The 72,089-nt window shown below is 36.3% G+C and overlaps 2 protein-coding genes, 1 non-coding gene and 1 pseudogene across 4 annotated transcripts; 3 read left to right on the top strand and 1 right to left on the bottom strand.

The window, feature by feature from the left end:
• The first annotated feature begins 24,609 nt into the window (after window positions 1-24,609).
• On the top strand, window positions 24,610-26,219 carry LOC124080091 (histone H3-like; annotated as a pseudogene).
• Window positions 26,220-27,120: 901 nt separating this feature from the next.
• Window positions 27,121-27,194, top strand: Trnaa-ugc (transfer RNA alanine (anticodon UGC)). Its single transcript has one exon. It is a non-coding gene; the product is annotated as a tRNA-Ala (tRNA).
• A 13,206-nt stretch (window positions 27,195-40,400) lies between these two features.
• Saraf (store-operated calcium entry associated regulatory factor) lies at window positions 40,401-52,869 on the bottom strand. Of its 2 annotated transcripts, none has more exons than XM_046425935.2 (5): window positions 52,667-52,869; window positions 48,329-48,743; window positions 45,182-45,323; window positions 44,399-44,550; window positions 40,401-41,222 (listed from the first exon to the last, which is right to left on the bottom strand). In XM_046425935.2, the coding sequence occupies exons 1-5, from the start codon at window positions 52,838-52,840 to the stop codon at window positions 41,197-41,199; spliced, it is 909 nt and encodes a 302-aa protein (XP_046281891.2). In that variant the 5' UTR covers window positions 52,841-52,869; the 3' UTR covers window positions 40,401-41,196. The 2 variants fall into 2 exon arrangements, with proteins under 2 accessions (XP_046281891.2, XP_046281892.2); XM_046425936.2 differs by having other exon boundaries at window positions 45,182-45,269; window positions 52,667-52,867.
• Window positions 52,870-60,468: 7,599 nt separating this feature from the next.
• Window positions 60,469-65,595, top strand: Leprotl1 (leptin receptor overlapping transcript like 1). The gene is made up of 3 exons (XM_046425934.1): window positions 60,469-60,588; window positions 62,342-62,528; window positions 63,339-65,595. Exons 1-3 carry the CDS (start codon window positions 60,551-60,553, stop codon window positions 63,453-63,455), a joined length of 342 nt encoding a protein of 113 aa, XP_046281890.1. The 5' UTR covers window positions 60,469-60,550; the 3' UTR covers window positions 63,456-65,595.
• Window positions 65,596-72,089: the final 6,494 nt, after the last annotated feature.

The raw sequence follows: 72,089 nt of genomic DNA, 5'->3' as shown, positions 1-72,089 counted from the left end.
AGAAAATGCAAAGTAATTTTTCAATCATTTATTACACACACATACATATAAATCTCTAATGTCTGATATGCTTTTGTTTTTGTTATGTAGTACTGGGGTTTGAACCCAGAGGCACTCTACCACTAAGCTATATCTCCAGTCCTCTATTTTTAAAATTTGAAACAGAGTCTTTTTTAAGTGTCCAGTCTGGCCTCTGTCTTTGACATCTGCCTGCCTCAGCCTCCCTTGATTACTCAAGGTTGTTTTGAGTATATAGTCGATTAATGATTGAACTGGACCATATCACAAAGTTGGTCTGAATCCAATAATTTTCAAACTGAAGATTCAGATTTGGATTAAGATTCCTTTTACTTCTGTTTGCTCTCCAACAAGCAAATAAGCAATGAAAAGAATAGACATAAAAAGAAAGATGTGGATAAATAGAATACTCCTTTTTGCCTTCCTGATTACTTACAGAGAAGTCCCCCAGAATTCAGTCATTTCTCTAGGTAATGTAGAGTAAAAATCCACCAAGACAGAAAGCTCAGGATCCCAGTTCATGGATCTTTGTAGGAATTCCCTATGGGGACCATAAGAAATGCCTCCTTTATTTAGGGAAACTCCTCTTGCACAGAGTACATACTTCTGCATCAATGGGCCATCTTTGGGGGCACTAGACCTGATCACAGATCACCATAAGGATTTTGGTAGAGAATACATTAATTTCATCAAATACAAGATATTTTACTATTTGAGTTTCTTCTATGGTTTAAGTGAGAGTAATGTGATGAGGAAGAAAGGAGGAGAATGCTTTCAAACATATGAACAGGCTTTTTAAAAGACGAGAATAGTAGAAATTGAATGTGCAGAGGGGAGGAACCCACAAAAGCAAGTGTGTCTCCAAAGGAAGCTGAAGACTTGGGTTTGCACATAGAGACTGGAGCCATCTGGTGGAGAATATTGAAAGCAGCCAAGAATAATGAGAAACGGTGAAAATCTGCCAGTGTAATCAAATCCCAGAAGTGGTGACTGGAAGATACTCTTTATTTTTTACATATGATGAAATTTGACAACACCCAACAAGTTTAAATGAATTTCCTAAGCCAAAGAGTGGGATGGGGATGTCCTTATTAAGTTAATTATCCTCAGATATGCTATAAATCCAATATGAACCAGAAAGTGGAGTACTGATTTTGAAGAGCCTCAATAATAAGATTTATTCTCCACTCTAAAACTTGTATCTTCTGCCTCTCCTTAAACCCTGGAATCTACAAAGGGTCGGTCTATCATGATCTCTTAGTCAGTCTGATCCTCTACCCTGTCGATGCCCAAGAGACTCCTGAGTTTCCTGCTATTTCCACAACCTCATTCCCAGGCTGAAGGCCTCCTGATGGGGAGGGAAGGACAGGCAGTCACACCCCTCCTCAAATGAAGTGTGCATTATCAACACCATTTCCTTATTACTGATAGCAACAGGATTTTAAATAAACTTCTTTCAAAGATTAGATGAGCCTATCCTACCTCAATCACATAAGAATTATCAACATTTACCTTGTTCTGATTTAATTTAGAAAGAGATCTTTGGGCCTGAAACTAGCAGAAAGGTTTCACTGAAAAAATGCTTTTATACACATATGAGCCCACATTTGTTATCAGTACAAACAGAACACACAGATTATTATGCAGAAAGAAGTAAGCATCATTACTTATTTCACTACAGTTATTCCCTTCAAGGCTCAACTTCAAGGATACAAATGACCAAAAGAAAAAAGAGACAAAGAAATGAAAATATGCAGGATTCCCATCTACAATTCATGAAATCTACTTAGCCTATTCTAAGTAGAAGACAAACTTGCTCAAAAATATTATGCAGCTCACACTATTGTTAGAAAGGCTAGAAAGTCAGTCACTGTAGCTGCATGGGCAGAACACTACCTAACTACATTGTGGGGCTTGTGGTAAACTCCCTTTTCCCACACTGCTCAGTTCCTACACTCCTTGAGACTGAACACTGAAAAGTTTTCTCAAAGGAACCAGACCTCTGTCACCAAGCTTGTCAGAAAATCAACTCCACCATGTATTAGAATCAACTACACATTCACCAAAAGCCATGACTGGACTATACTTCCCAGCCTCCTTTATAATTGGGTGAAATGTACGTCTGAGTTCCAGCCCAAAGAAGGTAGGTAGAAAAGAAGTGCCACTTCTGGGAAGAGCCCATGAAAGTATCCTATCAGTGGTCCTTTCTTGGATTTCATTGTCTGAATGAAGAGGACTCTGAGGACCTAGAGGAGAGCAGAACCCAGGATATTAAAAACAAAACAAAAATATCCTAAGCCCTTGAATGACCACATGGAAGGCTGCTCTACCATGAATTCTCACTTCAGATTCTGATATGAGTGATGAGTAGATATATGCTGTGACCCAAGGTTCAGTATGTGAGATCGATCTACTACAACTACTGCCACTCATCCGAAGGATATCACTCATATTGCTCACTTACCAATCAAATCTTACATGGACCAGTCTGATTGGACCAATCTCAGTCATGTGCTGCACCCTAATTGCAAGGGAGCTAGCTGAAGGATGCATGGTTTCTGGCATCATTTTTGTGAAATCAGGGCTCTGAATCTAGATGTTTATCAAGATACAGAAACAATATTTAGAGCAGCAAATATTTCTTTCTGTAGGGATCATGTGTGAATTCACCCAAAGTAGCCAATAAACATACAAAAGGATTGCCAATTTCACTAGATATCATGGAAATGCAAAATTATATCCTCCAAAAGGTCATTTTATAACAAATTGCAAATATTTGAGACTTATAAATTTGGCAATGATATTTCTATATCATTGGGCTTTGTCATATCATTTTGGTCAAAGGATAAATTACTGCAACCATTTTGGAAAATAAAATTGGAAACTACATAATAAAGTTGAAGATGTACATTGAAACCCAGCTCAGCAAAATATGACACAGTTAAATGCCTAGAAATGACCCATACTGCTTTCACTCATCTCATTGATCAGAACCAGTCTTATGGTCCTGCCTTACTACAAGGTCACAAGGAAGATTAATCCTCAGGATTTCACTTGTACTAGAAATAAACTTGTACTATAATAATACTTTTTCAAAGAACTTCAATGTTGAAGCCTTTCTCACATGAAAGCTTCACTATAAGATTCTCATAATGCAGGGAGAATTGTTGTCATTAAAGAATTACAGGAACTTTTTATTAAGACAAAATCTGTAGTTGATGAAAAGGAAATTTTTGTAGAGTTAAATTCAGAAAGGCTAAAAAAAAACTTCAATGATAAGGTCAGGATGATTCATCCTTTCCTGACTTACAGATTCAGATGTTCCATGATGACATCTTACCATCTGCTGTATCTGAGAGACCCAATATCTAATGTAAAATCACCCCCATCCAAGAACTCTTGGTCAACAGTAATGGCATCTTGTTTGTTTACTTTTTCCATCCCAGAAAGACATCTTGATATCTACAAGTTGAAAAGCAGTCAACAGGCAAATGGTAATCAGGCCCATTGTGGACATAGATATAATCATCCTGATAGTCTAAACACAGCACTGTTGAATCCACACAATCTCCTGGACAATTCAAGCAATCAAACAAAAAAAATATCCACTGCCTTCCACTTCTATTACCATGCAAACTAAGGTGATCTCACACAAGCACCTAGCTTAACGCCTGGCACATAGACAGATGTCAATGTTTCTTAAAGGAATGTTCAATGAATCTATCAATAAGGACAATCCATATGCATACCATTGCTATCTGGTCTGCAAACTAAATTCCAGGAGAAACATGCAGCTAGTAAGTCACTACCAGAGCTAGATGGTTGTGTATATACAAGGAATTTTTGTCCAAATGCCAAAGGGAGGTGGAGGAGGAAGATGGGAAGTGTCCCAGCTGGCACAGTGCTGTATCTCCTACTGCCAAAGGAAGCACAGAGGCGGAAACAGATCTTTGAGCCAACTCGGTGAATTCAGAGGCTGGGAGATTTCGTTCTGTCTCTCCTCATAAATAACTGAGGCATAGCATTTGTTTTCTCTGCATTCCTGTTTTATCATCTTTAACAAGCAGGACAGAGGAGACTGAAGTTCTGATCAGCTCCTCAGGCATGCAAAAAGAAAGAGATGATTTTGCTGAAATTACTAGGATTCCACCAATTTTCTTGCTTGATTTGGAAATTGAGGTACAGACTCATACTCACAAACTTTCCTATGTAAAGAAAAAATTTTAAAAATAAATGTGTGTGTGTGTGTGTGTGTGTGTGTGTGTGAAAACTTATCTTGATCTTTGGAGGAAGCAAGCTTTGAAAAAATAATTTTTTTTTCAAAAGACTAGAAAGATCACAGCACAGCAGACTCTCTGCCTATTGACTAGCAAATGCCCTAGGAGGATGCACCCTAGAAAATAGAAGCTGGTGCGATCAAACAGCAAAAAAAGGATCATAAATGGAGTGAGTTTAACTCAGGGGGCACCTGCACAAAGTTCCTTTTCAGATACCTTCTTAATTTTCCCTCTCTTAATCTAGCTTGCTACTTTTGGGTTCCCCTTCCTCTGCCTAATAGATTTTATACCTATTAAGAGTTTTCCTCACTCAAAGGAAAATCAGCTAAAAGCAATTCACTGTTATTATAGTTACTGCCTATTGTTTATTGTGTGCCAAACACCATGCTAGGGCTCAGCAGACATCATTTCTTTGTTTACTCTCCTTGTTATATGAGAAACATTATTGTTGCCTTTTGAACCGTGAACTGAGTCTGGGAGAGGTTAAATAAAGTATGATATCCAGGAAAGCACAAAACTAGGCAAATATGTACAAATGTTATGTGCCACTTAAAAAAATTGAACTACATGAATAAGAAGGAAATTTTTAAAACAAACAAGCAAAAAAAAAAACAAAACAAAACAAAACAAAAAAAACCTAGGTTTACATTTTCTTTCCTTTTCAATGAGTTAGGGAATTATTATTCTTCCCAAGCATGATTGTATTTCAAAAGGCCACCATCCCATGTTAGAGATTTTGTTTCCTAAAATGAGTCTGTGTCTTTTAGTGACATTCATTAAAACATTTACAGATAGAATAATGATGCTTGTTTTTTTTTCCCCCTAAATAATCTTAAGGATAGTAATAGATGAAGTAATGATGGCTAAAGTACATAACTCATTAAAATTGGGGGGATATGCAATAGTTCCCCCTCCTCATGGTTTTGTTTTACCATAGTTTCAGTGGTCAACTATGGTCTAAAAATATTAAATGGAAATTTCTAGAAAATAAACAAGTCATAAATATTCACATTTGTTTGACTCTTAACATGGACAAAGTTGGGTCTTCATACTGTACCTTTATGATAGGAGAAAAATACAGCCAGCCAGTCCATGAGCCCACTCATCTCTAACTATATTCTCTTTTGAGAGGTTAAGTGTCACCTTTCAGCTAAAGTTGTATGTTCCTTGAGTGACATTCTCCAGAATAAAATGTTTCACAGGAGTCTTTCCCAAAATAAAAGAATTAACAACAAAAAATAAAAGATGCTCAACCCAAAAGGTATCATATTTATACTCTTATTTCCTATTATACTAGAATATAAATTTGTATACTTTCAAGACCTACTAGAAAATTGCCACACATAAAGTTTAAAACAAAATGAGTAAACATCATATTCTGAAGACTAAACTAGCAAATATTAATATAAAATGGGTGACATTAATTACTTACTAAAATATTCGATTATTATTTTTGCAAATATATTTCTTCCCAGTCCCACGGAAGAACATCACCTAAAGATAATTAAGTATTTACCACATTACTAATGATGTGTATTTATCATTGGCTGAGTTGTAGTCTTTGAAACATCTGGAAAATGAGTAAAAATTAAAAATGTATATGTCTTATTTTCAAGAAATAGACAGTCCTTCCTGGACTGAGAACTTATCAAATAAGGAAATGACTAGGCTATCATAGTTCAGTGACAGGATCTCTCAAATCATCCAAATCCACACTCTGACTCTGCCGACCAAGTAAACATCTGGTATTAATTTAGTTTCATAAGGGAGACAACATACCACAAGATTCAATTAATAAATGACGTCAGTAAAATAGCAGAACACATATATCTAAAAGTCCCCTCTCTCCACAAAAGTAATGAATAAACTGACAAAATTTGTCAGAATCAGCTTCTTCAGGATGCAGGAATTTTATAGTCTTCGGGTAACAAGGGACCACTTAATCAAGAAAAAACAGATGAATCTCAGAAAGAGGGCTTTGTAGCATTTTCCATGTCTGACCTCATACCCCACTCCACAGCTTGTTGCCTTGAAGACAGCCGCCCACATTCCCAGTTCAGGCACCTAGTAGTGGAGGGAGCCAAATGGATACTAACTTTAAGACTGTGGTTGTTTTGACCCATCTGGTGATTCCCTAAAGGAATGGTTCAAAAGGCTTGCCTTTATTTCGTGCAATCCATAACTCTTCTAGGGCTGAGGCAGCTACCTGAGAAGGAAGGAATAGCATTTAAAGCAGCATCTGTAATCCCAGGGGCTCAGGAAGCTGAGAGAGGAGGATTGTGAGTTCAAAGCCAGCCTCAGTAAAGGTGAGGTGTTAAGCAACTCAGTGAGACCCTGTCTCTAAATAAAATACAAAATAGGGCTGGGGATGTGGCTCAGTGGTCAAATGTCCCTGAGTTCAATCCCCGGTCCCCCCCCCAAAAAAGAAAATATTTAAAGCAAATAAATTAGCTGATGCCACTCGGACAAAGAATAAAAGTTGGATAAATAATCGGTGAATTGAAAATCTTAAGAAGGAAAGATTGGACAATGAAATGTTTTGAAGAATAAAGACTTTGAAAAACTCCCTCATAATCCTAGGATCCTAAAAGACCTCATATAGCCCAGAGCTGAACAAAATCTAAGAAAAGACTTAAGAAGACTAAGCTCTCACTGTTGGCTGACCACTAGGCTCTGAGCAGGAGAAAATGAAAATTAAAACAGTTCTAACCTATCTGACTCAGTGTGGAAGGCACACCCTAAACACAACAGAGTCCATCTTCAAAGACTAGGAAGTTTTTGTTCTAGTTCCAGGACTTCAAAGAAGCCTCTATAGAATCACGCGCTAACCACCAACCTATCAGAACAGATTCACTAGCCTCACATGACAAAGAATAAAGACTTTATAAAATTAGTTCAAAAAGCCACAAAACAAAAACAACTTCAATCATCAGAAATGTAACTAGGAGGATTACCATATTATAATATTCAAATTTTCTAGTTTTCCACAAAAAAAAAATTGCCAGGCATAAAAAGAAATAAGAAAATTTGACTTTTTATAAAAAAGCAGGAAATAAGAAAAATAACAATTGAGAGAGATCAAGATGGCAGAGTAGAAAACAGGATGCAGGCCCAGCTTCTCCTCAGTTCAGAATCAAACAGTGAGAATAGCAAGGTGGGTGAAAGAGGGAATGCACTGAGGCTTGATATTAGACTGTCAGAGAGTTGAAGAGGCTCAAGAAATTGTGTTTACTGGAACAGAAATCAAAAAAGAATTCATTGAACCTGAATCTGCACCTACAAGGACAGGACAGACCTGGGGGTAGGAGTGATAAATAGAGAAAGAAAAGAGAAGCAAAACTTGACAAGTTTGCCTTGGAAACAGCAATAGAAGAGAGAGTCAGACCAAATTAAGCTGGGCCAGGAGCTCCAAGGCAAGCTGATGTGTGAGAAGAGCTTCACTTTTCTCAATTTGTTCGTAGAGATCTGTGGTGGGCAGCCATTTTTAAAAGACCACACCTAAGCTTGCTGTTCTGGAAAGGATGATATCCTAACAGCTTCATTCCCCCTACAGATAGCATCAGTAATTTTATGGGGAATGCCTTTGAACCTGGTCATCTACGTAACTTATATAACAGTATCACTGCAAGCTGAAAGCCGTTCAGCCCCTCCACCACTGGCAATAGGGGTGAAGTGGGTGGAGAGGATCCTACAGACATCTGACACAGTCTGGGTCAACAACGCTATTATCATGCATTGAGAACTACACAGGCACACACACATCAGCTGAAACCAGCAGTTTAATTTGGCCAAGTAGCAGGGTATCGAATGCTGACATTCACTGTGGAATTTTTAGAGCCACTTTGGATGTACCAAAGAAGGGCAGGGCAAGGTCTGTACTGATAACCCCAATGGCAAAGTTTCCCGCAGGGCACATAAAGCCACCAACTGAGCCAGGGAGATATCCAGCTGCAGAACCGCAGACAATCTGGGTCATTCCCTTAGACACTCCAGAAAATTCTGCATTCTCTGGAGCCAGAGGTATGAGAGATTAATTAGGTCTGCAAGGTTAGGCACAAGAGCCTGAACTCTGGGCAGTTTTTGAAGAAGAATGTTGAGTTACAAAGGTGAAAAATTAAAGGTACAGCTCCAAACCTACTACAGAAATAGCAGGTATGGTCACTACCTCTAAGCCCAGGGGCATTCAGAGGTTGTGCAGCTGAAGCTTGGGCATTTGTTACATCTTCCAGCAAGCGGGAGGATCCAAAGCTAGAAACTTCACTAAGAAATCTCCATCTCAAATATATTGGCCAGGAGTAATTTTAGACTCTAATGTTAGTTTTTTTCATTTTAGTGGTATTATCTTTTGTGTTGACTTGATAGGTTTCCTACCCACTATTTGATATCACATATCTTAATACAATTTTATATATTTTTCAGTGTTATAATGTGTTAATTGAATATATCTGCTCTTTTTTTCTACTCTCTTTTCTCCTTGCTTTTTATTCTTCTGTCTTTCTTCCTCCCCCCAGTTTGTTTCATGCTCAATATTTTTTTTGTATTTGCTATATCCAGTAACATTCTTTATAATACCTAATTTTTGGCCAGGCAAGGTAGTGCACACCTATAATCCCAGTGGCTTCAGAGCTGAGGCAGGAAGATTGTGAGTTCAAAGGCAGCCTCAGTAGTAATGGCAAGGTGCTATTGGTGAGACCCTGTCTCTAAATAAAATACAAAATAGGGCTGGGGACATGGCTTAATGGCCAAGTTCCCCCAAGTTAAATCCCTTGTACCCCCCCCCCAAAAAATCAACCAAACAATAATAATAATAATACCTAATTTTTTAGTCTATTATATGGTTTTAGTCTCCTTTTCACTTTTGAACTAGTTGAGTAACAGGAAACTTTTCCATAAGTTTTTATGATTTATTAGTATACGTTTGTTACTGGTGATTACTATCTCCTCTTAAAGCAGTGCTAGGATAATAGCTCTCAGAACACACTGAATGGGTGTTTGGATGATGAGCTATACTTCCCAGCCCAGGGCTCATAGTAAAGAGAAAGTGGCTCATAAGGCTTTCACATTAGAGTAGAAGAGATGTCCATCATAGCAAATATGCAAATCTAAACAAAGAAACACAGCAAATATGAGAAAACAAGACAATAAGGTGCCTTAACTAAACCCATAGATATCAATTCTAGAGGAAATCATGGAAAAGAATTGAAAAAGTTGATGGTTAGCATGATCAATGAATTAAAAGAACATAAAAGGAATGAACTAAGGAAGAAAATTCTGGAAATGAAAGATCATTTCAATAAGAGATGACATTCTGAAAAAGAACCAAACAAATCCTAGAAATAAAAAGCTCAATTAATCAAATAAAAAAATCAGTGGAGAGTCTCACCAATAGGCTAGATCAAGCAGAGGAAAGAGTATCAGGGTTTGAAGGCATGGTGGATGAATTAGAATATTTAAACCCTAATAAAGAAAAAAACAACAACCAGCTATAAGCAGAATATACAAGAGCTCTGAGATAACATTAAAAAGCCAAACTTAAGACTTATAGTGGGAGATTGCAAATCACTACTCTCACTATTAGTCATCCAGATAGGAAATCAATAAGGATACAACCAATCTCACACATCAAACTTAAACTATAAATCAAATAGACTGTTTTAGTTAGCTTTCACAGTGCTGTGGTCAGAACACCTGACAAGAACAACTTAGAACAGACATTTATTTAGGGCCCATGTTTTCGGGAGTCTCAATCCATAGATAGCCTACCATGAGGGAAAGACCCCACAGAAGAAAGCTGCTCAGCTCATGGTGTAGTCAGGAAGCAGAGAGCAAGAGAGAGGGGAAGGAGCAGCAGAGAAGATGCACCATTTCAGGGCACATCCACAGTGGCCCACCTCTGCCAGTCATTCCCCACCTGCCTATATACTCAGTCCATTCAAACTAGGATGAACTGATTAGATTACAGCTCCCATGATTAAGTTATTCATGATCTAATCATTTTGTCTCTGAATATCCCTGCATTAACTGGAGCTTTTGGGGATACCTTGTGTCCAAACCTTATCATGGACTTACCAGACATCTATGGAATATTTTGTCCAACAGCTAAATGCACTTTATTTTCAGCTACTCATAGAACTTTCTTCAAAATTGATCACATATTAGGACATAAAGCAAATCTTAGCAAGTAATACCTTCAATCTTTTTGGAGCATATTGGAATTAAATTAGAAATCAACAACATAAAAAACAAATTAGAGAAAATGTGCAAATACTTGAAGATTGAGTCATACATTTTTGAGTGATGAGTGGGTCATTGAAGAAATAAGTGGGAAAATTTAAAAATTTTTAGAATCAAATGAAAATGGAAGCACAACATACCAGAATGTGTGACACACAGCCAAGGCCGTACTGAGAGGGAAGCTTATAGCTATGCATTAAGAAAAAAAAAATCTTAAATAAAAAAAAAAAAAACCTAGTGATGCATTTGAAGGCCTGAGAAAAATAAGAAAAAAAAAACATAATCTCAAAACTAGTAGAAGGAAAAAAGTAATTAAGTTCATATTTTAAAATAATACAAAGAAATAGAAATAGAAACTTTAAAATAATACAAAGATGAATGAAATAAGAAGTTGGCTCTTTGAAAAATAAACACAATTGATTAAACCCTTACTCAAACTAACCAAAAGAAAGAGAGAAAAGGCAAAAAATTATAAAATTAAAGATGAAAATGGAGATATTACAACAGACGCAACTGAAATCCAGAGGATCATTAGGGAGTATTTTGAAAACATATATATTTGAAAATCTAGAAGGACAAATTTCTAGATAAACATAACCTACCAAAACTGAACCAAAATAGAAACACAGGAAATATGAGAAAACAAGACAATCAGGTGACTTAACTAAACCCATAGATATCAATCTTGGAGGAAATGCTGGACAAAGAATTGAAAAAATTGATTGTTAAAATGATCAATGAATTAAAAGAATCTATGAGAAATGAACTAAGGAAGAAAGTTCAGGAAATGAAAGGTGCTAAAAAAATCTAAACAGATCAATAATAGGCAATAATATTAAAGCAATAATAAAAATCTCCCAACAAAGAAAAGCCTGGGATCAGAGAGTTTCACAGCTGAATTTTAACAGATCTTTAAAGAACTAACTCCCATGCTCCTCAAACTATACCGTGAAAAATAAAAGGAAGAAATAATTCTAAACTAATTCTACAAAGCCAGGATCACCCTGATACCAAAAACCAGATAAGAACACTTCAAGGAAAGAAAACTACAGACCAATATCCTTGATGAATATAGATGTGAAAATCCTTAATAAAATATTGGCAAATCATATTCAACAACACATTAAAAGGAGCATACAACAAGATGAACTTGGTTGCATTCCAGGGATGCAAGGATGGCTCAATATATGCAAATCAATAAACTTAATATACCACTTAAATAGGAACAAGAAGATAAAACACATGATCATCTTAACAGATACAGGAAAAGCCTTTGAAAAAATTCAATACCCCTTCATGATGAAAACTCTGAGGCACAGAAGAAACTTACCTCAACATAACAAAAGCTATATATGACAAACCCAAAGTCAACATCGTTCAGAATGGGGAAAAATTGAAAGAATTTTCTCTAAAATCAAAAACAGGACAAAGAGGCCCACTCTCACCACACGTCTTCAATATATAACTTCAAATTTTAGCCAGAGAAATTAGGTAAGAAAAAGAAATAAAAGGAATATGAATAGGTAAGGAAGAAGTCAAATTATCCCTGTTTGTAAATAATATGATCCTATATTTAGCAGACCCTAAAGGTTCCACCAAAAAACTTCTGGAACTGATAAACAAATCAACAAAGTAGCAGGATACAAAATGAACATAAGAAAATCAATAGTTTTTTTATATACCAATATTGAATCAATTGAGAAAGAAATAAAGAAAACAATTCCATTCACAGTAGCTTCAAAAAATAAAATACGTAAGAATAAATCTGTTAGAGTCTGTAAACAAGTCAAAAATAACACCTGGCATTTTGCCAGGGGAATGTTAGAGTTCGTAAACAAGTCTGAATGGTGCCTGGCAAAATGCCAGAGGGAGTGGTTTGAGAAGTAACAAAAGTGAGCTATTAAGTGTGGAGATTCCTTATTGGTTGACTGATGTGTCTAGTTTATGCTAATAAGATAAGCTGTGTGGAATGTATAAATACTGCTCCTGTCCTGCAATAAAGGGCTCCTACTCCTGCTGTATCAACGTTCACAAGTTGTTCGTCACCCCCCGGTTATTTTGCTGCAGCCGGACTGCGACAGATGGTGGCCCGTTACGGGGAGCCCCGGGACACTCGGGGGTAAGTGACGAAAAATGCTGCCTGTCCATAGATAGGACGGGAGCAAATCTGCTCGTCCCTAGGCAGATAGGGCGAGAGGAAAAATGACCATTTCGAGAAAATGGAGAAGATTGATACAGTATGTTTGTGTCTTGTTTTGTCTCAGTGTATTGTATTGTCTTTGTGATGAAAATATGGAAGGGGTGTTAAGTAAATTACTAAGGGAAGAAGACACCCCAGTGGAACCAAGAATAGTTAGGGCATGTGTCGATAAGAGCCCAGGAACTCTAGTCAGAAAGAAAAAGAAAGTTCAGAAGAAGAAAGATTATCAGAGGAGGAAGGATTATCAGGAAAAAAGTTGCAGCAAAAGGCTATTACTAAATACTTTTTGTTACCGGAGGGTGCGTGAAGTGGAGAGGCGGCTGCCGAGTGTGCAAGCCGGTCACAGCGCAGCAAGGATTTTCCAAGAGGCGGCCGCGACTGGCCCTTCCCCGCCTCCTGGCCGGGGAGCTGGCTCTTCCACTGCCGCGAGCCCAAATCTAGACCTGACCTGGAGGCACAGGCTCTTGTTCCCTGTGCCCAGTAGCAGTTTGAGTCTGGGACACTGCCCAGGGCCATCTGGGGCTGCCCAGGACACTACAGCCGGCAAAAGACGCTACTGGTGTCCCTGATGTTTGGTCATTTTCAATGCCAATAACTAAGCTACAATGGTTCTCCCATACCTGGAAGCTGATGAGTAATGAGCACTATTAATGCTTATTTCAAATGCAAAAAAACCTTGAGATAATGTACTAAATTGTTCAGAAGGTTGTTTTCTTAGTAGAATGCTACAGGATTTTCTTTAGCCATCCGGAGTTCCTGCCTTCGTCCCAGTGCCGGTAAAGACCAAGGTGGAAGAATTTCCAGTGTTGCTGAAAACTGGAGGAGACTTCGGAGCTATTGCTGTTTCTGCTGCTACAACTTAAGCTAGCTGCCTGCAGAACTTACCTGGACTGTGATTTAAGCTAGATGCCTGCAGAACTTACCTGGACTGTGATTTAAGCTAGCTGCCTGCAGAACTTACCTGGACTGTGAGTTAATCTATTGAGACATTGCTTTACCTGGACTGAGACAACAAACTGTAATGTACAACAAATTGTTACTCGGTATCTTTGCTAACAGTGTCATTGCTGGTATAATTTTTCCAAGGGCTTCTTGCATGGAGCCATCAATTGGCTTGGTATTGTGGCATTTTGTATCCTTCCCTTCTGTTTGTAGCAGGTTATTTATGGTGTTTCTGTAAAAACCACTATGGTCGTTATTTAAATTAAACAAAAGGGGGAAATGTTAGAGTCTGTAAACAAGTCAAAAATAACACCTGGCATTTTGCCAGGGGAATGTTAGAGTTCATAAACAAGTCTGAATGGTGCCTGGCAAAATGCCAGAGGGAGTGGTTTGAGAAGTAACAAAAGCGAGCTATTAAGTGTGGAGATTCCTTATTGGTTGACTGATGTGTCTAGTTTATGCTAATAAGATAAGCTGTGTGGAATGTATAAATACTGCTCCTGTCCTGCAATAAAGGGCTCCTACTCCTGCTGTATCAACGTTCACAAGTTGTTCGTCACCCCCCGGTTATTTTGCTGCAGCCGGACTGCGGCAAAATCTAACCCAGGAGGTGAAAGACTTTTACAGGGGAAATTACAGACTGCTGAAAAAGAGAAATTGAAGAAGACACTAGAAGATAAAATAACTCCCATACTCATGGATACATAGAATTAATTTTATTAAAATGACCATAGTACCAAAAGTGATCTACAGATTCAACACAAGGCCTATCAAAATACCAATGAATCCTGAAATTCATGTGGAAAAATAAAAGATACAAAATAACCAAAACAAACCTGTGCAAAGTTTAGATGAAGCAATACTCAATTTCAAATTATACTACAGATCCATACTAACAAAAACAGCATGGTACTGGTATAAAAACAAACATGTAGACCAATGCAATGGAACAGAATCAAAGAGACAGAGACAAACCCACACAGATACAGTAATCTAATTTTTATATAAAGATGCCAAAAACATACATTGGAGAAAATACAGCCTCTTTAACAAATGGTGCTGGGAAAACTGGCTATCCCTTACATAGAAGATGAAACTAGTTCCCTATCTTTCACTCTGTACAAAAGTCAACTAAAAAATGAACCATAGATTTAGGCACAATACAAGAAACTTTGTAAATGTTAGAAGAAAACATAAGGGAAACACTTCAACTTATAGACACAAGAAACAACTTCCTGAATAGGATTTCTTCTGTAGCTCAGGAAGTAATACCAAGAATTTATAAATGGGATGGCATCAAATTAAAAAGTTTCTGCACAGCAAAGGAAACAATTAACAACATAACGAGACAGCTAACAAATGGGAAAAAAAAATAGCTTTGCCAGATACTCTTTTGGCAGGGGATTATATCCAGAATACGTAAAGAACTTAATACCAAAATCAACTGAACACATAACCCGTTCAATAAAGAGGCATATGAGCTGAACAGAGGCTTCTCAAAATAAGAAGTACACATGGCCAATAGATATATAAAAAGTATTCAACATCTTTAGCCATAAGGGAAATACAAATAAAAACTACATTGAAATTCTAGCTCATCCCAGTCAGAATAGTAATTGTCAAAAACATAAATAACAATAAATGTTGGCAAAGATTTTTCCCCAAATGAACTCATTCACTCTTGGTAAGAATGTAAATTAGTACAGCCACTATGAAAATCAGTATGGAGGTTTCTCAAAAATCTAAACGTAAAACAACCATATGATTCGGCTATTTTACTCCTACATATCTATCCAAAAGAATTAAAATCAGCGTAATTCAGAGATAAATGCATACCCATGTTTATTATAACACAGTTCACAATGGTTGTTAGGGAATCAGCCTAGGTGTCCATTAACACATGAATGGATTTTTAAAAATATGTTATATATACACAATGAAGTTTTATTCAACCATAAAGAAAAATAAAATTATATCCCTTGCAGGAAAATAAATGGAACTGGAGAGCATCATGTTAAGTGAAATAAGCCAAAATCAAAAAGACAAGTACCACGTTTTCTCTCCTATGTGGAGACTAGAAGGGAAAAGGGGGTTGGGGAGAAGAGTGTCAAGAAAGTAGAAGGGAGACCAATAGAGTAGAAGCATAGGATGGAGGGGGCAGGAGAGAGAGGAAGGGGAGTTATTGGGGAGTGAAATTGGTCAAATTATGTCGTATGCATGTATTACCAATATACCAGAATGAAACTCACCATTCTTATGGTTAATAAGCACTATAAGCAAAAAAGAAACTGTACCTGAGGAAGCCTAAGCATTGAACTCACATGGACGACTGTGAGTGTATGCCAAGAAGAAAGGCAAACAGTGAACAAAAAAAAAAAAAAAAAATCAAAGAAAGTCACCATGAGAACAATTTCTAGCCAGGCAGAGAATATCGATATGGAGATAGAAACTATATTTTAAAAATCAAACAGAAAGTCTGTAGTTTAAAAAGTTCCAATAAAAAATAAAATTTTCACTAGAAAAAATCAACCTCAGATTTAAAAGGGCAATAAAAAAAGTAATGAGCTTAAAGAGAGCTGAATTTACACTATCCCGATTAAGAAGAAGAAAAATGAAGAAAATAAGCAAAATCTAAGAGACAGCAAGACACCATCAGGCAAACCAACACGTAGATGGAGTCCCATAAGAAAAAAATAAAGAAAGAAAGAAAGAAGGGAGCAGAAAAACAAAAGTTTGAAGAATGGCCAAAAATTCCCCAAACTTGAATGGAAACAAGTTATGAGTATCTACAACCAAGAAGCTCAACAGACACCAAGCAGGATAAACCCAAAGAGATCCATATAACACCCAGTATAATCAAGTGCCAGAAGACAAAGACAAAGAAGCATCAAACCAACAGATCTTAAGCAATTCCTGGGGTAAAAGGGATCCTCAATAATATTAGCCGTTGATGTTTCATCAGAATCTGTGGAGATCAGAAGACAGTAGGTTGTAGTGGCACCCCCTCTTCCACAGAAAATCTTAATTACACTTCTCCAGAGAGCCTCGCCATGACTGTTCTTAGCCTACCAGCAAGAATTTTCTTGGAAAGAAAGAGTTTTCAGGAGGCAAATGTGTTTACAGAAGCAGAATGCAATTAGAGAGACTAGCTCAAGGCCTCTAGCCCTGCTGGAGCCTCTACAGGGGCGTTTACACTTCAAAGAAAAGCAGTTAGATCCCAGGGAAAGTCCATTACAATCGAAAAGGTAACAGTGAATGGTGCAAATTAGGTTCCTTGAAAACCAGCTGGGGGTGGAGGGGAGGACTCTCCCTTTCCCAGGCACTGATTTTTACTGAGAAAGTCCTTGCTGTAGCTAGGTCAGGTGCCCAATACAGTAGGAAAAAACCTACTAAAGCCCCCTTCCCCCTACACCCTGGATATAAAGTTACAAAAATTTCTGGACTCAGGGCAGAGGAAAGAATTTATTTAGGCAAAAGCCCCCTGGGTCCATAGGCTGCAGCCAATAAACTTGCATCCTGCTATTTCCTCAGTGTGCAGTCTCTTCTGTCCTACATAAGAGTAACATACTAAAGGTGTTGAGAGCTAAAAATTTCCAGCCAAAAATCTTATATCTGGGAGGAAAAAAAAAAAAAAAAAAAAACCTTTCACACTAAAGGAGAATTTAAGACATTCCCAAATAAACACAAACTGAGAGTTCATTGCTAGTATACTTGACCTATGAGAAATGCTAGAAGGAATCCTTTGGATAAACTGAAAGAACAAAAGTAATTCAAACACACACACACACACACACACACACAAGTTAGCATTAATTTTTTTTTTGATCTGTTACTTCTCATTTTTCCATACTGATTTAAACAAAACCAGCATAAAACAATACATGTGAATCCATATGGATAGGCATTCAATGCACAAAGATGCAATTTGTAACAATAACAATATAAGGGAATAGAGTTTTATAGCAACAAAAATTTTGTGTACTATTCATTTCAAATTGATTATTAAAAATTGTTTCTCATTGGTAGATTAATTGTAATCCCAGGGCAACCACTAAGAAAATAGAAAAACATAAAATAAAAGAAATGAGAAAGGAATCAAAATGGTACACTAGAAAATATCTCTTAGATACAAAAGAAGTAATAAGGAAGGAAAATTAAGGAACAAAAGAGATGTGACATAAAAAATGGATAGGAAGTGGAGGAAATATCTTTATCACTAATATGTTAAATTTAAATGGATTAAACTCACTGATTAAAGGGCAGAGATTGGCAGAATCAAAGAATTAAAAAGCTGCAATCCAACTATATGTTGTCTACAAGAGACTTTAAATTTGTAGACACAAATAGATTGAAAGTGAATGAATGGAGATAATCTGAGCAAATATTAACCCCAAAGAAGACTGGAGTAGTAATATGTGATACACACACACACACACACATATATATATATGTGTACATATACATATATATGTATATATATATTTTTTAATCTTGGACACTTTTATTTTCAAATATATCTTTTAGGCCAAAAAGTATACATACAGGCTATAAAAGAACCTGTTTCCTCACTATCCCTGATTTTTTTTTATTTTATTAAATTATTTATTTATTCTAATTTGTTATACACAATGGCAGAATGAAATTCATTTTATATTACACTGAAGTAGCTATATTAATATCAAACAAAACAGACTCTAAGACAAAAATTGTTACAAGAGACAAAAATGATGTAATATATAATGATAACATATACATCGTTCAATCAAGGAGATACAACAATTATAAACACATATGCATCTCAAAACACAGAGTCAAAATGTTTGAGGCAAAAACTGGCAGAATTTAAGGAAAAATGGATCAACAATAATTGTTTCAAGTTTGAATACTCTACTTTCCGTAGAACAACTATAAAGAAGATCAGCAAGGAAATAGAAAACAACATAAATCACTGGACCTAACAGACTGTGTATGTAACTCTCTCTACAGAACACTTTACTCAACAACAGATTGTTTTAGTCAGCTTTTTCTGTAGCTGTGACAAAATTACCTGACAAGAACATTGTAGAAGAGAAGAAGTTTATTTATGGTTCGAGTTTCAGAGTTCTCAGTCAACAGACATCCAACTTCATTGCTCAGGGACTGAGATGAGGCAGAGCATCAAGGCAGAAGATCATGGTGGAGGAAAGCAACTCAATCAGAGACAGCAACACTCACCAGGGACAAAATAGAAACTCCAAAGGCACAGTGACCTACCTCCTCCAGCCAATCCTACCTGCCTCCAATTACCACCCAGTTAATTCATATCAGTGGATCAATCCACTGATCAGGTTACATAATCTAATCATAATCTAATCAATTCGACTCTGAACATTCTTGCATTGTTTCACACGAGGTTTTGGGGGACACCATATATTCAAACCATAACACAGACATTCTTCTCGTACCCATAATTCTTCTCAAGTACACGTGAAATATCACCATAAAGCAAATCTCAATATTATTTTATAAATTTAAATCATCCAAAGTATCTTCTCCAACTATATACAATGAAATTAGAAATCAATAGAAAAAGAAAATCTTGCCTCTAATCCCAGTGGCTCGGAAGCTGAGGCAGGAGGATCATGAGTTCAAAGCCAGCCTTAGCAAAAACAAGTGCTAAGCAATTCAGTGAGACATTGTCTCTAAATTATATATATATACATATATATATATATATATATATATATATATATATATATATGGCTAGGGATGTGGCTCAGTGGTTGAGTGACCCTCAAAAAGAAAGAAAGAAAATCTGGAAACTGACAAATATGTGGAAATTAAACAACAACACTCTTGTAAATAACAAAGGAATAAAAACAGAAGTTAGAAAATACTTTAACATGATTAAAAATGAAAATACACGGGCTGGGGATGTGGTTCAAGAGGTAGCGCACTCGCCGAAAACTAAAGAATAAATATTAAAAATATTCTCTCTCTCTCTCTTTAAAAAAAATGAAAATACAGTATACTAAAACTTTTGAGATACAATAAAAGCATAATCAAAGAAAAATTTTAACTGTAAACTGTAAAAAGATTTCACATTGATTACCTAACCTTCTATCTTGAGAAATCAGAAAAAAAGAGCAAACGACAGCAAAAAATAAAGGTTAGAGCAAAGATAGATGAAATACAGTAATATAGTAAATCAGTTGAAGGAATCAATAAAACCAAAAGTTGCTTTTTTTGAAGAAATAAACAAAGCTAACAAACTTTTAGCTAGGCTGACAAAGGAAAAAAGAAAGAGATGATTCAAGTTACTAAAATCAGGAATGAAAGTGGGGGCGTTACTGCTGACTTTAGAGAAATAAAAGGATTATAAGAGAATACTACAAAATGATGACATGTCATCAAGTTAGATAATCTAAATGAAATGGAAAAATTCCTAGCAATACACAAGCTACCATCAAGTGACTCAAATCTGAGTAAACCAACAGCAGGTAAAGGACTTGAGTCAATAATTATAAAACTTCCAACAAAGAACATTTCAGGACCATTTGGCTTCACATTTAAAGAAGAATTAATAATAATCCTTCTCAAATTCTTCCCCCCACCTAAAAAAGGAAGAGGGCAGAATACACTTAACTCTCCTAGATGCCAGTAATACCCTAATGCCAAAGTCAAACAATGAAAACCACAGACCAATATCTCTTATGAAGATTAATGCAAAAGTCTTCAAGAAGATACTTCCAAAGCAAACCCAGCAGCATATTAAAAGGATTATGCACCATGACCAAGTTGAATCTCATCTCAGGAATGCAAGGATGATTCTACATGTAAAAATAATTTGAATATACATCACACTAATAGAATGAAAGTGGTGGTGGGGGGGACATGATTATCTCAATTGATGCAGGAAAAGCATGACAAATCCAACAAACACTTCCATGGGAAAAAATACTCAACAAACTTGCATAAATATCCTGGGGCTAGGGTTGTGGCTCAGTGGTAGAGCGCACGCCTCACATGTGTGAGGCACTGGGTTCAATTCTCAGCACCGCATATAGATAAATGAATAGAATAAAGGTCCATCAACAACTAAAAAAAAAAAACTTATTAAGGAAGTTAGGGCCTAATCCCACATGATGAAGATTAGGGCGTACTTTTTCTTCTATTAGACACAGAGTCTCTGGTTTAATTCCTAGGTCCTTGATCCATTTTGAGTTAAGTTTTGTGCATGGTAAGAGATAGGGGTTCAATTTCATTTTGTTGCATATGGATTTCCAATTTTCCCAGCACCATTTGTTGAAAATGTTATCTTTTCTCCAGTGCATGTTTTTGGCAATTTTGTCTAATATAAGATAATTTTGTGGGTTAGTGGTACACTCATACATTGCTGGTGGGACTGCAAATTGGTATAGCCAATATGGAAAACAGTATGGAGATTCCTTGGAAATCTGGGAATGGAACCACCATTTGACCCAGCTATCCTCTCCTTGGACTACACCTAAAGGACTTAAAAACAGCATACTACTGGGACACAGCCACATCAATGTTTATAGCAGCACAATTCACAATAGCTAAACTGTGGAACCAACATAGATGCCCTTCAATGGATGAATGGATTTAAAAAAATGTGGCATATATACACAATGAAATTTTACTCAGTATTAAAAGAGAATAAAATCATGGCATTTGCAGGTAAATGGATGGCATTGGAGAAGATAATGCTAAGTGAAGTTAGCCAATCTCAAAAAAACAAATGCTGATTGTTTTCTCTGATATAAGGAGGCTGACTCATAGTGGGGTAGGGAGGGGGAGCATGGGAGGATTAGATGAATTCTAGATAGGGAAGAGGGGTGGGAGGGAAATGGAGGGGGCAGGGGATTAGCAAGGGTGGTGGAATGTGATGGTCATCATTATCCAAAGTACATGTAGGAAGACTCAAATTGGGTGTCAACATTCTTTATATATAAACAGATATGAAAAATAGTGTTATATATGTGTATTAAGAATTGTAATGCAAAAAACCAACAACAAAGTGCATGTATAAAGGCATGAATTGGTGTGAACATACTCTATATACAAAGATATGAAAAATTGTACTCTATATGTGTAATAAGATTTGTAATGCATTCCGCTGTCATGTATTTTAAAAAAATAAAATCAATAAAACTAAAAAAAAAAAATTTTAAATAAAAAAAGGAAATATCCTGGGCTGGGGATACAGCTCAGTTGGTAGAGTGCTTGCCTTGCATGCACAAGGCCCTGGGTTTAATCCCCAGCACCACAAAAAGAAGAGAGAGAGAGAACGAACAATTGAGTTGTTTACAAAAAATAGTATTTAAAAAAAAGGAAATATCCTCAACCTGATAAAGCTCACAGTTAAAATGACATTTAATGATGAAGGATTTTAGCTTTTTTCCTGAGATCAAGAATAAAACAAAGATGTCCACTCTCACCATTTTTGCTCCACATCATAATGGAAATCCTATCCATGGCAATTAAGCAAGAGAATCAATAAAAGACTTAAAGGCATTAAGTTAAAATATGTCCATTTGCAGATGACATGCTCTTATGTACAGAAACTCCTAAAGAATACACACATTGGGGCTGGGGTTATGGCTCAATAGCAGAGCACTTGCCTAGCATGTATGAAGCACTGCATTCAATCCTTAGAACCGCACACAAAAAACAAGCAAATAAAATAAAGACATGCTGATCATCTACAACTACAAAAAAAAAAAAAAAAAAAATTAAGAATACACATATCAAAAAGAAAAGAGAAAAACAAAAATAAATGTTAGAGTTATTAAGTGAATTTAGTAAAGTTGCAGGATACAAAATCAACACACAAAAAATAATTGTTTTATACACCAGCTATGAACACTCTGATAAGAAAACAATTTCATTTCATTTCACCAAAAGTAATAAAGTAATTAGCAATAAGGTGCCAAGGAAGACAAAGACTTATATGCCAAAAACTACAAGCATTCCTGAAATTTTTTAAAAGATTTGTGCCACAGTCTGGCTGGGCACACAATCACGAGCCACCACACAGCTTGTAGATTCAAACAGCAACTCTTTATTCCCGAACTCACACCAGCCGTCTACAAACACGTTCTGGGGAAATCCACGTTCTCTGCCCAAATCCACCTCCACTGGGCTTCTGTCTCCCAAAATATACTGTCTGAATCCCGTGAGAACTCAAGGGGAACTCAGGCAGCAGGATACGCCCTATTCCCAGCAGGAATAATCTTAAACCTGGAACTACCTAAACCAGATTATCCTAAACCAGGAACACCCTAATCCAGGATCCGCCCTGGTCCTTGAGCAAGGTCACCTAACTGCAATGTCACTGCAAAATGTCCTATTTCAAGCAACATGGGGTACGCTGGCAAGGAAATTGTCATACCTACTTGGCTAATGGCTCCCAGCAGATTTGAATAGATGGAAAAGTATCCTATTATCATGAGTTAAAAAAAAGTTAACATTGTTAAGATGGCAGTTCTCTCAAATGATCTACAGATTCAAAGCAATTCCTACTAAACTCCAAGTGTCTCTTATACAGATTAAATAAACTGAGTATAAAATTTGTATGGCATTATTAAGGATCTGGAATAGCCAAAACTTTCTTGGAAAATAAGAAAAAAAGTAGGAGAACACACACTCCCCACTTCAAAACTTACTACAGAGGTACAGTAATCAAAACAGTATGGTACTGCATAAGAATAGGCATAGTAGATCCAATAGAATTGAGAGTTTAGAAATCAACTCTGACATTTGTCATCAGTTGGTATTCAATAAGAGTGCCAAGACCATTAAATAGGGAAAAAAACAGTCTCTTCAACAAATGGTAATAGAAAAACTGGATACCTACTTGCAAACGAATGAAATTGAACCCTTACTTTATATACAAATCTAATTTAAAACTGATCAAAGACCTAAAAGTAAGCCCTGAACTATAAAACACTTAGGGGAAAAAACATCAAGGTAAGTCTTTATTACCTTAGGTTAGGTAATGGTTTCTTAAATATGACACCAAAACACAAGCAATGAAAGAAAAAGTTGACAACTTGGACCTCATCAAAATTAACAGCTTTTGTACATCAAAGAAAACTATCCAAAAAGTAAAGATAGTCTACAAAATGGGAGAAAATATTCAAAAATCAAATATCTGATTCAGGTCTAGTATCCAGAATACATAAAGAATTCCTACAATTCAAAAATAAAAAGACAGGGACTTGCAAAGACATTTCTCTAAAGAAGATATATATATGAATGTCCAACAAGCATATGACATTAAGGATATGCAAATGAAAAACACAACAAGACATCACTTTATGCTCACTAGGATGACTGTAATTGGAAAAAAGATGAAAAATCACAGATTTGGCAAGGATATGGAGAAATTGGAAACTTCATGCACTGCTGATGGGAATGTACAATGATGTAGCCACTGTGGGAAAACAGTTTGGCAGTTCCTCAAAAAGTCAAAACACAGAATTACCATATGACTCAGCAATTCTACTACTAGGTATATATCTTAGAGAACTGAAAACATATTCAGATTAAAAAATACACACAAATTTTCATAGTAGTATTATTCATAATTGCCAAAATGTGAAATCCAAATATCCCCTAACTGATGTATGGATAAAAGAAAGTGGCATATCCATACAATGGATTATTTATCTATAAAAAGGTATAAAGTACTGGACTAAATGTTACAGCAAGATGGTGGAGGCTTGCCTAGCATGGCAAGGCCTTAGCACCATAGAGGGAAAAAGTATAAAGAAAAAGTATAAAGTGCTGATATAATTTACGTTCTACAACAGGACAAAACTTGGAAAAAGAAAAAAGAAAAGAAAAAAGCCAGACATGAAAGGCCACATATTATTGGACTACATTTATTTTTTAAAAAAAAAAATGTCCAAAATAGAAAAATCTACAGACAGAATGTCAATTAGTGGTCATCGAGGAACTGGCCAGAGATGTAAATGGGGAGTGACTGTTTGATGGCTGTGAGGTTTGTTTGAGGAGGGCTAAAAATGTTCTGGAATTATATGGTGGTGATGGCTGCAAATCTTTTGAATGTACTAAAAACTACTGAATCAGTACACTTTAAAGGGGTTAAAATGGTGAGTTTACTTTTATGTGAACTTTACCCCAATTTTTAAAACGGATGTGGGAAGTGCTATAGGATTATGTTATTCAAGCTAAAGACAGTGCATAGGCTGGATTTGATACCCAGCTCCACTACCTATGCAAATGGGAACAAAAAAATTTTTTGAGCCTCCGTTTTTTTGTTTATAAAAAAGATGAATAGGATGTCAGTAGAGGGGGCAGAGAGAGAAGAGGGGAGGGGAGGGGAGGGGAGGGGGGATAGTAGAGGATAAGAAAGGCAGCAGAACACAACAGACACTAGTATGACAATATGTAAATCAATGGATGTGTAACTGATGTGATTCTGCAATCTGTATATGGGGTAAAAATGGGAGCTCATAACCCACTTGAATCAAAGTGTGAAATATGATATATCAAGAACTATGTAATGTTTTGAACAACCAACAATAAAAAAAAAAAAAAAAAGATGAATAGGGGTTGGGGTTGTGGCTCAGTGGCAGAGCGCTTGCCTGGCATGTGTGAGGCACTGGGTTCAATCTTTAGCACCATATATAAATAAATAAAAAATAAAGGTACCTCAACAACTAAAAAATATTTTCAAAAAAATGGGGGCTGAAGATGTAGCTCAGGGGTAAAGTGCTTGCCTCGCATGTGTGAGGCACTGGGTTCAATCCCCAGCACCACATAAAAATAAATAAAGATACTGTGTGTTCATCTACAATAAATAAATTTAAAAAAAAAAAAAAAAGGTGAATAGGGCTGAGATTGTGACTCAGTGGTAGAGCACTTATCTCCCATGTGTGAGGCACTGGGTTCGATTCTCAGCACCACATACAAATAAATGAATAAAATAAAGGTCCGTCAACAACTAAAAATATACATATATTTTGAAAAAGGGTAAATAATAACAATGCCCACCTTGTAAAGTTGTTAAGATTAAATGAGCTGGTGTTCACAGCCACTGCCCCGCAGCTGCCGGCGCTCTCCAATGCCAGCGCGACCTCTAGCTTGCGGAGCTCCAGACAAAGGAGAAGCAGGGTAAGTAAGGAGGTCTTCCTGCTGTGGCTAGTACAAAGCCCACTGCCGGCAAATGGACAGGTGGTGAAGCACCCAGGAAACAACTGACTACGGAAGCCGCTCAAAGAATGCGCCCTCTACTGGAGGGGTGAAGAAACCTCATCCTTACAGGCCTGGTACAGGGGCATTCTCTGAAATTAGAAGAATTTTTCAGATGTCCACTGAACTTCTAATTAGCAAACTCCCCTTCCAGTGTATGGTGCAAGAAATTGTCCAGGACTTCAAACCAGATCTGTACTTACAGAGATCAGCAAGAGGCAAGTGAGGCCAATCTGGTTGGCGTTTTTGAAGATACTAACCTGTGTGTTATCCATGCCAAACGTGTAACAATTATACCAAAAGATATCCAACTAACATGCACTTAGGTAGAGAACATGTTTAAGAATTCACTATGATAGGAAACATTTCATTCTCAAAAACATTTTTTTCTCTTTTTCCTGTTAATGGTAGTTTTGAATGTTAGATATTATTTTTCATGGAGTCAAAAGGTACCTAAGATTCACATCGGTTCCACATCCACTTTTTTACATACTGCCATACTAGTGTCTGTTGTATTCTGCTACCTTTCCTATCCTCTACTATCCCCCCTCCCCTCCCCTCCCCTCTCCTCCCATCTTCTCTCTCTACCCCATCTACTGTAATTCATTTCTCTCTCTTGTTTTTTTTCAACAGACACTAGTATGGCAGTATGTAAAAAAGTGGATGTGGAACCGATGTGAATCTGCAATATGTATACGGGGTAAAAATGGGAGTTCATAATCTGCTTGAATCAAATGTATGAAATATGATATGTCAAGAGCTTTGTAATGTTTTGAACAACTAATAATAAAAAAAGAATCAAAAATTTAAAAAAAAGGTACCTAAGTATATGATTGCAAGTTGAAAAATAGGGGACAGAAATCAGGTATTGGCAGTTTTTCCATTTTCATTTGTGTGTGAATTTTTAATATAAGTGCAGTTATGTAAACCATTAATACAAATCAAAATGTTTCAGTGAACAAGTTTCAGCAGCTCAACTTTATAACAATTATAAATAAATAAACTATTAAATTTTTCTTGACAATGGCAGCATTTGGATTTTTTAAAACAAGTAAATTTGTTATTGATGACAACTAAATGGTGTTTTCAGCATTTTTATCATACAATAGATTCCATCCATTCACTATCCTTTTTTGAGTTTCCTACATGCAAGTACATGTTTTTAATGTTGTCTGTCTTCTGTGTTGTTCCTATAAGTTTGCTATTAAAATACATTAAACTAAGGGCTGTGGATACAGCTCAGTTGGTAGAGTGCTTGCCTTGCATGCACGAGGCCCTGGGTTCAATCCCCAGCATCACAAAAAAAATAAATAAATAAAAATAAAAAATTAAAAAAATTAAACTACCAAAAAAAAAAAAAAACTACATAAGCTAATAAAATAAAGAACATATCATGTGCCTTAGAACACAGTACATTCTCAATAAATAGTCCAAAACATAAATAGTTGCATAGAAATTAGTTAGGTGGATCCAGAGACACATTGAAAGAGAAGAAAGATAAATAGAATTCCTGCCTGGGAATAATGTATGAATCAGCCCACAAGAACTTTCATGCTTGAAACTTAGCTAGTGAGAATTTTGTAACTTATTATTCTTTTTCAGATTTTCCTAGCATGACTCAGTCTTTGAAGGGCAAAACAATGGATAAAAATGGCAAAGTGATTGAATTAAAATACTGAGATCCTGTTCTCACACACACACCCAAAAGCCTGACAGAAGCTCTTAGTTCATCTTTAAAACAGCATCAGCAGTGACTGGGGAAAACTATTTGTTGCAAGAGGAGGTAAGTGACATGAATTTCTGTTTTGCATAATGTGTTGACCAAAATTACAGCTGCCCATAACTTTCAGCTTCTTTGCCCACACAAATTGTTCTGAAGCCAACTCAAATCTCACCTCAGCTGAACCTTTTCAATCACTCCCACTAGAAAGTTCCTTAGACAAAAGAAAAAAAAAAAAGCATTAATTAAAAAAATCAATCTGTTACAATAATTTCCTTCCTTTCACATCACTTCCTCAACTTCCTCCCACACCTCAAATAGCAGTTTTTTGACTTCATTAATTTTCCAAATTCAATGACACTTCTCCTTTGATTTAATCCAGCACTTCCCTCTTCGTTGAGCCTCAACTCCACGGTCAAATAGTATATTTTTTCTTTTACCAATGCCTTCAACTCTTTTTCCTTCTTCTTCTAAAGCCAAGTATTAAATCTGCACAAATCCAATATTCAGTACTTCCTCTGTGCTAGAACTGAGATATTAATTATTGTTGGAGAAAAACATAGTTAGGCAGAATGGAATCAGGACAAATTAATAGCGACTAGTCTCAAATTCATACTCAACAATGCCCAGAAATCTTCCTAATTTTCTCTCCTAAGTTCCTCTTTCACATTCCAGTCGGGTTTCATATCCACTCAAACCCTATCATCCTCCTTCCCTTCATCCCCAATGGATGATCATTTCTCAAACTTCATACAGAATACAGAGTCCATCAAGGGCCAAGTCATCCCCCATATTTCAACCACCAATTGACAACTGCATCCTTTTTTTTTTCCTTCTGTTAGACAAGAAGTGCCTTTCCCCTCATAGAAGTCAAATTTCTCTATATCTGTTCTGGATTGAATCTTTTTTCTACTCAAGGCCTTCCTGTACACCGAGGTATTAATTAGGCTATCTCTGAGTGGTTATGGGTGGTCTGGTTTTTTCTTTTTTGTTTATCTTTATTATAGAAGTCATTGCTTATATAATGTTTGTAAGGAAGAATTTAAGAGGAGTTAGGATCCCTTGTCATTGAGAAGTTCTGACAGGCTTAGAGAGGCTCCCTATTGTCATTCTCATCAACATTCAACCACCCTTCCATTTTGGGGTAGGAATAGGAACTAAATTCTTCCCATCAAGAAGCCAGGGGGGAACCAAAGTCTCCAAGAGATACTATTAAGTGCTACAGAATGGAATAACTATGTCTTGACAGACCATATATCAAGTCTCTTCTGTAACCAATTCAATTGTCACTAATTTTCTAAATTACCTTAATCATAAAATCTGAGTAGGAGAGGTTACCTAATCACTGAGCACTAAAGGAAGGGTAGAAGTTAAAGGGAGTCAGACAGCATTTGAGAGGCCCCCGTGTGGGAGGGCTTACCTCCAAAGAGCCACTTTTCTCATCAGTGAATCACACCATCAAATTACAGGAGAAAGTGACAGGAATTCGGCTAAACTCCAACTCCAGTGTCAGAAGGTTATTCATCAACCCTCCAGCAGCAGCTCTTGGTTTGGCAGGGGATGTTTCCTCTAATTAGCTATTGCTCCCTGTGGGCCACCCAGCAGGACCTTTGTTTTCTCCACAGTTATTAATCAGCTATCCAGTGTTAACAAGATCAGATCTAGAAGTATGCAAATCTACTCTCAATTCTTTGTCCTAATCACTCAGCAGGCCACCTTACTAGCTCACTAATGAGGTGCCCTGGCCAACTAAAAGCGTCATGCTAACTAACAAGCTGACCCACTCCCATTCTTAATGATCACTTCCAAAATGGGATATTTTCATTTCAAATATATATGCCCATTCAATATGCAGAAATATTACCTCCTTCCACAACTTTTTGGTAATATTTTACCTAAATTAGGCAAAGTTAAAACTGAGTGACCAAATTTAAAAAAAAAAAAAAATTGGAGAAATGTCCAGTGAATGGGGAATTCAAATAAGCACAAGTTCAACACCTGGGAGCTTTTCTATCACCAGAAACTGAGTCCCTATCCATGTTTCTGTTATCAAAATCTCATCCTCCTGATGCTTCTTTCTCTTCACAACCTCAAAATAGGATTCACAGTGCAAAGGATTAGATTGAAACTTACAGAATTGCTAATCTGAACTTTAACCTACAAACCTGGCAATTTCATATGGATCAATTTACTGTGTAGCCCTCGTGGGTTTGGGGAAGGGAGTTGAATTCTTTAAAGTGGTAAAATAATATTCACAATAGCTAAAATTATTAAGATCTTTCTATATGCCAAGCACTGAATGCTGGTGTACTTTTCCTCACTCATTTGACACTCATTTCACAGATGTAAAAACTGAAGTATAAATAAGTTAAGCCCCTTAAAATCACAAACTTGCAGAAGCTAGATTTAAACATAGGCTTGTCTGACTGTACAAGTGTTGACCATGCTGTTGTATGCCCTTCAAAGAGTCCACTGATGATAATTGGAGAAATAAAGTTTTTTAAAAACTTCTGATTCCATATATTTTTCTAACCCTTCAAATATCTACTTTTTTCCACTGAGACTTAATAAAGATGAACATAAGTACAATGGTGAATCTACTATATGCAAGACAGTATCATATGCATGTTTACATGTGCCCAGATTCATTCATTTGAGGAAATCTGAGCATTTAAGATCCTAACATTTGTTCCAGTGGGCACTGTTTTTAATTTGAAAACACACACTGTATTCTTTCTTTTTAAAAAAAATTTCTAGTAATATTTATTCCAACATTTGCTACACAATTCTTTGAATTTATTTGCACTTATATAATAATGTATGATATTATCCATAATGAGATATTGTTCATTGTTTGCACATATTTTATTTTTCTGATTATTTTTCAAATTTTATAATTCCTTTCTATCTATCTAGAAGTTTCTGTGATTCCTTTGAAATTATTCTTCCTGCTTATGCCCAGATTATAGGGGGAGACAGTAGGGAGAAGCAAAGAGATAAAACAATTCCTTTACCACATTTCACATTAGATTTGTGGAAGATAGTGTTGGATGGTAATATCATGAAATCAGAACTTTAAAGGTGGAAGCCACCTGAGAAGTTGTTTTTGTTGCTCACCTTGCATTTTCCCCAGCAGTAAGTGATGATCCTTTCATTTCCATGAAGTCCATTAACAACTAATTGCGAGTCACTCTACAAGTATTAAGTTCAAGGAATTCAGAACTAACCATAATAATGCATGTGGCAATGAGGAGTCTGACTCCATTTTTTGATGTTTGACTGCTAGACAGCCTCTGAGCCTCATGCCTCCCTCTTCTTCTAGTTAGTACCCCACACCTATCCTTCAGACTGGCCCAGATCGCAACACAAATAAGACTTAGACCTTGGTCTTTCCTGTCCCTCTCAAACCATTTTGGACCTGTTTTAGAAGCCAGTCCTTTTCCTTCCAGAGACCACAATTATGTGACTAATGTATCTTTCATGCCCTTTTGTGTATGTATGGTCTCCTTAGTCTCAACACCTGAGCCAAATTTGGGGGGAGGGGTGCCCACCAGCCTCTACAGGGACCTTAACAGCATATATTTGAAATAAATGAATTTACCATTATATTTACAATTCCAACTATAAAGACAATACAATAAATAACGTTATCAATCTCTTTATTTTCATGATGCTTTAGGAGTGCCCAGGTTTAAATTCATTATTTCAGTACGATATACTAACAAAGACTTTCCTAAATTCTATGGTTTTAATAGCCACAGAAAGTAATTTCTCTAATTCATGTCATCATTCCTTTCTATCTAGGCAGAGTATATGGTGAGCTACTGTATAAGAAGAAAATATTGTATAAGAAATTGTATATTCATTGGTTATATATTTATTGACTGCCTCCTGAGATAAGCATTATTCTGAGTAAAGTGGATATAGAACAGAATAATATAGACCAAAAGAAGAAGAAGAAGATGAAGAAGAAGAAGAAGAAGAAGAAGAAGAAGAAAAGAAAAAATGAAAGAAATAAAACTCTGCTCTTGTGGATATTATACTTCAGTGAGAAGTAAAAATAATGATAAAGCAAATTATATACTCTTAAAATATAATAAATGAGAAAAAGTACAATGGAATAATGAAGATCCAAAACCATAGTAGAAATGGAAAGTTGGAAATTTTAAAGAGCTTTAATTTTGTTCAGCAAATATATTTAGTTTTCCATTCCCAGGATTATGCTAGGATTATAATTCTCTACTATATTAAATTTAAGTATAGTCATAGACTTGCTTTGGCCAATAATATGTGAATAGAAATGATGTCTCCATAGAAGCTTTAAGAACAGTGAATGATTCCCCATGTGACCTTCCCACTGCTACAGCTCTTATGGAAGAACATACCCCAAGTAAACTTCAGGCAGAATCCTTGAATAGTGATGATGAACAGAAGCCCCTGCTAACCTGTGCAGTGTGAGCCACATGGTGAAGGAGCTAAACAGATCAGGGGATTGTTTTTTGCTGCAGCATAATCTTGCCTATATTAACTCACGCAAGTTGTTGGAGCAGACATCACTGAGGTAACAGATGAAGGTGGCTTGAACCTGAGCGGCAGTAGTAGAACAGATAAGCTATCATAAGAAATTGGATATATTTGACATTTAGAGTTAAGGGTTTTTTTGTTTTTGTTTTATATATTTCTTTTTTTAGTTGTAGTTGGACACAATACCTTTATTTTATTTATTTATTTTTATGTGGTGCTGAGAATCAAACCCAGCGCCTCACACAAGCTAGGCGAGCGCTCTACCGCTGAGCGACAACCCCAGCCCCTAGAGTTAAATTTTATATGACTAAAAATGTGAGAACTGTCACAGCAGACCATATTGGTTCTAATAGTGTATTAAAGAATCTCGTGTAAAAAGAAAAAAAAAAAAAACTCTAGGGTTGAGGATGTAGCTCAGTTGGAAGAGTGCTTACCTTGCATGCACAAGGCCCTGGGTTCAATCCACAGCCTCACAAAACCAAAAAACAAAACAAAACAAAAACTCTAGAGAAAACACTTATATTCAGGTAACAGTCTGGGAGAAAATGATCTATCTAGTAGGTCTACAACAGCATAAGCAACCTATTAAATATCAAAAGTTAAAAAGAGATTTCTCTGTTTTCCTACCTTGTTTTCCTACTTTGTATAGTAGAGCTTTATTGCCATCTAGTGCTAAAAAAGAAAATAAACGTGGAGAAAAGGCTAACGAGCACACATTTTCAAATTTGAGATTCTCTTTGTGTCATAAGCTACTGTGTTAAAAACTTCTGATTAGGCGATACCATGAGTATACCATATCAGAAGAGATAAATTTTACCATTCCTTTTCAAAGTTATCCACCATTTTCAAGAAAGTCAGATTCCTGAAACTAAGTTGTTTAGTACTATGATTATTGTAGGTATAAGTATTAGTAGTATTAGGGGCTGGAGGTATAGCTCCGTGGTAGAGCTCGTGGCTTGGCAAGCATGAGGCCCTGGGTTCAATCCTTGACATCAAAAAAAAAAAAAAAACTATTGGTAGTGATATCAACACAAATCTTTTAGTTCATATGAAATGCAGTCCTTTTAAAAAATAATTTTCATAAGCTCAATATGAAATAGTAGAGAGAGGTACCTGCCTCAAAGGCTGCAATAATAAAATGCTCATCCGCACCAAGGAAGTCATAGGTCCACTGAAGTTTGTACTGGTACAACTACTATAATTTATTTAATCATCTTGAGGTACAAATGTGATTATACCTTTCATTTGACCTAATTAAATTAAGCCATATCCCAATATTTTAGGTATAAATCCTGAAACATACTTTAAAAATGCCTTGTGGAAAGCAGAGAACATGATCCATCCACCAGCAGATCTAATTTTCAGCTACCATTGTTGCTGACACATTATGAAAACTGGTATTTCACACCCTGTGTGGTGGAGGGACACAATGCCAGTGGTCCTCTGGATTTGGGAGGCAACATATTCCTTATGGGATGTGCTGCTACCTGGTCCATTTACTGACTGACCCTTTCCATGGCCCAACAATTCTTAAGTAAATTTCCACATGCTTTCATTGATCTCACTGATCCATATTTGCTAGGTGCTATAATTCCTTTGTTGTGTGACCATTTCCTCTCATATCTCTGTCAAGATTAGCCTGGAGGCAAAGAGGTATGGTAGGGTCCAGTTTTGAGAACAAACATTATATTGTGAGACATCAACTTCAATTAAGGCCATTACATGGTCTCTAGGCAAGGCAAGGCTAATCCCTTTTAGCCAGAGGGAAAGGGCTGCTAAACTAGCAAGGATTTAGGAAGAAAGCTGTTCAAGATCCTCTGATTTTGGTGAACAATCCAATTCCAAAATTCCATGCTGAACAATTTTTACAACAAACTATCTAGCACAAGTCCTTTATAAACATCCCAAGCAAAGATCAAAGTTCTGGCATTTACTCAGGAGCATGTCTAGAGACCCAAGGGTTAGAAAAAAGAGACAAGACATGATACAATACCATGCATGCATTATTCCTTCCAGGGCCACAGACACAGCAGGTCATTTTACAAACATATTCACTCTGCACACAAGACTTCTCCAGAAGAGTTCAGAAAGATATACTTTGTGAATTTATTTCCCATTGTTCATTGCTGATTCCGCTGAATTAATTTCATTTTTAAAATGTCCATTTATTTATTTATTTATTTGGTGCTGGGGATTAAACCTAGGGCCTTGAGCAGGATGGGCAAATACTTTACCAATGAGCTAAACCCCCAGTCCTCCCTGAACTTCCTGGCAGCCACTCAGGAAGCATATCCCATATCTTATGGTATGCCATTTTAATCTCAGTCTAGAGGGGTGACCTAGTATGAGTAGGACACCAACCAAGAGAAAGAAGGCAGCAGTCAAGAGAATCTGAGAAGATGCAGAAGATGGTACTAACAGTGGATTTGGAAATTCTTGTGTCCAAGGAAGGCTTCCAGGAAAATGTTATTGCTACTACTCACTCATAACAAAGAGGACTATGCTTTTTAGTTCTCCTTACCCAACAGTCTTGCAGCTCTGTAGTTGTAACAGCACTAATGTTACTTGCCCTGTTTTCTTAAACTGGCACTTGTGGTTTCCCTGTATCTGCCCACACCTTTATAAATAGTTCCTTTATTAAACCTTCAAATTATTCCAACCTGAGTGTGCCATCTATTTCTTACTGGGAAGGCTGTTTACTATTCCAGATACCAGAGATACAGCTAAAAGCAAAATAGGAAAAAAAAAAATCCTAATCCTCATGAGGGAGACCAAAATTAAATAAGAAAAAAACAAGAGGTGGGGATGGGAACTGTCTGGAAAAGGTGATAGAATGGTAAAGAAGTGATATTTCAGCTTGCACAATAGCCTACACCTGTTATAGAGACTTCTTTTCTTGGCCACAGTCCAAAACCTTTTGGGTCAGTCAGTAAATGGACCAGGTGGCAGCGCATCCCATAAAGAATATGTTTCCTTCCAAATCCAGAAGACCACTGACATTGTGTCCCTCCACCCCACATGGTGACAGGGGGTGGGTCTACAAGGACTCAGGTACAACTATTTATCCTTCATCATAGAAGGGACAGTTGAAGCCTGGCATGGTGGCACACGCCTGCAGCTCAGGAGGCTGAAACAGGAGGATCGCAAGTTCAAAGCCAGTCTCAGCAACAGTGAGGTGCTAAGCAACTGAGTGAAACCCTGTCTCCAAATACAATACAAAACAGGGCTGGGGATGTGGCTCAGTGGTTGAGTGCCCCTGAGTTCAATCCCTGGCACCCCTCCTCCCCCCAAAAAGGGACAGTTGAGCATTCTCCATATACTAGATCCCTATAAATTCCACTGAGGTGGAAGATCCCAAAATTTTTATCAGATTTCTCACCCTATAGTATACAAATGTCTTATCAATACATGTAGAGTAGTTATTACTTCTTCTCATCAGGTTCAATCAGCTTAATACTCAATACAATGACATGGACCAATGTGATGTCTTGTAGAAGGGAAAGGTGATCACAACACAGACTAAACTGCAACATAGGATTGGAAAGTAGATGTCCTGCAGAGTGAAGGTGCATTGCTGGCCTTGCCAGTCCAAAAAAACTTGCCTCTGGTGGTCTGTACTAACAGGCATGGAGGAAAATCATTTACTAGAACAACTGTGGCATACCAGGTAGCACATCTGGAAACAGCATCAGCAACTAGTCACCACTTGATTAAGTTTATGACAATCCACTGTTCTCAAGATCGGCCTGTTTTTTATACAGGCCAGAGAGATGGCTTGAGCTAGGAAGTGGTGGGAATTCATAACAATACATCCCTTAAGGTCCTAATGTTAGCACTAATCTTTGCAGTCCCTTCAGAAATATGGTATTGCTTTTGGTTTACTTTAACAAGAATTTATCATCTCACATATCTGAAGGCTCTGAGATCCAGCTGTCAGTGGGGCCATGCTCCCTCTGAAGGTGCTGGGGAAGGATCTATTCCAGGTCTGTCTCCTAGCTTCAGGTCCTTTGCTGACTTTTGTATACCTGGCCTTGTGGCAGTATAATTCTAATCACTGTATCATGTTCTCCCTGGGTATGCAACTTTGTGTCCCGATTTCTTCCACTTTAAAATAACATACTCTTCTACTCCAGGACAGCCTCATGTTAATTTAACTAATTTAATTTGAATGACCTATTTCCAAGATCAAACAAATTCTGAGGTATGGTTATTAGGTGTTTTCTGTGTCCCTCCACTTCACCCTATTTCCTCACTCTAGTATCTTTAGCAGCCATCATCTCTGACTTAGATATTTCTCCCAATTGGAGCCCCCACAAGCCTTCTCTGTCCCTTTATTGTAATGTTCATATTACAGCCCCTATTGGTAGCCTGAGGCAGTTCTCCTACGTAGAGGCAGTTCTAGCAACTTTCACTTGGTATTTCCTGCCTTAACAGTCCTCACTCCACAGGTCAGGGAACTTGGGTAGGGATTCTGCCAGTGTCCAAGTATGTCTAGTCTAATTATGAATTCCAGACCTGGGAAATGCATTTGAGAAACTCATGTGAGATGTATCTGAGCTGAAATCCCATTGGTTACCTGACCTCCACAATTTCCTATTTTGGTGGACCAGTGAAGCATCAGGCCTCCTGGAATTAGTGTTAATTCAGAGACAGTGTCCAGCAATTTCCAAAATATCTGATTACTTCCCTTTCCTCAGTGTATATTCACCTTAGTGAATAGCCATAGGTCCCATGTGGAAAGATTGGGAAAAAGTTAAAGTATCGATTTTTGGTGGTACTGCAGGGTTCTCTCTCAAAGGGACCCAGCCTCATATTGGAGGAGTTCCGGGTCTATAAACTGGCTTAAAATGGGAAATAATTTAGAGGCCATAAATGTCTTAGTGATTTAAGTTAGACTTTTATTTGACCTAGAACTCTTCCACTTACACAAATCACATAAGAATATAGCGGGTAACCCAGCTATGGTGCCAAACTAGGTGCCCTTTAATAGATGAATGGATAAAGAGATACACACACCCACACACCCCCCACACACACAATGGAGTATTACTCAGCCATAAAGAATGACTTTACAACATTTTTCTGATAAACAGATGGAACTGGAGATTATCATGTCAAATGAAATAAGCCAATCCCCAGAAAAACCGAAGGTGGAATGTTTTCTTTGATATGTGAAAGCTAACAAACCATAAGGGCAGGGGATAGAAGTTCAGTGGATTTGACAAAGAGGAATAAAGGGGAGGGAGGAGAGAGGAAAAAATCTCTTATGTACATATATGAATACATCACAGTGAATCTCACCATTGGGAACATCCACAAAAAATTAAAAAAAAAAATACGATGGGTAAATGGCAAAAAGATCAATAGAAGGAAAGAAGAAGGCAGTGGGAAAAAGGAAAGGTACTAGGGTCAGAATTAGAATAAGATCTAGTATTATTACTTGCTGAGAGCCATAGCCAAGTAAGAATGACGCATGGCATTTTTGGTTGAAAGGTGACACCAGCAAGCCATTGAGATGATAATGATTATGTTAAGATGTGCATTCAATTGGAGATTAGACCCCTGCTGTCCGCCTTAGCCTGCTACTTTGGAGCTCTCTCGGACTCCCGTTGGTTGGGGAAGTGTGGTAGGAGGGAATTCCGGAGGAGGGATTTCCTGTTGGTGTAGTGTGTCCTGGGAGAAGGCCGCGTGCGTGGCATTCGCGGGAGTTTTGGAAATAAAGTTTGTTCCTGCTTGAGTGGCTCATGATTTTGTGTCCAGCCAGACTGCGGCAATTACTAGAGCACTTAGTTTGGCACTATAGCTTGGTTATCTGCTATACTTTTATGTGATTTGTGTAAGTGGAAGAGTTCTAGGTTGAATAGAAGTGTACATTTCTGATATAATAAGATCTATAATGCTTGTAGGTCAAAATGGATTCTTTTAAAAAATATTTATTTTTTTAGTTATAGGTAGACACAATATCTTTATTTTATTTTCATGAGGTGCTGAGGATCAAACCCAGCACCCTCACACATGCTAGGGGAGCCCTCTACCTCTGAGCCACAACCTCATCCCTGTTAAAATGGATTCTAACTAAAAAGAACAACAACAACAAAAAAAAACCCTATAGAAATCATTAACAGATGAGAAAAGGCACAATTTAGAATAAAATACTGGTTCCTAAAGCTTTGTACAATTGTTCGCATTCAAGATGTACAGTGGAAAAAGGCTTTTGGATTTATAAAAACATGGAAATTTGAGGAAATATTTTTTAATAAGTTCATGTAGTAGATACTGCCATTTAATTTCACTGTAAAGTTGATAACCCAATTAAAAGCAAATTTGTTAAAAATTTAAGTTAATATAATTGATGAACATAAAGAAATTTATAGGATTAAAAAAATTATTAGGAAGGCCTCTTTCAAAGAATATAAATAAAAATGTGAAGAACTATTTTTTTAAAAAGAATACAGCAGATTGCTAATCTTTTTTTTTTTTTTTTTTTTTTGATAAGGTACACCATGATCAACTAGCCAGTGCCATAGGTTCTGAGTCAGACAATTTGATTATGCTTTGGCTCGGCTGTTCACACAGTAATCACACCATGTTGTCTCTGGGCCTAAGAGTCAATATTTTGGCTTTGCTACCTGGGGGGTATACTGTACTTATTGATCTACAAGGCAACTGTCAGATATTCAGTTTCTCTAGGTATTCTCATTTACATTCACCAATGCCTCAGTTAAGTCTTTGATGATCCCACCCTGCTGAGAATAATTGTCCTGAGATCTTTATGGTAATCCCTCCAAAGACCTGAAGGAAGCTAACTTCAAGGGGCAGTTAGAAGAATATTAGATCTCTTCCCCTAAGGAGCTCTGAGTCATGAAAAAGACCTACACTTAAAATAGATCAACATACAATGTGCAGTAGTAAAAGTGTTTACAACCCATTATTGAAGAACAACAGGTAAACTAAAGCCAGTCTTAGAGGATAGGAGGCAGAATGGAAAAAGATCAAGGAGCGAGAAACTTCTTTGAAACTATAGGAACACCCTGAACTGGTTAAAATGCCAGCAACCTTATCCTATTTCAAAAAAAAAAAAAAAAAATTCTACTAAACTCTCATGTGAATAAAATTGCAAAGCTTGTCTTTAGTTCTCTTTCATCATTCCTTTCTCCTTTTGATGCACTCCCAAACAGGTACATCAAGATCCCACTAAGGTGTCTCAGTGTCCCTTGGCAGCTACCCTTATTTGGGGATTGATGAGACTTGGTTGTACTGTCTTCTATACTCTGGGAGTCTTAGATTTGGGGAGGTGATTCTCAGAATCGTTTCCACAAATGATAAGGAAGTGTATATACATACAACAGATGGAAGAGGAACACTGAGGTCTCTCTCTTTTCCTACCTTCCCTTTAGGCATCCTCTCAAAGAATCTGAAAGGACACCCCCAGGAGTCCCCAGCAGTTGGAAAGCCATCAGTTAATCCAATCCCTTTATACCCTTTATATTCACTTTTTATTTTCTTAAGATCCCACTGACCTCTAATAATATGTTCAAAAACAGATAGCATTTTAAGAATATCTAATGTAATATTCAGACCATTATCACAGGTCCAATCCATACCAGCTTTTGATTAACATTTTTTTTTTTACATTATTCCACAAGTAAAACATACTTAATGTAAGATTATCAACTCCTATAGCAAATAATAAACTAAAACCCCAATAATAATAAGCCAACAGAGAAAAAAGGTAATACACTGAATTCTCTTTTTTCCATATTATTCTACTAAGGAGATATGAGGTAAGGATACCTCAAGAAAATGGGGTAAGGCTGCCCCCATGTTTCCTTTGAAAGAAATTAAAATTCCTAATAAGCTTTACAGATGAAGAAAGGGTAGTTCTACTTAAATACCTTTGGTAACTTCCCTTTAGGTCACACTTCTCAATGAGGACTGGTTGGTTGGTTTTAAATTGGTTCCTAAAATTAAACAGTGAAACACTCAGGGTACAAAGTTTAATTAAAGAGTAATCTCTGATGGGTTGGGAAGCTTGGAGATTATATTCTTTTAAGAATTACTTTTTTTAGCAAGAGACTTCCATATTATTTCTAACTTACTTTTTGAAAACATTTACTAAATGACTAGTACCTAAGGTTTGACTAACATGAACTTCTTGTGTAGGGAGACAACTTCTGCACAAACTCTATTCCTCTGGGAAAAAGGGTAAAAAAAGGTCATGCCAATTTGTACCAAGGCCAGTAGAAAGAATGAGAACAATACCTCTTGTTTGTTTTTATTTATTATATCATATTAAGGTAAGACTGAAACAGACTATTAACAATATTTGAGATTCCACAGAGAAGTGCATGCTTTTGCTATTAGAAGACCTTTCTTGAAGTATCTGAACTTTACCTCTTGGGAACGGAAGAAATACAAAAACTTCAAGCATTTTTGTCAGCACATAATCATTCACAACAACCTTCTAAGATCCTTATTTTCCACCCTTTCCTATAAAAAGATAATTCTCATTTACCATAAGTCCATTACCACTGAAGGATTCAATGCTTTAGAGCTTAAAAATGATCAAAACCCACAAATTAGCATTATCAGTAGTCCAAAACTTGATTTAAATATTTGAAAGACAGAGAACACCAAATAAAGTACAGAATATTATTATTTCTATGAAGTAATGACTCACTGACTAAAACCACCTGAGACTGAAAATTTCTATAATCAGTTTCTACTGGTTTAATGCCTTCATTATTAATGCTCCTTATAGTATTACAGGTTTTATAAATAAACAACACATTTTCAGCATTCCTTAGCAATCACTTGCAAAAACTGCAATATACACCTGCTTATTATACTAACATACAATACATAAGCATTTTGTCATACTATCATCTCTTAACAGAATACAAAAAGCTATACGGGACAGAACACCACAGAAATTTTGAACATCCCCTTTCCCCAGATGTTAGCAGTAGTTTTTTTTTTTTTTTTTTTTTTTTTTTTTTTTTTTAAGAGGATGAAAAATCAGAAATTTTGCATCCAGTGTTTGACTTCAATCTTCTACCTTATCGTCTTCTGGTACCACCATATCCTAGAATGAGAAGAGTAAAATTTTGATTAGTTAAAAAAAATATATATTAAAATTGCTTACAAAATTATAAGAGTAATACATGTTTATTGTTAGCCGATGAATAAGAGAGACATGAAGGAAGGAATGAAAGAGTTGCCTAGTGGAATAGGACCATGAAGGATAGTGTGGCATTTCCCACAGCCCCTCTCCCCATTTTCAAGCCTAATGAATTCACACACGCTTGCTGAGAATAACTTTTGGTTAGAAAACCAAAGAAGATGCATTCTGTGGCAGGTCAACATAGGACAGTTAACACTCAAAGTCTAAGCCAAAAAGGCAGAGAGGTCAACAATGCATGAGCCATGCTCTGGTATCCCTTATAACTCCAAGTTCAGTGATAAGTAGAAGAAATGGGCGGGGCATAATTTCAAAGTTCAGTTTTACTTAGACATCTGCTTCCCTACTACACCCTTACCTACCATACTAACAGGCTACAATTGACAAGTTTTCCCATTGTGTCCAGATGGGAAAGTCTCTTAATTTTTTTTCAGGTTGTTCGGTAATATTTCATGATTTTCTTCATATTAGTATGTCCCATGTATGTCTAGTGAATAGCTATGATTTTTTTCCCCAGTTTTGTTTCCCATGAGAATGAGCCTTCTTCTATCATGATGTCTATTCTAGCCATATTTTTATATTTTTTCCCAATCACTAACCCACTTTTTCTCACCAAAAGTAATCGCAATTTTTTTTTTCTTTAATAAAAACTGGGTGTCATTATGTTGCCAAGGCTGGCCTTGAACTCCTTGGCCCAAGTAATCCTCCTACTTCAGCCTCCCAAGTAGATGGGATTACAGTCATGTGCCACTGTGCCTGCCTAGAAATTACCACCTTAACATCTAACACTACAAGTTGGTTTTGTTTTGAACATGTACAGATATTATAATCATACTGCATATATTCTTTTATGTCTGGATTCTTTATCCTTGGTAGATCTATCCACATTATTGCATACCACTGCTTACTTGTTTGTCACGACCCCTCGCCGGCAAGGGAAAACACGACACAGGATTCTTCTTTCAGCAGTTTATTCAGGCCTTGATTCAAGTATCATCTTCTAGTGACCCCCCCACCCCCAGTCGAGCGCCCAAGCACAGCCTAATAAAGCCTCCTGCATAGCAATCCCAAGCTGCCACGTGGATCTCTCTCATAGGGTGGTAAGGGATTGCATGCCAACTCTCCAAAAAAGGAGTTGTTTATCACAGGCCACAGTGGAAGCCGGCGCCATCTTCTAATGGCGGCCACGGTCTATAAGAATGGCTTACCACACTTGTTTTCACTGTTTCTCAATATTCCAAGGAATAAATACCTCAATTTATCCACCCATTTTACTGCTAACAGATAAATGGGTTGCTTCCAGTTGGAGGCTATTATGAATAGGAACGCTATGAACATTCTAGTGTTTATCTGTCAGTGTACAAGTATATGCATTTCTGTTGCTAAATACAGGTTGTTTTTTTTTTTTTTTTTTTTTGGCCCTCCCTGTCTGTGGGTTCCACATTTTCATATTGAAAATACTTTTTAAAAAGAATTTGGGATGTAACTCAGACCTAACATGTGCAAGGCTCTGGATTCAATCCCTGCTGACACGCAAAAATGTATTTTTTGGAAAAAGAATTATATTTGTATTAAAGATATATAGACTTTATTCCTGTTATTATTCCCTAAAAAATAAAATACAACAACTATTGACATAGCATTTACATTATACTAGGTATTATAAGTTATCTAGATATAATTTAGATTATTTGAGAGGATACCTTTATGTTACATACAAATACTACATCAGCTTTATATAAGGGACTGGACCAGGCTAGGGATGTGGCTCAATGGTAGTTAGCTTGCCTAGTGTGTGCCTGTTTTCAATCCATAGCACCTACAGATTTTGATATCACTGGGGGAGGGAGGTCCTGGAACCATCCCTTACAATATGGAAGCACAACCATATCTGAGAGTGAAACTGCTAGGTCCTAGGTATGCTTAGGTTCAACTATAGTAGGTAACACCTCTTTTCAAAGTGACTGTATCAATTTATATTCAAACCAGCACTATAAGAATTTCATTCTCAAATTTTAAAAAATGCTTAAATATATATTTCCTATCAATTTCAAGAATTAATAATTGTTCAACAGCTGAGGAATCTGTAGAAAAAGACAAATCTAATCCACAGCAATTGACAACTGCCTCATTATCCACCACCTCTCATGTTCCGCTGACTAGTTGGATGTTTAATTCCAAATAGTTACTACTTGGTTTTTGCTTTTTACAAAATATACTTTCTACCCTTTGAAGTAAACATATCATATTGTGGGAGACCAACCTCACACATGACTGAGTTAACTCCCTTGCCGGGTGATGTGGCATCAGGCACCCATGCTGCTAGACTGCCACTCTTCTAGGGTTCCAGTGACTGTGTCTTCCTACAGCCCCATAGGTGGAGCTATGCTCACCTGTTCCTTTGTAATATTACCCCTTGCCCTGTTTAGGATAGAATGTTCCATGGAAGTGCCTTTGTGTGTTCCTTGTCTCATTGTGCCTTTGGGTGTGGCCTACCCAGATGTCAATCTGCTGACAGTGGACATCATGAAGACAGACTCAGCCCCCTGAAACCTGACCCCTTGCCTCATTTGAATAGCTTCTCCTCAATAAAAGGGGTCAGTGCGTGCTTTCTCTTTCTGCAGACCCTTAAGGTCAGAGGAGCCATCACAGGGACCCCAAAGAAAAGATACTTATATAGTTATTTTAACTTGTAGAGTTATTTTGCGCAGCCCAGTTAGCCCAGTTCAACTGGAGTAACCCCTGAGCTTTTTAATCGCAAGAACGGAAACCCAGCATCATATTATGGACAATTATCAAAAGTATGACTCAATATGTTTTTTGAAGCTGAGCACTGTGGTGCACATCTGTTATCTTAGCACCCAGGAGGTTTAAGGCAGGAAGATGGCCCAAGCTCAGGAGTTTGAAACCAGCCCAAGCAAGAATACATAGCATAAATCTCTGTCAATTATGTTATTAATGTTTTTGGTGGGTATACCACATAATATCATGATTGCTAAATATAGTCATCATCTTAAGTCCCTAAACTACTACTATACTTTCCTGCTACATGATAGGAACATCTATATTTCTGCTCTTACCCGTTGCCGTTCTGGTTTTCGTTTCTGAGTTTGAACATGCTGAGTAGCTCCCTGGGCCTCCATGAAGTGGTGAGTAAGCACGACTATTCCAGGTGCTAGAGTACGGAGGGTAAGATGGGTAGTACCATGAGTTTGAAAAGGGTGTTGCTGCTCTTTAAAGACATAAAAATAGGTTAGGCATCCTTCTTGGAACTACAATTTTTAATAACCTTCCTGTTCCTAAATCATCAGAAGAAAATATTTCTATCAAATGATTTTTCCTGAATGTTCTGGCACATGAGGGTTAACATGAAATAAATCACTTTATATTTCTGTCATTGTTATGGTCATTGCCATGAAGAAACAAAAAAGAAATAAATGTTCTTTCTTTCTTAATTTATACTCAGGTAAAATCTAAACTTAAAACTACCATTAATAAAGCACTGCAGAATCTAGCCCCTGGCTTTTTCAGCCTTGAGTCTCCTTCTCCTACCTAAGCAGTCTGCTCCTTCCCCAAATATTGTGCTCTTTTCTGCCTTCTCATTTACTCAGATGTCAAGAAACAGTCTTTTCTATCTTGTGATATATATAAAGATAACATGAAAAAAACAATGAAGGAAAATAACATACAATATTGATCAAAACATATATAGTAAACTTCACCAAAGAATCTGATTTAATAGGGTCATATCACCATAATTTATTTTCCTTAACAGAGCCTAATGCAGTCAAATTAAAAGCAAATCAAAGAAGCCTCAAAGGAAAAGTTAAACTAAAGGAAAATGAGATCAAAGCAATACCTACCTATTGCTGCCAAACAAATATCCTAATATTCCTCCAGTTCCCAGGCCAGTCCAGAATCCTGGTCCTGAATTTTCATATCCTTGTGGTCCTGCAAAAGCATTCCCCAAATCAGAAGCTGTATCATGGCCAGTATTGTGTGGTCCTTAAAATAAGAACAATTTACTAAATTCTGTATCGTCACTTAAATGTAACATAGCCTAAAAAAACTAACATGACATTTCAAGTATTCCATCTGTACTGTACTACTATACTTAGGCCTCAATTTAGAAACAAGTTGTATTCAAAAAGGCTATTTGTAAAAATATTGCTTTATAACCAAGGAACACATTTTCAATAGACAAGAGAAAGAGGATTGGGGTGCGGTGATGCACACCTGTAATCACAGTGGCTCAGGAGGCTGAGACAGGAGGATCGAGTTCAAAGCCAGCCTCAGCAATGGTGAGGCATTAAGCAACTCAGTAAGACTCTGTCTCTACAAAACAGGGCTAGGAATGTGGCTCAGTGGCCGAGTGCCTCCGAGTTCAATCTCTAGTACCCCCTCACCCCACAAAAAGAAGAGAGTAAGAGGGATGTATTTGGGGGCTTAAAGGAGGGTCTTCTTGTAGAATTACGTCTGCCTGGCTCCAGATAAGTTACTAGAAGATGATCCCATTTTTCTAAGTTATTTCCCTTCTGTACTGAGAATGTCTCTTAAGAGGTCCAGGTGAGAGACACATCTGAGTCTGTAATGTAGGAAACCAGCTAGTTATTTATTTGTACCAGTTGGGAAGTAAGATCTTTAAGAGGTCAAAAAAGTATCTTCTGCTCAGACAAAGCTTTTTAAAAATCAGCGTATAATAAACATATAGGAAAGCATGCTAATCTTCTGTGTACATATGGCACAATAAATTGTACATATGTATACATCCACATAACCACCCTCAATAAACCAATTCTGACACCCTACAAGGCTCTTTGACAATTCCCAATAGATACCATCTATATCTGACTTCTGCACCATGTTTTAATTTTATCTATTCCTGAACTTTTTCAAACGGGATCTCATAAGGATGTATAATATTTGCTTGTGTTTGACATATAATTATGTTTATAAGAGTCAACCCTACTGATGCATAGATCAGTAATTTTTTATCTCATACAGTATGACCCTGTGTGAAAAACTCAGTCTACTCCACTCTAATTTCTATTTCCTGGTTTTAGCTGTTGTGAATAAAAATGCTATCAACATTCTTGTGCATTTGTTTGTGTACATATGCCTTCACTTTTCTTAATGAAGTTAATGAGGAATAGAAATTATGGTAATTGGATAGGTATATGTTTAGTTTTAGTAGATACTGACAGATTTCCAAACTGTTTTACCATTCTGACTCCTAAAAACAAAAGTTTGAAAGTTTCATCCCATAGTGGTGACATGCACCTACTTGGGAGGCTGAGGCAGGAAGATCACAAGTTCAAAGCCATTCTGGATAATACCTTCCAAGTAGCTGAGATTATAGATGTATACCACTGAGCCTGTCTGCAACTTTAGCAAGACTGTGTCACAAAATAAAGTTTTAAAAGGATGAGGATGTAGTTCACTGGTAGAACACTTGCCTAGCATGCTCCAGGCCCTGGCTCAGTACTAAAAATGACAGGAAAGGAGAAAAAAAAAGGATGAAAGGTCCAGTCACTCTCTCTCTTTACCAATTCTTAGTACTCCTTTTAAGACTTGCCATTATGGCAGTTAATTGGTAGTTAAAAATCATCTCACTGTGGTTTTATCATGCATTTCCCTATAGACTAATCACACTGAGCATATGCATGTTATATTGGCCATTTGAAATATCCTCTTTTATTAAACAGTAGTTTAAGTCCTCTGTCAATTTTGAAAATGGGGTTGTTTTTTCCCAGATTTGTGGAAGTTCTTCAAATATAAGTATTTTTATTTTTTTGTAGTTGTAGATGGACAGCATGCCTTTATTTGTTTCATTTTTATGTTATGCTAAGGATCAAACCCAGTGCCTCACACAAGCTAGGCAAGCACTCTGCCATTGAGATACCACCTTAACCTGAAGAGATATAAATTTAATAGGGATGAAGCCTCTAGTGGACAAGTTCCTAAAAGATGGAATCAGTTGGCTTTGCCAAATACCCTGCAAGACCCCACCCTGCCTGTTCACATAAGAAATTTAAAAATAAAACTCATGAATTCTAATTTTGGCAAGATCTGAGATCTAAAAATAACATTGTTTCAGATATTCATCCTATAGTAACTAATCCATACACCTTACTAATGGCAATGCCAGGTTAACTATGGCTAGTTCAAAGTACCAAATTTAAGAGATGAGTTCTTTTCCATACCTCTGATAAGGATTTCATTCATATATTGTAGACATAAGTCTTTTGTTGGAAATGTTTTACAAACACTCTCTCTCCCCATGTGTGGCTTGCTGCCTTTTTACTCTCTTCATAGTGGTTTTTTTTTTTTTTTTTTTGGGGGGGGGGTGCGGGGTGTACCAGGGATTGAACTCAGGTGCACTCAAACACTGAGCCACATCCCCAGCAATTTTTGTATTTTATTAGAGACAGGGTCTCATTGAGTTGCTTAGTGCCTCACCATTGCTGAAGCTTGCTCTGAACTCTCAATCCTCCTGTCTCAGCCTCCTGAGCTGCTGAGATTACAGGCGTGTGCAACCATACCTGGCTCACAGTGTTTTTTAATGAACCAGTGTTCTCAATTTAAATAAGACTTATTCATCCATCTTTACTTTTATGGCTAGTACTTTTTGTGTTCTGTTTAAGAATTCTTTGCCTATCCTAACATCATGGAAAAATTCTTCTGTTTTATTCTGGTAACTTATTTTACCTTTTATGTTGAGATCTATAATACTTATGAATTTATTTTTTTGTGTATATTATGAGATAGGAGTCATTGTAAATGTCCATTGTCAAAGCTGATTAAATTTAACCAGGCATCCTTAAAATAATATTCACAATATAATCTTATAGAGAAATAGAACAGAGGCAGTTAAAGCAGTTGAAAGTGAAAAAATGAGAAGACAAATCTACTTTGCTTTCCCAATGTGACCATTTTCTGTTTCAGTAACAAGCAAAGGATTCACTACTTCAGATCCCCTCTATTTACTGCCCTCAGAGAGGGAAACATACCTGTGAACTCTGACTTAAAGCCTGGGGGAGAGGGTCCTGCTGAGTTGGTGAACCGCTGGTAATGCTGGGAATATGGAGGATACTCAGAATATGGTGGTGGAGAATACTGACCATCACTAAGGAACAACTTATAAATTACAAAGGCAATAGTAAGCAGCACGGCAATGGTAACCAATCCACCAACGCCACAGGAATCTGCAGAGTACAACTTATAATAATAATCAGAGAAAGAGAAGCCAGGGTGTTTTCCAGACTCTTTCAATTTTTGCAGACCAATTTCTGTATAATCTAAGTGATACTCCAAGCCACAGGAACCTCTTAGTACATACTGGTCTTCAGAGGACTCATAGCCCTCACAGCTCACCACAGTTTTTCCAAATTTGTATGCAACATCTAAATCAGTTTTACATTCCCACTGTGAAAAGAAAACAGAAATAAGTTACTAGCACCAAAAGATTCCTTTTCATTTAATATATACTATTTGGCCTATACTAATGTATCATAAAATCTACAAAATGAAGCAAAGGAATAACCAACAAAAGAAATTCAGGACAATTTCTTTGGTGGAGAAAAACCAAACTGGGCGCTTCAAAAAGATATTAGTGCTCTACCTCTTAAGCTGGGTAGTGGGCATATAAGTGTTCTACCTTACCATCATTGTTTATGTTTTTCATAGTACTGGGGACTGAAACCCAGGACCTCACCCATGCTAGGCAAGCATTCTATCACACCCTAGTCCCAATCTTTATTCCTTTCATGTAAGTTATATAATCATTTCTATTAAATACTATAATTTAGGGCTGGGGTTGTAGCTCAGCAGTAGAACACTCGCCTAGGAACACTCCCAGCAACACATAAAAATAAATAAATAAAATAAAGACAATATTTTTTTAAATGCCATAAATAAATAAATGCTATAATTTATAAAATTCAAACAAATTTCAAAATGTTAACTTTTGCCATTGTTGTTTAAGATACTTTTTTTTTAAACAGAGATTTTAAAGATATTAAGGCTCAAAACTCAGCATCATATATGAAGATCTGATAGCCACATATAGCATTTGGATATGTTTTACTACTTTCTGAGAAACAAAACTTTCTACACAAATTTTATAAAATCAAGGACTAACTTTTCCAGGGTCCAATCCTATGTAATTCTGATAGGTTAAAAAAAAAAAAAAAAATATATATATATATATATATATATATATATATATATATATACACACACACACACACACACACATACACACACACACACACACACACATGGAAAAATGCAAAAACCATCCAAGTTAGCCTCAAAAATTTCCACCTTAAAAATATAAGCTTCAGTTTAAATTTCTATATTTTGTGCTACATAGATAACACATTTCTTTAACAATATTTAAAGATACAAGCTAAAGTAGATTAATCAGTTCTATTGCCTTTGCTAAATTTTGTACAAGTTATATTTCTCTCTCAAAGTTCAGAAACACTATTTTATTTTTTTAATAACAGCTTGATTTGGGGCTGGGGTTGTGGCACAGAGGAAAAGTGCTCCCCTAGCATGCGTGACTTGAGGCTCTGGGTTCAATCCTCAGCACCAAAAAACTAAATAAAGGTATTGTGTCCACCTACAACTAAAGAATAAATGTTTTTTTTTTTTTAAACAGCTTTAGAAACAATTTACCTACCATCCAATTCACACATTTCACTGGTTTTAAGTATATTCACATAGTTAAACAATTATAACCAAAACTAACTTTAAAGTATTTTCATCATCCTCAAAGAAATCTCAAACCCATTAGTAACACTGCCCATTTTCCCTCAAACCTTTCTACCCTATTACCAACACTTTTTGTGTTTATATTGATTTCTTTACTGAGGACATTTCATATAAATGGAATCATACTATGTGGGTCGTTGTGACTGGCTTCTTTCACTTAGTATTAACATTTTTAAAGTTCATTCATTTTGAGCATGTATTAGTACTTGCTAAAAATTCTGAAAAATAGTCCTCTGTATGGATATACCACATCATATTAGTGATGAAAGCATCAAAAATGGACATTTGGATTATTTCTAGACTTTTTAGTTATTTAACTGACATTGCTGTAAACATTTATGTAAAGCTTTTATGGGGAAATATCTTTTTTTAATATTTATTTTTTAGTTGTAGGTGGATACAATACCTTTATTTCAGTTTTATGTGGTGCTGAGGATTGAACCCAGGACCTCACATGTGCTAGGCACTCTACTACTGAGCTACAACCCCAGCCTGGGAAATATGTTTTCAATTCTCTTGAATATATACATAGAAAGAGAATGACTAGGGCATGTGATAATTCTACTTTAAGAAAATTCCAGATAGTTTTTCAAAGCAGGTGCACTGTTTTACATGCCCAAGAGCAATGTATGAGGGTCTTCTCACCAACACTTGTATCGGTCTTTTTCATTCTAGCCTTCACACTTCTTATTGAATATGAAGTGGTATCTTTTTTTTTTCCCTCCCATGGTACTGGGGATTGAACCCAGGGCCTTGTGCATGCAAGGCAAGCACTCTACCAACTGAGCCACATCCCCAGTCCCAAGTGGTATCTTATTGCAGTTTTGATCAGCATTTCTCTAATGGCTTTTGATGGTAGACATTTTTCATGTGTTTATTGGTCATTTGCATATATCCTTTAAAGAAATATTGTCATCTTGTATTGTGAGAGTTCTTCATATATGCTAGATACAAGTCTCTCATCAGATATGATTTGCAAAGCTTCCTCCCATTCTGCAGGCTGTCTTTTTCACTTTTCTTGATGGTTTCTTTGAAGCCCAGAAGTTTTTAATTTGGATACTATTCAGTTTTTCTTTTTGTTACTATTTTTACTACCCTATTTTATTTTTGAATAATTTTATTTGGAGAAAGATCTATATGTTTTCTGACGTAAGTTAATAAAAAAGCAAAATCTATTTTGGTATTTCATATTAACTGCCATTTCCTTAAAGGTATGTACTTTCTACATTTTGAAAGTAACTTTTAAATACTATATTTAAATTTAAGCTCCTGCTGCTAAACACAAGCTAACGTATGATGTGTTCCATGTTTCTTTGCTGGTGCTATTCCTTTCTCTCTCTCTCCATCTCTAAAAATTTTATTTCCTAACAGCATATATACTCCCCCCACTAAGTTTTCCTCAAAGACTGCAGCCAGACACAACTTCACTCTGTTGGTATGTGTATATAATTTAGTATATTATCTTTTCTACTAGAAAGAGAATTTCTTTATTCTATCTTACTCATTTTATATACAACACATTTAATACATAAAAGTAATTTAGAAGTGTAATGCCTGCTTTAATCTGAACATTCCATGATATGATGTATCAATACTGGAAAAATATGTTGTGAAATAAATATCACCCAGCAAACATGAACTTTCTTCCTGAATTCATTAGCCATGTATAAGGCTTTATCAAATAAGAATATTATTGTATTGGAAGGGGAAATCAACACAAGATTCTTATCTAGAAACTAGTCATGTTAATCCTTTTTGTAAACATGCAGAAAACAAAATAGAAATATATAAGTAGTGATTTAAAGTGAATTCATTTAATAAAATCTATTCCATCTTTAAAACATACTAAGTTTTAGAACTTAGCTCTACCCTGTGTACAAAATACCAACATCCCAAAGGCAATAACTAAACAAACCTCCTAATGCTTCTGTTCACAAGAAACTATCCTCGGTTCTAAAGCAGTTTTAAAATAAGTATTTGAAGCCAGTGGTGGTGGCGCACACATGTAATCCCAGCAGCACAGAAGGCTGAGATGGGAGGACTGAGTTCAAAGGCAGCCTCAGTAAAAAGTGAGGTGCTAAACTCAATGAGACCCTGCCTCTAAATAAAATATAAAAAATAGGACAGGGGATGTGGCTCAGTGGTAGAGTGTCCCTTGAGTTCAATCCCCAGTACCTCCCAAAATAAATAAATGTTTGAAGAACAACAAGGACACATGTACCCTACCTAGTATTTTAAATTTACTACTCCTGATCACCTTAATTTTATTTCTTAAGGGTAGGTTCATAATCTTTGAGAAATGACAGGAAAATGACAACCAGAAGTATACATGAAGTAAAATGTTAGAAGGAAGTCACTTACAAAAATTACAGTGAACATTATTTCCAAGCTTTAAAATCAGTTCATTTTTTGAAGAATGTTTGTTCCAGAGGAATAATAAATGATTTATTTATATATTTTACAATGACCTGAAATTTTCCATACGTGCTTCCTCAAAATATTAATATCCCAATAAACAGTTCATTGAATAAAAATTTCATTTTAACTGCCATTGATTTTGCGGCTATTACCTGTACATCATAACCATCCCAGCCTTTGTTCTGACACTGTATGACTTTTGGGGTATAAGAATCACAACCAGCTGTGCCTCCAACACATTTCAACTGTGGGATTGGATCCAGTCTACGGGAGGTGGTATAGCGGTCATAGTGGAGGGTAAGAGCTTTTACATCTCGCAACAACATTCTGTCTGAAATAATAAGAACACAGATGAACACAGAATAAATATCTTGTCAACCATAGAAATTGAGTCATCCTAATGAAACTTCTGCCATAGGGAACTGTTCCAAAGTAAAAGTGCCTTTTGAGAATGACTAAAGAGAGGATGAAGCAGTTTTTTTTTTTTTTTCAATATATTGTTTAGTTGTCAATGGACCTTTATTTTATTTATTTATATGCAGTGCTGAGAATCAAACCCAGTGCCTCACACATGCTAAGCAAGTGCCCTACCAATGAGCCATAGCTCCAGCCTCATGAAGCAGTTTCTTAAAGCCATCCTAATAACATTCAGGCCTTACACTCAAAATTCAAGGTAGCCACATCTTTCAGATCTCCCTTCAAACCAGAAAGATACTTATGTAAGTTTTACCAAACTTTTGCTAACTCATAAGAACATCTTAGGAAGTGGGTTCCTGAAAGAAACAGGGTTTTAGAAAGAAAGAACACAGAAATAAGTGTGACAAACTCAGGGATATAACTCAAGAAGAGATCTCACTCTGAAGGATATAAGATGTCACACTCAAAGAAACCAATAAATACCTAGGCCTGAAAATAAAGGACATAGAGGCATGCAAACAGTAAATTGTAGAATAATAAAGACCTAAAAATTACCAAAAGTGAGAAAAACAAGACACACACACACACACACATCAAAAGCTTCAGATAGTATCCCAACAGGATTGACAAAGAAAATGGAGAACTGTTTCCTTTTCAAAATTATAAAGGAAAGAGTTTGGTTGAGTATAAAATTTTAGGTTGTCATAGAAGCCAATAAATAGAATACGGTTTCAGGCTTCTGAAAAGTTTCAAAATATTACCTTACTGATATATTCATTTTCAGTAAAATACTTAAAAATTATTCATCAGCAAATGAAATGAAGAAAAAGACATGAAAACCAGAGGAGTAAAGAAAAAATAACAGTATACAAAAAGACAAAAGAAATTCCCAGAAGAATGATGAATGAAGATCCCAGATGACAGCCATATATCAGTCAGAGACCACACTGAAAGAGCACTGCTCAAAAGAAAGACACAAGAGCCACCAGCATTAAGATGCCTGCTGCTAACATACCATCTCTTTGGTTCATCTGGACAGAATGTCCAGGGGAACCTGACTTTGAATTTTATCTGTTATTTGGCTTGTCTCAATCTTCAGATGATGAAATTCCTCTTCTTTCTTCCAGTACCTGGGATAAGCTGAGGACATAAATGTCATCAAAGAGAAAGCAGCATTCTAGGTTTATCTATTGATGAATACTACAGACAGATCATGCTAAGCTTAGAAGTTAGAGCAATCTACTCCTCATCTGGCCATATTTCTACAAATGTTTACGACCTGATCCAGCAGCGCCCTACGCATAGTTAGGTGACCTAACTATAGCGAGCACTATGTTACCCATGATTTTCCTCAATGACTTCCCCAGAAAGGACTCTTTAAGTCTCAAGAAATCTAAAACCAGAGACCTTCTTTATACTTCTAGGAAAAGAGATAGTCAGGTTTTCAAAACCTGTATAGCTTTACCACATGCCTGAAAAACTAGAGTGAGGAAATTATTCATTCAAATAATCATGGTAGTGGTTACCTTTGAGAAGATATGCTTAGAAAGGAGCATGCAAAATGCTTCTCTTCTTTCTCTTAACTGGATGGAGATACACTGATATTCATTTTATTATTATTTTTAAAACTATGTATATGTCTTTATGTATTCATCTATAATTATGCTTCACCAATTATTTAAATGTAAAATATCCTTTTTTTTTTTTTGGTACCAGGGGTGCTTAATCACTAGCCACATCCCCAGCCCTTTTATTTTTTATTTTGAGACACAGTCTTGCTAAGTTGCTGAAGCTGGCTTTGAATTTGCAATCCTCTTGCCTCAGCCTACTAAGCAAGCCACTGGGTTCACAGGTGTGCACCACTGCTCCCAGCTTGAATCTTGAATCCTACTCTTCCTCCAACATTTCTGTGATAACCAATATTAACAGCTTAATAAGTATCTTTCTTTATTCTTTTTATTCCTCACTCAAACAGATACAAATACAGGGACTATTTTGATTCTTGTCAGTTTATTTTTATAAAAACTGAATATGGAATGGATATCACTCTAAAAGTTTTTACTTAATCATATATCATGGACATTCTTTTATGTTAACAGATACAAATCTCACTTATATTTTACCTAAAATGAACTTATTGAATTCCACTAAGATTGATAGACCACATTCACCCATTAAGAGATTTATAGGCTAAGATTTATAGGCCACATTGTCTCACCAAAATATAATAAAACTAAGTTGGACATGTTAGAACATGACTGTAATCCTAGCAACATGGGAAGCTGAGGCAAGAGGACTGACTGCAAGTTCAAAGTCAGTCTTGGCAACTTAGCCAGATCTTGCCTCAAATATAAAAATCAAAAAGGGCTGGATGTGCCTCAGTGGTAGAGTCTCCTGGATTCAAAAGGAAGGAAGGAAGGTAGGGAAGGAGGGAGATGAAGGAAGGAAAGAAGGAAGAAGGACGAAAGGAGGATGGAAGGGAGGGAGGAAGGAAAACTACTAGCCAGGCACAGTGGTGCACACTTGGAATCCTAGCTCCTTGGGAGGCCGAGGTAGGAGGATTACCAAGTTTGAGGCCAGCCTGGACAACTCAGAAAGAACCTGCCTCAAAATTTAAAATATTGAAAAGGGTGAGGATGTAGGTTATTGGTAGACGTCTTGCCTAGCATACATGAAGTGTGACTTAATATATTAAGATGTTGGTATCAACCTTGAGATTTATTGGATTCAATTCCCAGCAGTACAAAAAAAAAATGTTTTTTAATCTCTCTCTTTCTCACCTCTTTTTATACACACACACTCACACACACACACACACAAACACACCTGCAAATACATATACACTTGAAACTAGAAAGAAAATCATATATTAAGTTATTTATATATATTAAGATAATATAAGGCTTCAAATAATTTAATTGGAAAATAAAAAATAGCCTTTCCATCAGATTGACATCAAAACAAATTTAGAATTGGGCTTGCAAATTCAAATGCCAGCCAAATGGTTAAAATACATGAAAGGTCTGACTAAAGTTGGTTGAATGAAATATGCAGGAAGTAGTAGGGCTGTAGTAAATGGAGAATTCAAATCCCGTCTAAAGGCATTCAGGTTTCAAAAATGTTAATTCAATTCAGTTCAACTAAATAAACCTATATGTATTAGGTTTTAATATGAAAAGGTTTTTTTTTTTTTTTTTTTTTTTTTTTTTTTTTTTTTAATTTTTTATTGTGGGTTGTTCAAAACATTACAAATTTCTTGACATATCATATTCCACACTTTGATTCTAGTGGGTTATGAACTCCCACCTTCACCCCATACACAGATTGCAGATTCACATCAGTTACACATCCATTGATTTACAAATTGCCATACTAGTGTCTGTTGTGCTCCGCTGCCTTTCCCATCATCCACCCTCCCCCCTCCCCACCTCTCCCCTCCCCTCCCCTCCTCTCTCTCTACCCCCTCCACTGTATAACCCTGAGGGTCTCCTTCCATTACCGTGCAATTTACCTTCTCTCTCCCTTTCCCTCCCACCTCTCATCCCTGTTAAATGTTAATCTTCTTCTCCTGTTCTTCGTCCCTACTCTGTTCTTAGTTACTTTCCTTATATCAAAGAAGACATTTGGCATTTGTTTTTTAGGGATTGGCTAGCTTCACTTAGCATAATCTGCTCTAATGCCATCCATTTCCCTGTAAATTCTATGATTTTGTCATTTTTTAATGCAGAGTAATACTCCATTGTGTATAAATGCCACATTTTTTTTATCCATTCGTCTATTGAAGGGCATCTAGGTTGGTTCCACAGTCTTGCTATTGTGAACTGTGCTGCTATGAACATCGATGTAGCAGTGTCCCTGTAGCATGCTCTTTTTAGGTCTTTAGGGAATAGACCAAGAAGGGGAATAGCTGGGTCAAATGGTGGCTCCATTCCCAGCTTTCCAAGAAATCTCCATACTGCTTTCCAAATTGGCTGCACATATCTGCAGTCCCACCAGCAATGTACAAGTGTACCCTTTTCCCCACATCCTCGCCAGCACTTGTTGTTGTTTGACTTCCTAATGGCTGCCAATCTTACTGGAGTGAGATGGTATCTTAGGGTGGTTTTGATTTGCATTTCTCTGACAGCTAGAGATGTTGAGCATTTTTTCATGTACTTGTTGATTGACTGTATGTCCTCCTCTGTGAAGTGTCTGTTCAGGTCCTTGGCCCATTTGTTGATTGGGTTGTTTGTTCTCTTATTGTCTAATTTTTTGAGTTCTTTGTATACTCTGGATATTAGGGCTCTATCTGAAGTGTGAGGAGTAAAGATTTGTTCCCAGGATGTAGGCTCCCTATTTACCTCTCTTATTGTTTCTATTTACTCTGTTTGAATTTACATCTGACAATTGTATTACAAAAAATGATTAATAACTACTGAATAAGAGTTTAAGGGCCTGCACAGAGAAAGTGAGCAAGTGTATGGGTTTTGCAGCATCTCCTTTGTCTCTATGTAGTAATGTTTTCTTCCTTAAGCTTCTAAGTTATGTTCTGAATAAATGACTCATGAATAAATATAAATAAGGTGTTAGTATATGGTAACCTAATAGTATTTACAGTAGTAAACTCAGGTGTTTGGCATCAACATTTAAAAAAGTGGCGAGGGTCCTGGGAATGTACCTCAGTGGTAGAGCACTTGCTTACCTAGCATGCAAGAAGTTCTGGGTTCAAACCCCAACCAAAAAAAAAGACATAGTTTTTACATACTTCAGAATGTATTAATAGTATCTCTAGTGATAAGAGAATTATTTCTTTTAGATCTAGTTAAACTCTAATTTTATAGGAAAAACAACAACAACACTGAGTCAGATAAATATTTAAATAACTAGTTAGTGGCTAGTAGGAAGTAAGAGCCAGTGCTCAAAACTCTTAGCTCTCTGCTGGTTCCACTCTGCTACATTCATTCTACAAATAACTTGTTATTGAGTGTTGAGCTGGGACCTGAGCATCAATAACAGAAAATGCTCTTTACTCTCAAAACTGATAGTTGAGAAGAAAAAAAATCCAATCAATATGAAGTGCATCTGTGATAAACTGAGAAACGAAAATCATACAATGCTAAGAGGGCCTCTGTGAATGTATGTCCCTTTACTAGAATGCTGCCCCAAGTACCACATGATTTGCTTCCTCATTTCATATGACACTGTGCTCACATGTCACCTCATCAAAGACACCCTTTCAGGCTCCTGTGTCTAGACTTATACTCTTCCTTTACTTTTTTTAAAAAAATTATTCTCCCTAGAATGTAAGCTGCATTAGATCAAGAGATTTGATATATATATATATATATATATATATATATATATATATATATTTATTTTTTTTTTTTTTTTTTGCTCTGTCTAGTAGCAAGGTCAATGTGTGACATACCTTAGGTGTTCAAAAAATAGTTTTTGAATGGATGGATGAAAATATAATAGGGGAAATTGGTCTAGCCATGAGATTTGGAAAAATTTTACTGAGGAAGAGATGATTGAGTTGAGATTTGAGGGAAAAATAGTAGTTGAGTCAGAGGAAAGAGGAAAGGAGGGGGAAAGTCTTTTCCAGCATAAAGTGGCCATGTACAATCACTGGCATATCTCCAACATCTGTTACATATTTGGCTTCAATAAATACTTCCTGAGTGAATGAGGAACTGAGGTAGAGGGGACATATGCAGAGGCCATGTGGTTGAGGAAACCTGCTGATTTCCAGGAAAGAAAAAAGGCCCATGAGACTGAAGTATGGAGAGCAAGGGGTAGTTGCCTGATGTGACACGCATCCAGGAGGTAGGCAGGACCAGATGATGAGGACCCATTTTGAACTAGAAAGACAAATGGTAAACTCAATATTTTCTTCACAGTTTATGTTGCTTTTCCTTGTAAACTTGAAATGGTTCATTTACTGTAAAATAAGCTGAAAAAAAAAATTTCTGTAGCTGAAAATATAATGGCATTAAGGACTAAGTAGATTGTTTAGGGTTGCCATGACCTACGTCAGTGAAACAACTGAAAACCAAGCTACCATGTCAATCGTCCTTGATTTTTGACCATTTTAGTTCTGAAATGTATATCAGTAGTATTTGGCAGCATTAACCCCCTTATTGTTAATTTTGGCTTGTGTATGTGAGCTTTTGTCTTAGTGGCTTTTAGACAGAAATTACTTTCTTAACTACTATGGCTGCAGAAACACAGGTTATGCAGAACTTGTTTTTTTAATATTTATTTTTTAGTTGTAGTTGGACACAATACCTTTATTTTATTTATTTATTATTACATGGTGCTGAGGATCAAACCCAGAGCCTTACACATGCTAGGTGAGCGCTCTACTTCTGAGCCACAAACCCAGCCCAGGTTATACAGAACTTAAAAAAAGATCATTTATTTCTTTGGCTAAACCTCGGTCATTGATTATACCTACTCAAGAAAGTTATTTTTACTTACTGACATGTAAAGCACTTTAAAATATACTGCTTTGTATAAGTGTGTGTCTTGAGAAATTATATTTCAGGGACTGGCATGGTTGTATATAACTAATTCCAGATGCTCTGGAATCTGAGGCAGGAGGATCACCAATTCAAGACTAGCCTCAGCAATTTAGCCAGATGGGTTTGTTTGGTTTAGTTTTGAAACAGTCTTCGTGTTGCCCAGGCTATCCAGGAACTCCTGGGCTCCAGCAATCCTCCTGACTCAAGACTCCAGAGTAGCTGGGATTATAGGTGTGCATCATTGCCCCCACCTCCGCAGTTTTATGTATGTTAGGGTATATGTGTAAGAAAAAGGAACTGATTCGCAGAGGTTTTCCCATAAGATTCCCTGAATCTTCTAAAATCCAGTAAATTTCAGAATGTAAAGTTTCTCTGTATATGGCTTTTCAAAATTATAATGATTTTTGGAGTAATGCCTGAAGGGACATTGATCTGGTTGACTATTATGATACTCATTAAGAAATGGAACCAACTAATTGGGGGGATGTGGTCTAGTGTTAGCAATCGGTCAGAGCTCTGAAAATCAATACAAGGTTGAGTGTCCTTTATTGGAAATGCTTGGGACCAGAGGAAGTGTTTTGGATTTTGAAATATTTGCATATACACAATGAAGTATATCTTGGGGATAAGAACCAAGCATAAACCCCAAATTCATTTATGTTTAATATAAATCTACATGCATAGCCTGAAGTGTATAAGACACACACTTAATCAAACACACACTTATAATTTTAAAAATTATTTTTAATTGCATGAAATAAAGTTTTATGGTATGGCATCATGTCATTGCTCTAAAAGTTACAGATTTTGGAGCATTTCAGATTTTAGTTTTCAAACTAGGAATGATGCTCAGTCTTTATCACTTGAAAATGCCACAGAAGACTTATTCTTAGATTACGTGACTTACACTCCTGGAGACAGTGTACTCTGAGTATATTTAGGTTTATCGGCAAGGTTGTTTTGTTTTAGTTCTGGGATTACAGGTAAAGTTCAAACTGCTAATATTAATATTAACAAAAATAATATTTACTGGCTTAAAGAATTGATATATATGTTGGACTTTTTATTTTCTTTATAGCTTTGATTAGTTTGTCGTTTGGAGGAGCAATTGGGCTGATGTTTTTGATGCTTGGATGTGCCCTTCCAATATACAAGTAGGTAAAATTTTTGTCTTTTTAAAAAGTGTGTGTTAAGGTAAAAGTGTGCTTTTAAAGCTTTAAAAATATTTTATTTCTGCTGTAAAATTAATGCAGAGAAATGTTCATTTACCAAACAAACCTTTTTAATAATCATCACTTTATTTGTAAATATTTTAGGACACCAAGATGCAAAAGCATTTTTGGCTATTATCTGCTCTCTGACTATTGTCAAGTCTGTAATGACAAGATAGCAACACATTAGTTCAGACCTACTCTTCGGTTTTAAACACATCGATTATATTAAATACAAGAAAATTAAAAACATCTGTTTATAGAAAATATCATAAGCAGAGTCAGAACACAGTTGACTAAAAAATATGATGTTGATAATTATTTTCATTAAGATAGAATGTTTTAAGAGTAATTTTTAAGAGCTAGGGTTAGATGTGTTCATGACAACATTGTCTATAAGAACAAAAAGGGAAAACTGATGATATCATAGATATCCTTCAAAAGAAAAATGGTTTAAGTTATAGTACATCCATTGGTGAAAATATGAGGAAGTTTTAGAGAATGAAGAATTATAAGTGCTGTTATTAAAGATATTCAAGATCTATCATTAAATAAATAAAAAATTGCAGTGACCCAGTCACCTTTTTAAAGTTTATGTGGGATTTTGGAAGGGTCCACAAAAAGCTCTTAAGGAGAAGGGGGGAAAAAAAACAGGGGAGGATCAAGAGACATATAGTTTATTTCACCTTGTGTCCTTTATTATTGTTTTGATGTTTTTTTCTTAAGCACATATTTTATTTGCAATTTTTTACTTAAATGTGTAGGAAAAGAAACATTAGAAAAACATCAGTAGATCTTTGCTGAGTGTAATCTTCTAAGTACATGCAAATCTCCATTATCATGTGTAGTTTGTAGCAGTTTTATTTATTTTTAACTTTTTCTTTTGAAATAATTTTGGACTGTTAAGAAATTGCAAAGACAGTGCAAACAGGTTCCTCTGCTTCCCCCAGTCATGACATTTTATATAACCACAGCTATCAAAACCAGGAAATGATATCAGCACAACACCACTAACTAAACAGTAGACTAAAAGCCATCAGCTTTTATTATGATATATTCTGTATCCTTATTGAAAGTGTTCAATATTACTTTTGATTAGTTTTCTATATTTCAATTCCAGTATTTTGGGGGAGTTCCTAGTGACCTAAGGAAAGCTTGGGAAGGGGTGTTTTCACTTCATATTAGTGCAGGATGTCAAAGACATGAATTGTGACTTTTAAAAGTTATTGTGTTGGGGCTGGGGCTGCAGCTCAGTGGCAAAGCGCTTGCCTAGCATGCATGAGGCACTGGCTTCAATTTTCAGCACCAAATAAAAATAAACAAATAAAATAAAGGCATTCTGTCCATCTACAACTATAAAATTTTTTTTAAAAGTTATTGTGTTAACATTCCTATTTTCCATATGCCTTTATAATGTAAAACGAAAAAAATTTGAGGCCTTCATTCCAACCATTAAAATTTATTAATGCATTTTCTTTTAATATTAGAAAAATTTAATATTTCATAGTTGATTTTATGGGTAATGTTATTCAAAATGTTTACCACTTCAGTGTTGAGCTTGTAGCTTTTTTCTCAACTATAATATGTATTATATCTTACAGTATTCCTTTGGTCCTTAAAAGGAGAAAAGCATATTTTTATGTGTAGGAAAACAACAGAAAGCAAAAACTACATTAACTTATTTTTCTCTTTCTAGCCAATACTGGCCCCTCTTTGTTCTGTTTTTTTACATCCTTTCACCTATTCCATACTGCATAGCAAGAAGATTGGTGGATGATACAGATGCTATGAGTAATGCTTGTAAGGAACTTGCCATATTTCTTACAACAGGCATTGTTGTCTCAGCTTTTGGACTCCCTATTGTATTTGCTCGAGCACATTTGGTAAGTGAATTTATTTTTCTATGGATGATTTTATGTTAGACTGTGTTCAATTTTTTTCTCAAATGCTTTTGTTACTGACACAAAAAAGAAATGAGAGATATAGAGGTTAAAATCTTAGGTCTTTGTTGGTCCTTGCTAACTAATAAAAATAAATTGAAGAACAGCATATGGCTTCCCAGTACCTATCAGGATCAGGCACATTAACTCACCCAGTGCTGAGTAGCCACAGGCCTGACTTATATAAGCCCAGAAAACAAGAAGATTGTGTGTTCTCTGCAAAGAGAAAGAGCTAGGCTACCTATACTAAGTCCAGACTCATCTACCCAAATTCACAGCTCTTATCTTTGTGACCACTAGCATATCTTATATCTACTCAGGTAGAGAAGGCAGCAGAGACTGACCAACCTTTAACATGGAGAAGACAGTTAATTACTCCCTCCACCCCTTTAAAAGAAAGTGCACATGTGGTTTTCATCTCTTAATACTTTAAATTTAAATTTATTCTCTAAATAGATTTTTTTTTTATTTACAGAAAGCTAATTTCTTCATAAGTTGAAAAGTATTGAATTCTATGCTGTCATCGTTGCTTGTTTTTTAAAATAATTATCAATCATAAATTTGCTTTTAAACAACCAAAGATAAAAATAACAACATAAAAATACCAATCAGTGTTAAATACTGTGTAAGTTATTACAAGCCATATTCGCTCTGAATCATGTTTGGCATACAGTTAGAATCTTCATTTGCTTTTCATTTCCCTTTTGTTTTTCATATGTCTGTTAACTGAGTGTTTATACCTTATTTCCACAGATTGAGTGGGGAGCTTGTGCACTTGTTCTTACAGGAAACACAGTCATCTTTGCAACTATACTAGGCTTCTTCTTGGTCTTTGGAAGCAATGATGACTTCAGCTGGCAGCAGTGGTGAAAAGGAGTTGCTGAACTATTGTCACATGGACTTCTTGTCATCTGTTGGCCATCCATGCACACAGGAGATGGGGCTGTAATGCTGAATGGTGTAGCAAGCCTCCTGGGGGTATTCTAGGTGCTCCCTACTCACTTTTATTGTATGCATACTGTTCACAGAGACTTGCTAAAGGATTAAAAGGATTTTCTCTTTTGAAAAAGCTTGACTGATTTCACACTTATCTATAGTATGCTTTTTGTGGTGTCCTACTGAATCTAAGTATTTGTTTTGCCTGTTTAGCTTTTTTATCAATATGCCATGTTAATTTTTTTTAAATGTAATAGCCATTTGCATTGTTTTAGGAATTCAGAATTCTGCTGGCTTCATTACTGGGCTAAAGTACATATTTCCTCTTAAAATTGGTTAACCTCCATTATTATAAAAATTATAAAAATAAGTTTTAAATCAGTCAGAATGACCTTGCTTCCAATTTTATGCAGACTTGCAGACCATTAGCATACCTTGTAGATTATCTACTCAGTGCAAATATAGCTGCGTTTACCTCAGAGGGGCCAAATATGAATGCCCATACCGTCCATAAGGGTTGCTGGTTTTACTAGAAGACAGGTGGTTTGTGAATTGAAAATTGTTTTATGGAATTGCTACAAAGGTGTTCTTTTCTTCTCAATTGATGGAGGAATTTATGTTAAACTTTAAGGTAAGGGTATAAAAAGATTTTTGAGATATGTTTTTTTATTTATGTTTATTGTAGTCAAAGTAGAATGAGTTGCAGTGTGGGAAGAAACACAATGAAATTCCATTGCTTAAGTGCGTTTCTATTTATGTGAAAGTTGTGATCTCTCGGCTTTTCATGTTTTACCATGGGTAAAATGGACATACGTGGAATTATTACTGATGAGGGAAAGTTGTATGTTTGCATCATAAATACCAGAAAATCCTCCTCTGCTTCCTTCTTTTAACTTATTTTGTATGTTGTATGTATTAAAAGAACCTTTCAAACACTTAGAAATGTTTACTTACCTGGAAAATAATTACTATGCTATTACATTAAGAGTGTCCCTTCCCCTGCAAGGCTGTGACATGATTAACAAATGATTTTGTTAGTCTTGCAGATAATGTGCATTAACAATTTAAGATTTAGCCGTGGTAAGGGTAGTTCTTATTCTAAGATTACATCATATGTAATTTAAAAATACTTAAGACAAGTTTCCTGTGTATCTCGCAAATGTTTGGGTTTTGATTTTATCACAATAGATCTGCTTTTTCTTATAAAAGATATTTATCGTATGAAATAATGCAGATTAGCCAAATCCAGCCGTATAGCAGTTTTAGACACAGACCTGACCAAAAAATTCCCAGTAACCAAGCATGATTAAATTGTAGCATCTCATGATTATTAGTACCTTTTTCAGGAACTCATTAGGAAATTGTTAAAGTTGATCTGACAGTATTTTGTTAAGGATATTTGTATGTTCAGTATACTTATATAAAAATTATTTTGCCTTCATTCAAAACTAATCATGACAGCTTTTTGTTGTTCTGTAGTTTCTTTGTGGAGAAAATGGGAACAAATTTTAGCTTTTTTCTGAAGATGCCTAAAGCTACAGGGTTTTTTTGCCTAACCCAAGTTTTGTTACTCTAGGCTGTGAAATGGGAAGCAGAATGAAATATCTGCATGCAACTATGCTATTTACACATGGGCTGAAAATAGCTTGTTGTGTAATTATGCTCTAGACTTAAAGAGGAAGGTACAAGTATACATACTAGACAGCTGGAGATATAGCAGGAACTCTTTATGCCTATGATCTACTGGCTTCTTTTTTGTTGTTTTTTCTTCAGGAAGTGAGTGCATTCTTTGGTCCTCCATTTTTGGTTTCTCTAGAATATCAGTGCAATGCACTGCTACTGTTTTATTCCCTTGGCCATAGACTCCTTCTGACAGCTGTGTATTCTTTCAGTATACTAATTGCATTGACAGCATTGTGTCTTTGACCTTGCACATAAGCTTACAGTGCTGTCTCTGGTTTCTAGGCTAGATACTTGAGGTATGATTTTTCCATAGAATATGCACTGACACAACCTTGCCATTCTTCTATGGAAAGAAAACTTGGATGATGAAACAATAAAGATTTTAAATATCCATTTTAGTTTTGTGGGTGTTTTTGGAATGAAAGTATATGACACACTTTGGTTCCTGAAGTACATTAACCATTTTAATAATGTAATACAAAGCAAGTATGACACTGGTTATAATGTTAGACATTCAGCAGTACAAGTGAAACCATAGTGACAAATATTATAATGAAGCCGTTTAAAAGTAAAATTGAAACCATAGTAACAAATATTACAGTGGAGACCAGTGATTTTGAGCTATAGTAAAAGGGCTGATTTGAGGAAGAATTTTTATCCTTTTACAAAACAGTCATAGGAGTTTTATTCACATAAAAAGACTGCTGATATTCTAAAGGTCCTGTTCTTAAATTTTCAGAAATTTTTTGTGACTGCATATATTATTATATGTTCAAATATTTTTTGCCATTTGTCATTAGAGATTTTGCTTTTTACAAGGATTACAAACAAAATTCTGTGTGGTCTAATTTGAATAGAGGACAGTACTATTATCTAATATTAATTTTGTCTCAAATTGCCCTAATTATAATCTTATTATATACTTTTAAAAGTATCATAGGTTCTTAGTGTCTGCCCTAACATGATTGGTGGAATGTTGCCAAAATAATCCAGGTTTTTAAAGTAAATTCTAGACAAGATTCATAAGTTACAGGTAGCTTCAAATCAGAGCATCAAATTTAACAAACTATTGCTGTTAAGTAGTATGTATGTTGTAGACTCCAGGATACTTTATGATGCTTACAATTGGTGAGAAATTCAAATTCATATTTCTTTCATATGAACTTGTATTGTTCTTTCAATGAAGTCAGAAGCTTTTATTTTATTACAAGCTTCTTTTTATGGGACTCCCTAGAAAGAAAATATATCCAGAAGGTAAATATTTCAAATAAATGAAACTTAACCCATTAAGAATTAACTTTGGGCCAGGCACAATGGCACATACCTGTAATCCCAGTGGCTTGAAGGCTGAGGCAGGAGGATCATGAATTTAAAGCCAGCGTCAGCAACTTAGTGAGACCCTGTCTTAAAATCAAATATCAAAAGGGCTGGGGATGTGGCTTAGTAGTTAAGTGCACCTGGGTTCAGTCCCTGGTACAAAAAAAAAAAAAAAAACCCACCCTAATTTGGATTTATTTTAACATTGGACAAGACTATTAAAAAGATCATACACATGTGCCTTTTTATAATAAAAACTTTTTTCTTCCCTGGTAATTCAAGACTTAACATTGTAAATTGTTTTTTTCCCGTCTTTCTAAATTGCATTTTTCAGGAATTGTAGTTTATTTGCTGACTTTCCTTAACAACTGTTCTTAACACCGCTTAAATATATTTGCAGAATATTAGGAAGAGAACATTTCAGGGGGGAAAAATGAGGTAATCAAGCTCACTGAATCAATTTATAACATTTTTGTATACAGTGCAATATCAGTAGACTTAATTAGGATGTCTCCCACTTATACAAATGAAATGCTTTGTGACAGGTATATCTTTCTGCTGAAAAGGCTTTTTAAAAAATCTAGTTCTTATAAGTCTACCAGATAATCTGAAATAGGAAATGTTTATTGTGCTCTACAGCAACAGAAGCCTTATAATTAATTTTTCTACATATTAATACAGTAGTTATTTGGAGCTCAAGATACTACTAGTCCTTTATATCATTTGTGGGTCTTCCTATTTGTTTTTAATTATAAAATATCTAAGGAGGAAGTTTATAAGAAACTTTGTACTGTAAGTTTTGCTTCTAGTTTATTAAAGATTATTTGAAACCATCCTTGGGTTTAGAACTATATACCACAATCAAAACAATTAAGATATTAATTGCTAAGCTTGTAAATTCTGGTGGGATAGGGGATAGAGAAAATCTAAAAACTTTCCATTCAATGAGGAAGATCTCATGAATATACATTTCTTTTTGAATTATAATTCTGTTTTCTTGTTTATATTTAGAGTCAATACTAATGATGGAAAATCAGTATTTTTAAATTTTAGGAGTCAGTAAAATGGCTTGTACTATGAAAGAAAAACAGCTGTAGTTTATAACCATAGAAATCATTAAATAGAATGAAATATTAAATAAGCCTGAGTATTTCCATATCTGTATATAAGAGCATGGCTACTTAGTAATTAAGTTATCTCGATATATTATGTATCTGGAATTTAATATCAAGTGTTTTTTCCTCAACAGATCAATTTATTGCATGTAAAAATATAACAGTGACATAAAAATAAGTAAATTTGTGCAGATTTGTGAAACTCACTCAAAATAAGACAGATAATTTCCTGAAAGCTAAGTTTACTTAGTATCAAGTATTTGGGGATTGTTTTTAAAAATGTTGACAAACAGCTTTCTAGAATTAAACTAAGAGAGTTGGATTTATTTTTGTTCTGGTCTAAATCATCAACTTCCAAAACATAAGAAAGAAGCAGCTCTAAAACATAGGTGTGAGTACAACAGTAAAGACAAGGGCATTAGTCTCCTGAGTTAAAAAAAAAATTGGTCTTGAGCCATATTTCATACTAGAAGTGAAATATGTCATTTGCCAGCAATAATTTTCAAGTCCAGTGCTTTAAACAGTGATTTCAAAATATAGTATTTGAAAACCCTTCAAGACACTGAAAAATGTCCAATCAGAAATTATTTGGTGTTCTTATCTGTGTGTTTTACCTTGGCTCAGTCACCCAGGATTGTTTTTACTGAAATTCCACATTTGGTTCAAGCTTTTCCCCTAGAAAACTTGATTGTCCCCAGTGCTACTACATGTACTACATGGTAGCATTTTAAGCAAGATTGGGAGTAGAAAAAATTGGAGTGTGTGGTCTCTTTCTGAAATTTAGTAAGTTAAGACAAACACATAAAGTCATATAAAAGGAAGTCAGTTCCTGTCTGTGCCAGGAGAGGTGTGAAGGTTCACTGAAGGAAAAGGTTTGGGAAACAAGTCAGGGTAGTTTCCTGTGCTGGTATTCAGGACCATGGATATGTGAGCATTTCCCTGGAGAAGCATTCTGCTGTATGCAGCTGCTTGGGTTTCAGAAGTCATTTGGGGCAGCAGCAGTGGTAGCGTAGCTTCCCATTTCTGACATGCCAGTATCAATACCAGATGTCATGGAGATGAGCATTAATGAGATCAACCTCTTTTAAACAAATGACCAAGCAGATTTGTGTGGGAGAAAGAGGAGTCAAGGATGACTACCCGGTTTCTGATTGTCCATTTCAGGATAGGTGTCAAGAAGTAATAAGGGAGCGTTGGAAAATAATCTGGTTATGAGTTACATGTTCAAACTACAGGTTCATCATATCCTTTTATTGCCTAGAAATGTCATAATTTGCCTTGTTTCAGACCTTAGTCAAAGAAAGCAATACTATAAGATTTGTGACAACTTGAACCTTATAATTATTTTATGAATTCCATGAAGGTTGACATAGTAACACACTGTAGCATAGTGGTTACAGTGTAGGCTCTTGAGTCAGATGGTCTAGACTTCTAGCTCCTTCTTATACAAGCGGTATGACTGCTATATTGGAACGTGAAATGTACCCCAAAGGCCCATGTGCTAAAGGCTTGGTTTTAGGCCGTGACACTATTGGAAGATGAGAGAAACTAAAAGTTGGGATCTAATGGTTGGAAGTTAGATCACTGGGGTTGTGCCCTTAGGGGAAATTGGACCATAGTCCCTATCTTATTTTGCTTCCTGGCCACCATGAGGTGAGCAGCACTTCCTACCACATGCTTCTTTAATGATGTACTATGCCGCCACAGGTCCAAAGCAACAGGATCAAGTGGCCACGGGCTGGAAGCTCTGAAATCACATGTCAAAAGTAAAACTTTCCTCCTTTTAAGTCGATTATCTTGGGTATTTTGTTACAGTAATGGAACCCTAACACAGTGATCTTAGCCAAGTTATTTAACCTCTTTGTGTCTCATTTCCTCATCCATAAAATGAGGAAAAGTTTAGTGCCTACTTTATAAGGTGTGAGGTTTAAAGGCAACATGCAGAGGACAATGCCTCACAGAGATAATGATAGTTAAATATTAGCTATTATGGACTGGGAGTACAGCTCAGTGGTAGAGCACTTCCCTGGGATGTACAAGACCCTGGGTTTAATCCCCACCATTGCAAAAATAACATTTAGCTATTACATCACTGTTTCTTAGCAATTCTGTCCAGTTAAGCAGTAGTTTCCTATTATACAAATAGACAAGTCTCTTTTTAAAATGCATTGTTATGGTTTGGATGTGATGTGTCCTCCAAAAACTCATGTGAGACAATACAAGAAGGTTCAGAGGAGAAATAATTGGTTTGTAAGCATCTTTACCCAATCAGTAAATTCATCCCCTGATAGGGATTTAATTGGTAACTGAAGTGATAAAACTGAAGGGTGTGGCTGGAGGAGGTGGGAATTGGGGGCATGGCTTTGGGGTATATATGTAACTGGCGAGTGGAGTCTCTCTTTCTGATCATCATGTGATCTGCTTCCCTCTGCCATGCTCTTCTGCCATGATCAGCCTCACCAGTAGCCCCTAGGGAATAGAGCTGGCTGTATATGGACTGAGACCTCTGAAACCATGAGCCCCTAAATAAACTTCCTCCCCTAAACTTGTTCTGGTCAGATTGTTTAGTCACAGCAGTGAAAAAGCTGACTAAACATACATCTTAATGAAGTAGTCTTCATAGTACATCATGCAAATTGAGGGCCATTCTGAGCCACAGAGTATCTCTTGGGACTGCTGTTGCCACCTTGTTCCCAGTCATTGTGTGCGATCTTCCCTATCCAGAATTCTGCACCAAACCTTGGAATGATAGACTGTTCTACTGTTGTTGTTTTGTTTTTAAGAAAGGAAATGTGATTTCAAGTTAAAATAAGAAGGGGAAGTATTGGAAGATCTGGAATTAAGAAATCCCTGAGAAAATGAAAACATAAGGGACCAAATTGAAGTGAGAATTTGCATCCTGGAAAGCCTGTGGCAAGCAAGGGAGAATGCTACCATGGAAGGTGGCAGGGCCCCCGAGGAAGCCCATTGTCACTGCAGATGGTGGAATCCAGGAGCAGGAAGGGCCTTACAGAGGCAACTGATGGGAAGACTTGGGGTGCTGCAGCAGGAGCAGCTGAGCCAGCAGGTCTTTATGCATGTCCATGTTGTCCCCATCTCACTGCCCTGCAGTATGGGGTGGGAAGAACACAATTCCTCAATAGTAAAGATGAGAATACCAATCCAGAAGGCCAGTCACCAGGGACCCTGCTCAGCAGCACGTGGTTTCTTTTTTTTTTTTTTTTTCCCCCAATCCTAATATACAGAAGACAATGTTTCCTTTAGACCTGCTGCACAAGTAGGAGTGGCAGGTGGTCTAAGCCAGAGATATTAGTGAAAGATGAGCTCTCAGACAGGGATCACCAGACAATGCAGGAGTACAAAATGGAAGAAAACAAATTCAAGATACCTACATCTACAAAAATAGCTAATGGAAGTTCCATGTTTACAGATTTACATTCTGAAGCCATTCGCTGTGTCTGGAAAAGTATCATGGAAAATAGGCTGCTGAGGTTAAAGTTACAGAACATTCTACAATTTTTGCACCCAAATTCTATTAGGTTTCCCCAAATTAAAAACCCTGGGGGAAATACTTCATTTTGTTTTTTGGTTTGGTTTGGTTTGGTTTTCAGAGGCTCTTTCTTCTATAACAATTGACTTGGAATTAATCTGATCTAAACCTTTTTCCAACAGTATGGAGACTCCTCATAAAACTAGGCCTGGAACTACCATTTGACCCAGTTGTCCCACCACTCGGTATATATTCAAAGGATTTAACATCAGCATACTACAGCAACATAGCCACATCATTTAGAGCAACTCAATTCATAATAGCTAAGCTATGGAACCAACATAGGTGCCCTTTATCAGATGAATGGAAAAAGAAAGTATGTACATATACACAATGGAATATTACCATAAATAATGGCTTTATAGGCTGTGGTTGTGGCCCAGCAATAGAGTGCTCGCCTAGCACATGCAAGGCCCTGGGTTTGATCCTCAGCACCACATAAAAATAAATAAAAACAAAGGTATTGTGTCCAACTACAACTAAAAAAAAAAAAAAAAAAGAATGGTTTTATGACATTTGCCAGTAAATGGATGGATCTGGAGACTATACTAAGCAAAATAAGTCAATCCCCAAAGACCAAAGATCCGTATGTTTTCACTGATATGTGGAAGCTAACCCACTGTAAGGGGGCTGAAGAGTGGATAACAAAAACAATAGAAGTTCAGTGGAGTAGGCAAAAGGGAATGAAGGGAAGGAAGGGATATGGGAAAAAGGAAAGACAGTGGAATTAATCTGACCTAACTTTCCTATGTACATATATGAGTATAACACAGTGAATCTCACCATTGTGTACATCCACAGGAAATTAATTTTAAAAAGATACTGGGTAAATGGCAAACAGATCAATAAAAGGGAACAGTGAGCAGGTAGAGAGAGTCAAGGGGAAGGACAGGTACTAGGTAG

Source organism: Marmota monax, unplaced genomic scaffold (assembly GCF_021218885.2).
Source record: "Marmota monax isolate L192 unplaced genomic scaffold, Marmota_monax_Labrador192_F-V1.1 WCK01_AAM20220418_F8-fsc00604, whole genome shotgun sequence".
In the NCBI taxonomy this organism is placed as follows: domain Eukaryota; kingdom Metazoa; phylum Chordata; class Mammalia; order Rodentia; family Sciuridae; genus Marmota; species Marmota monax.
This window is presented reverse-complemented; position numbering and strand designations above follow the sequence as displayed.

Excerpts from the sequence above, each read along its gene's own strand:
- Saraf (XM_046425935.2), bottom strand. The coding sequence starts at position 52,840 with ATGTTGTTGCGAGATGTAAAAGCTCTTACCCTCCACTATGACCGCTAT. Across the intron at positions 48,744-52,666 it reads GGGATGGTTATGATGTACAG|TGGGAATGTAAAACTGATTT; the intron begins GTAATAGCCGCA and ends TTCTTTTCACAG. Across the intron at positions 41,223-44,398 it reads GAAAACCAGAACGGCAACGG|GATATGGTGGTACCAGAAGA; the intron begins GTAAGAGCAGAA and ends TTCTCATTCTAG.
- Leprotl1 (XM_046425934.1), top strand. The coding sequence starts at position 60,551 with ATGTTTTTGATGCTTGGATGTGCCCTTCCAATATACAA. Across the intron at positions 60,589-62,341 it reads TGTGCCCTTCCAATATACAA|CCAATACTGGCCCCTCTTTG; the intron begins GTAGGTAAAATT and ends TTCTCTTTCTAG. Across the intron at positions 62,529-63,338 it reads TATTTGCTCGAGCACATTTG|ATTGAGTGGGGAGCTTGTGC; the intron begins GTAAGTGAATTT and ends TTATTTCCACAG.